Genomic DNA, 72089 nt, shown 5'->3' on the forward strand with positions numbered 1-72089 from the left:
ATATCAGAGAAACTCTTAGTCGCCACTCCTAACATATGATCAATATAAGGAGATTTTAATGTATCAATGAACATCATTATAAACTTCCTCTCTATAAGTGTGGGTGCACTTGAGCGGCAATATCCCTCCAACGTTGAGCATATTGACGAAAGGTCTCATTGTGCTTCATCTCCATGTTTAAAGAGTAACACGATCAGGCATCATGTCAGTAACATGCTGGTACTGTTCTTTAAATGCGTTGGCCAAATCCTTCCAATAACCTATTTTAGCTCGAGTTAATTGGTTATACCATCTGGTAGCTGCCCCTATCAAACTAGCTTGGAAGCAATGAATTAACAGTCCATCATCCTTCCCCAATCCTGTCATTCTTCGACAACACATGGTCAAATGAGTAACTGGACACATTTTTCCATCATACTTTTCAAATTCAAGCATTTTAACTTTGGTGGTAAGATCAAGTCTGGCACTAGACTCAGTTCTTCTGCCTCCATTCCATCCTGAGAACTATGCTTTCCCATCTCTTTAAGAAACCCTTTGCACCAATCCTTTAAATGTTCCGGGACCTCAGTTTTAGCTTTCTCTATTTCCTCAGGATCTACATCCATATACTCATGAGGTCCTATTTGAGGATTAGTGGTGCCCACCATTTGAACCTTTGTTGCTGAAGATATTGCAGGGTGCTCAACTAACTTTCAGGGGAAATAATTTAATCTCGGGGCAGATTCATGGCCAGAAGCTCCAACCGAAGTAATACTTGGCTCTTTAGCTGCTTCAGTACGTAACCCAACATCTTGGTCATCATATCATTCATCATACTGGCTTGACCTTGCAATATCTGATCCAGAATGATTTTTGTGACTGCTCCATTCTCGAGTGCCATTCTTGTTGTATTTTTTGTAACTCCTCTTGCATTTCTTTCTTTAACTGCTCAATCTTACCATCCATGGTCTTACTTCTTGTATGATAAGGGTTGATGTTTTCACTTACCAGAATCTCTCTGTCATATAACCCTTTAAAAATTAATCTCTTTGTTCTTCTAAATTTGGATGCATATTATTGGTAATGTGTTATAATGCAATTTAATGATGAATTTATTTATTGCAATCCTCCGTCGGAAAAGCTAACTCGAATATTTCTTATTAGTTAAAGAATATTCCCCTTATTGATATTAAAAATCGTGAATCAAATATAAAATGAAAATTGATATTCGCATAAAATACATCGATATTTAGTAACATGCATTGTTCAACTTAAAATAAAAAAAATTAATTAGCAAAATAAAATTAATTTTATTTCAAGTTCACATTTATTCGAACATCGTATCGTATTACACTTCGATAAAACAGTTTTTCACGTTCATTCTACAAATCGTTGTTCTTCAAAATATTTGAAGAAAATACTTAATAACGAATTTTTAAGAGGATATTTTAGTTTATATTTTATATGCTAAATAGTAATTAACATTATTATGCATCCCGTGATTGTTGTTTATCAATTCCAATTTCTAAAATACACACCACCTAATACTTTGTCTTTTCATATGAATCATTGAAAAGGATATCATAATTTAATTTTATATTCAATTTATAATTTCTACCATTACGACAACGTATAAGCGACACAGTAGTAATTTTGGGTGTTGTAGGGGTGTTAAGTCTTCCCCACGCGTAACCGACTCCCGAACCTGTTTTAATAAAATATTTGGTAAACGTAGACCAGTTTTTGTCTTAAAAATGATTTTTCTTAAAATTATTTTTAAAAGACGTTTTTAGGTATTCGACCTACTTAACCCAAAGGCCGATGGCGACTCTATCCAATTTTATCCAATTTAAAATCACACATTTTTCAAAATTAAAAGTCGTAACTGTTTTTCAAACAATAAACCATTGATCTACCTAAAAAATGGTTATGACACTTATAAAAATGTTATTTCATAATTAGGGACGAAATTGTGATTTTATGTGAAATAATTTATAAAAATTAAGGGAAATAAATTTATTAAATGTTATTAGTAAAAACAAATTTTCAATAAAATAAAAAATTACTTAAAATATTTTAAAATTTGAAAATTTTAGGTTGGCCATATTTAATTGAAGATGCCAAGGCAACATTTAATTAACTATTTATCAACTTTAGATGTTATTAACGTATGATGACTATTATTTGTGTCGTGAATATTTTTCACCTAATACATAATAAAAATCGAATCAATTAATAATCTCGAAAGAATATTGAATGGTGAAAAAAACAATATCATACTTCAACATCCCAAAATAAACTAAGAGTTTTTCAACTTAAACAAAGCAAATCTCCCTCTCGGACTTAATTCCACGATGCTAAGTTGAGCTTGATCAACAAACGACTACCTCTCTCGAGTTCAGCCCACTTCTACGTCCTTGCGCTTTCTTTCCAAGGTGCTTAAGTTGTCATGGCTGTCGCAGTTGAAGAAAAGAAAGCTGTGGAATTTGTTTGAAGAAGAAAAGGATAGAAGAAGGTGCCAAAAGTATGAGTGCGTGCACATTTTATAGTTGAAGAAAAGAAAGTTGAATATTCAAACTTTTGGCACCTAAAAAGTTTGAGTGCATGCACATTTTATAGGCTCTAAAATCAAGGCATCATTTAGTAGGATTTTTACTTTAATTTACAGCATTGATATTATCTAAATAGGACAGTTGGTCGTCCTAGAAGGTTCCTCTAACGACCTGCTGAGTTACCAATTGCTACAACAATGGTTCAACAATCCTGACTCTCATATGCTCACAACATCTGCTGCATCAACGAATGTCAGAGCATCAAGACATCAATATCACAACAAAATATCATAATTAATTAAAGATTTACCAACTTGCTCTCAATATGCATACCATACAAAATGCTACATATGATCCTAAAAAATGGTAAAGTACAAACTTAACCCAAGTAAAAAGGCTTTAAATGATAACTATCTTGGAGAGTTATCAAATTGCATATAAATGATAAGATTGTTCTTTGTAAAGTACAAGCTTGAGTTGATAGGCTAAAATGCGACATTGTGGAAGGTTATTGAATGATAAAATGATTGATAATTTTGCATATATGATGTGACTTTTTTCTCGAAAAAACGAATTCAAATTAAATTTTAAAAATAAAAATTTAAAAGTCAGAATTTTGGAAAGATTTAAAACGTTTAAAGTCGCATCAACCTTTGTAATTAGGTAGGTTGAAAATTCGAAGTACGTCCTTTTAAATAAAAAAAATTAAAAAGACGCAATTTGGTCGCGATTTAAAATTTAAGTTCGGAGTCGATTACGTTTGAGGAAGAATTAACCCCTCACAACACCCAAAATTGATACCTTCAATATTAATTTATCCCTATATCAAAAATTAAGAAATTTAAAGATTATTTAATTAATAACCTTTCATTTCCTAAAATATTATAAATTAGAGAGACACACAATATCCAATTAAAGAATTAACAAATATTCATTCTTAAAAATTAAGAATTACAGTTTACTAAACCTTGAAAGAAATTCGAAAGTGACAAATTAGTCAATTTAATATTTAAAAGAATAAGCACGTTCTTTGATTTAAAGAATGAAGGTCAGGCCTTTGACATTAATCAAACAACTCGTCCTTAGCAATTTAAATGTAGGAACGAATCTCTACCATTTCGTTAAAAATTAGTGAACCTATTTAATTTTCTTCAAAAAAATATTTATTTCTTCAAAAAATATAGAACATGAATGTCTAGTTATTTTAAGACCACCCTTTTTCAATATTTACGAATAAAAGAATATTATTTATGAATTTGTGAATTTATGTTTATGTGTTTCTAATCAATTTTATTAAAGATAATAAACCTAAGAGGCATTACTAAACTTATTGATTAATAATTAAAGAACCTAAACTCAGGCTTTAATTAATAACTAAATCACTTAAAATCTAAGGCTTAATTAAAAAGTATAAAGACTAATTTAATATTAGTGAACAAATTAAAAATATTGAAAAATATAAAGGTTTTATTTAATAATTAAACAAGTGATCATTTAAAGATTCACAAATAACAATTGATATTAAGAATTAAACACATAATAAAGGATTCAAGGCAAATGAAAAGAAAATAATGACTAAATTGAACTCAATTAAATTTGGATACAAATTACAAACAATTAGTGACTAAAAAAATAAATGGAAAGCCATGGACAAAAAAACATGCTAAAAGTTGAGTGTTTTAATGAAACAAATAGTCTAAATTTTTACACTATAAGACCCAAAAAATTAGGAAAAACCTCATTTTTACTCTTCAAAAATTATCCTTCACCTAAAATCCTCTCAACTGCAAAATGCCCAAAATCACTATGTACTTCCTTTGTTCTTCATGTTCATCCATAATTCATAAAAAATAACCTATTCTAGATCATACACAAACACCAAAACTCACCCAAAATTGGTTTTCAAAGATCAAACACCCATATTTCTTATGAAATATCAAATATTCATCTTCCAAAACCAAGTTTGATCCTCTAACAACACCCAAAACAACTCGAAACTAGTTTTTTTTAGATCAAACCCAACTTTTCACTTAAAATCTCAAGAACATCAAGAACACCCAAAAACCCAAAACCAGACACTTCTTAATCCTTAAGATTAAAACACTACCCAAACACCTAAACACCGACCGACCACTTCCCCATCACCAAAACCAATGCCAACTGAAGCTACCATCGTCGACTACCTCCGACCGACAACCTTAAAACCCCAAAAAAATCACATATTCGAATCGAAAATAAAATGAGACTCACCCTACAAATCGTTCTTCCATATGGAGATGGTAAGCTTTCCTTCCTTCTTTTCTTTCGAACTCTTGATGATTGCTTTAGCTTACTAAATCTTGTGTGTTTAATGATAATGGATGAAGCCCTTTATACTGTTGATTTTGGCTCCCTTATTAATGACTCCCGCTCAAAACCTTTGAGAAACGGTGCAAGGCTTCGAATTTAGAACATTTAGAAGCTTTTATTTTTTTCTAATTTTTTCGTGATTTTTTTGCATGATTCGAACACAAACGACGACAGTGGCAGACGACAATGAATAGCGACGGACGACGATTGCTCACCAAGGAAGACGTTACGCACCGGTGACGCTCCTACAAGCTCTCCCCGACCGGTGGACTTTGGTGATGCTTGGGTCATTTAGGAGAAGACAACATTTTGGCCATTGGATCTATTTTTGATCCAATGGTTTAGATTGCTTGTGCTTCTTAGCCATGGATTGATGACGTGGCCTTGTGTGAGCCATTGGATCAAATTTCTCATCCAAGGGTTCATAAGTGTTTTTGCTTGTTTCACTTGGATTGAAGCTTCCACAACCATTAGATCAAGGCCAATCAATGGTTGAGATTTGTTTGATTTTCTTTCACTTGGATAGGTGATGTAAGTACCTAAAATGCTGGGCCAATTTAATGCTTTTTCCCCTTGACTTTTCAAAACAAATTTCCTTCCCAATATGAAGCAAACAATCGACAGCTAGGGTAGATAAAATATGTATTTTTATTTTATTTTTTATTCTTTATTTAATGCATATATTTGTAATACAAATGGGCTACTATATTGGGCCTATATAAAACTAACGTAATGGACTATTTAATGCAAATGGACTTTTTTTTAGGATTTTTATTATTTATTTTAAATAAAATAAATGAGCTATTAATATGGACTAACCTATCAAGCAACTATATAATACTAATTATGCAAATGAAACTATATAACATGTAACATGTAACATACTAACTATTTAACTACCTAATATACAATTATTATTTACAACATGCAACTATGTGATATGCAACATGGCATGCACCTATTATTATGTAATATATAACACATGTAATTATATTTATGACATGCAATGCAACTAAAAATACTAATAATATGCAATGTAACCATCAAAATACTATAATACCTAATACATGCAACTATATAATATGCACACTACCTTATGCAAAAAATGAAACTATATAATATAATGCATTTAATACCTATACTATACTCTATGTACACACTATATATTATACATATGCCAAACTATATATTATATACTACATATTATAATATAAAATGCCACGTGCGTGTCACCACCCGGATAAAATGGGTGATGACATTTGCCTATCTTTGCTCATTGTCATGGAACGGTAATGAAGCAAAGACAAGAAGCACCAATTTTATTCGGCTGACTGCAAATCATGAGCTCTGTATTCTTCTTATATGAACTCTTCACTCTCTGATAAAAATCAAGTCAAAAATATGAGCAAGCTCTACTATACGAATTCCTTATTTTCAAATATCTTGGACAGAACAGACGAGATCTCCTATATAGACCCTTCATTATACCACAACAACTCAGTCTAGGTCGAACGAGCTCTTCTATATAAACTCATTATTCCCGCTGAAATGTTGATTCACATCCCTCTATGATGAAGTCAAACAAAAACACAATGCTGATCGAACTCCTTTTGTGAAGAATCAAGCAGAGTGACGAAGCTGACCCACCTCATTCTATGATGGCGTTGAGCAAAATGATGTTGTTGTTTCGACTCATTGTGTGAAGAAACGAGTACCAGATTGACGTTGATTAAACTCCTTTTATGAAGAACCAAGCGAGCTGTTTTCACTGATCCAACTCCTTCTCTTTTTGTGATAGAATCGAACAAGATAAAATTGCGTTGATTCAACTCCTTTTGTGAAGAATCGAACGGAATGACACTATTGACCAAAATCCTTCTGTGGAGAATCAATCAAAATGTCGAAGTTGTTATATCTCATTCTGTGATAGAATCGAGCAAGATGAAATTACGCTGATCCAACTCCTTCTGTGAAGAATTAAGCAAAAGGTTGGTACTTATCCATCTTTGATGAAATCGAAAAAGATAAAATTACGTTGATTCAACTCATTTTGTGAAGAATCGATCGAAATGATACTATTGACCTAATTCCATATGTGGAGGATCAAACAAAATGTCGATGTTGATCTACCTCATTCTGTGATAGAATTAAACAAAATGATGTTATGTTGATCCAACTCCTTCTGTGAAGAATCGAACAAAATATTGGTATTGATCCATCTCTTTCTGTGATGAAATCAAGCACCGAAATGAAAGTCAAAATCGAACAAGTTCTCATATATGAACTTTAATTTCCAACAAAATTTTATCAACTGTAATGAAACAAATGTGTTAAGCTTTTCATCAAATTCCAATTTCTGTTGGGGAATGTCTCCTTTGAAAATCTTACCATTCCTGTCAAAATGTTAGAAATATTTGAAATGAATGAACAAACATTCATGCTCCTATTTACATGCCTAAACATGAGTGCATGATGTTAATTATATTAAGACCATAATTTCTACTATCTTGTGGGCCTTCATCTCTTATTCTTTGCTCGGTCTTCATCTTCATAATCCTTGCAAGATTCGAACTCATTGTTCCATCTCATGGCTTTATTATTTCATCTCATATTCGGAATCAAACCTTTCATATGCCTTCCTTTTCCTCATATTCGTTCTAAAGTGTTCTTTCGGGTTTTTACTTCAGATTCATTTTCCTCAAAGCGCCCTTTCAGACTTCCACTTTATTTTTCTTTTTTTTCTTTTTTTTTTCTTTTTTTTTCTCTTTTGCAACTGCCATCTTTTATATGTCTCACATGGAAATGTTTTCATGAGGAATGAAATGTCAAACTTGATTTCTCCATTATAAATGTTAAGGTCACAAAGCTCCTTGTACTCTCCTCATCACTTAAACACGAGTGTCGAGATCTTGAACTACCTTGGACTCCCTATGCTTCAAAGATTATCTCAAAGTAATACCAAGAAATATTATGTTTTTCATATTCACCATGTTGATTTACTCGAAAGATGTTTAAAATGAAAAAATTGCTAGGAACAAAACTTGGATTAAAAGAAATGCAATAAATTGGTAAAAATTCATAGTTTTACAAAGTCATGACAATCTTAGAAAGAATAGAAAACCAAGAAAAAAAGTACAAATGCTTACAACCATTACTAGTAGGAAAGTTTCTGCACTAATCAATTCTGGAGCGCTAATGTAAGTATATGTTTAGAAGACCTAAAGCGTTGTCAAAATACCAGCAGACGTGAAGCTTCTCCCAAAATATCAGACTCTCGAGAGGGTATAAATTGCCAGATGCCTAATATCAAAATGCGTTTGAGCCGCCCTTTTAAGTTTTCAACAAAAATCCTTAATTTGGTTTAAAGACGCCCATTGCGGGTTTTCATCTTGAACCCTCCTTTTCTTTTTTATTTTCTTTTTTCTTTTTGCTCTTTTTGATTTTTCTTTTTTTTCTTCAAGTATAATACTTCTTGACAGAATATAAGTTTATTGGATTTCTTAGCAGTTCTCCGTCTATTTCTTCCAAAATCAATGCTCCCTCGGAAAAGGCCTTTTGATAACATATGTCACTTCCCAATTAGGCATCCACTTCTCACGAAAGTCTCTATGAATTGGCAAGATCTTTTAAGCACTTGATCACCCTCTTAGAATTCTCTTAGATGAACTTTCTTGTTATGAGCTCGTATCATATACTTCTGGTACATTTGACCATGATATATAGCTTTCAATCTCTTTTTTTTCAATGAGGTTTAACTGATCATATCGAGCTTGAGCCCACTCAGCTTCATCCAACTCTATTTTTTTCAAAATCCAAAGTGAATGAATTTAAACTTCAATGGGCAATATTGCTTCCATTCCATAAACCAAAGAAAATGGTGTTTCCCCCATCAAAGTTCGCACTGTAGTATGATATGCAAACAAAGAGAATGGTAACTTTTTATGCCAATCTTTGTAAGTACCATTAGTTTTTAAGATAATTTTCTTTATATTCTTATTTGCTTCCTCTACTGCTCCATTCATCATTGGACGGTAGGTAATTGAATTATGATGCTTTATTTTGAAATGTGCACACAACTCTGTCATCATATCATTGTTCAGATTAGTGGCATTGTCAGTAATAATTCTCCCTGGCAACCCATATCGACAGATTATATCTTTCTTGATAAACTTGCACATTGTTGATCTTGTAATATTGGCGTAGGAAGTAACCTCTACCCATTTAGTGAAATAATCGATAGCAACCAGAATGAAGCGATGGTCATTCAAAGCCTTTGGAGAAATTGCCCCAATGATGTCCATGCCCCACATCGAGAATAATCATGGTGCAATCATTACATTCAATGACAAATGGGGTGCATGAATCTTATCAGCGTAGATCTGACACTTATTGCCTTTTCTGGAATATTCCATGCTATTTGTCTCCATGGTGGACCAATAATATCCATACGTCATGATTTTTCGGGCCATAGAAAGCCCATTTGCATGTGTTCTACATATTCCACTATGCACTTCTTCAACGACATTCTTTGCTTCTCTAGCATCACACACCTCAGTAAAACTTGATCTCTACCGTTTTTATAGAAAATTTCCCCATAAAGTATATCCTGAAGCCATCATTCTAATATTTTTTTTCTACCTCAGATGATCGTTACGGGTATGTTTGATACTTGATGTATTGCAAAATATCATGGTACCACAGATAACTATCTACATCTTCTTCCAGGCTGTAGTAGTGTGTTGAGATCCTGTACACTTGCATTAGGATTGGCATCATACCTGCCCTTTTACTTGCCCGAAACATCGTAGCCAAAGTGGCCAAAGCATATGCCATCTGATTCTCTTCTGGGAGGTAAGTGAATATGATTTTTTAAATTCTTTGATCAATTCAATGATCAAATTTCAATATTCAACTAATTTTGAATCATTTGTCTCCCATTCACCTCGCAGCTAATAAACCACCAGCGCAGAATCTCCATATACTTTAAGCACTTTTTCCCTTCCCAAGGCTGCTCTTAAACCCATGTCACATGTTTCATACTTTTCCATATTGTTTGTGCAAATTAATCTCATTCTACTGGTAAGCGGATAATATACATTTTTTAGAGAAATTAGCACTGCCCCAATTCCACGTCCCAAATCATTAGATGCCCTATCAAAATAGAGCTTCCAAGATTCATCATGTTCATTGCCTTCTTCAACTGTGATACACATCAGATCCTCATCTAGAAAATTAAAGTTTAGGGGCTCATAATCATCGGAGGCATGACTTGCGAGGAAATCTACTATAGCACTTCCTTTTATTACCTTTTGGCTCATTTACACGAAGTCAAATTCTGACAATAACATTTACCAATGAGTCATTCTCTCAATCAAGGCCAGAGATTCCGTCAAAAACTTTAATGGATCAAGCTTGAAGATTAGCCATATGGTGTGATACAACATATACTGTTAGAGTCTTCGGGTTACCCAAACCAAAGCCAAACATAACTTTTGAATTTGTAGATATCTTGACTCAGAATCGGTGAATTTCTTGTTCAGGTAATAGATCACTATTTCTTTCTTCTCAGACTCATCATGTTTCCCAAGCACACATCCTATTGAATTTTCAAATACAATTAAGTAGAGAATTAATGTTCTGCCAGGAACTGGTGCTACCAAGATAGGAGCGTTCGACAGATATTTCTTGACTAGTTCCAAAGGTTCCAGAGATTTAGAAAGTGGTACTCGTCGCGGGTAGTGGGCGGGTGATGGGTTTGAAACCTTACCCGCCCCGCATCTGCCTGCCCCGTATCCGCCTGCCCACTAAATACCCATTAAATTTTGGACCATTATAAATTTAGGTATAATTTTAGGGTTTATCATTTATGTGTTCCAAAGAACAAAAATATTATGCGTTTGTCATTTATGTTTATAGGCTTTAATTATATATTTTATTATGGTGTTTTATATACTTTAAGATCTATGTTAACATTTAACTCACATAATCCTTGGTTTATTTTATTATGTTTCTTAATGGACGTGTTTGTTTTATGTTTGTTTCTTATGTATAACTTAAGGTTGCTCTAAGGCGGGTCTAGACGGGTACATCTCCAGTTGGGTAGTGGGTGTGGGGATGGATTTAAGAATGTACCCGTGTGGGCGGGTGTGAATTTGAAAAATTTTACCAATCATATGTGGTGGGAGGGAGGTGGATTTGAAAATATTAGGTGGGTATGGGGATGGGGGAGGGGGTATCCGCACCCGACCCGCCTGTTTGCCATCCCTAGCATCACGTTGAGTATGGACCCATTGTCAATCAAACACAACACATGGCCATTACAATGGGTGGTAATGTTTAGAACCTTTACAAATCCCCTACCTCCTTCCAGGATCTCATCATCAGTGAAAGTAATATAATTGTCTACAGCGATGTGGTTCACTATTCGAACCATTTTGTTAATGGATATATCCTCCGGTACAAAGGTTTGATTTAGTACTTTTAATAAAGTGTTTCAATGCACCTCTGAATTAATCAGCAAATCCAACACTGAAATTTGTGCTAGTTGTTTGTGCAGGATCTCCACTACGTTGTATTCGTTGTACCTCAAAAATTTTAAGAACTCTTGGGCTTACGCTTCAATAATAGGCTCATTAATCTTTGGCGAGGGCTCTCCCTCAAATATTTTCTGAGCTTGACTTTTATTTTCTTGACCTATTTTGATGATTCAGGAGGAGAGTAACATCTACCACTCCTTGTGAAGTTCCCCACTTCACTAATCACCTCGAAAGGCGCCTTCATTTTCTCATCAACGCTTACTTGTACCTCTTATAACACTTTTGGCCCTTCCACGGTCCTCACCTCCCCTGATACGGAGATATTGGCAGTGTAGCTCCACGGTACCCTATATGAATTATTGAATAAAAAATAAGACGGGGTGAAAATCACTATTTCCATAGTGATAGGTGCATGACCTACCACATTGGGCTTCATAGTGATAACAATCAGCTTCCTAGCCCCATATGTAGGTTTAGTGTAATCTGACGTGCATACCTCATCTTATTTTCTTTCTTCAATATTCTCAAAAAATTCAATCTCTTTATTGTCCATCATTGATTAAATTAAAGCCTTGAACTTGTGGTAATGTTGGATCTCATGCCTTTTATCCTTGCAAAATTTACAAAACAATCCACTTTCATCCTGATCAGAAATTGAATTTTGATTAATCAAGCCAGCACATGCAAGTTGCTCAAATACCTAATTGAGTGGTGACTTGATTTCAGACACGTGATTTTTTCTCTTTCTCCTACTTTCTTCCTATATGGAATTTATTCCTTGTCTTCCATGATTGGGCAATGGATTCTTCATGACATCGGGAGAATTGAACTCTAGCATCCCGATATCAATCAAGTTTTGTACCAACTTTTTGAAAGCCACACAATTTTCAATCGAGTGCATAATAATATCAGCGTGATATTCACACGTGAATTCACATCATACCATTTTGGATAAGGCAGTTGAAGTGGTTTGAGGTGGTACGGACGAACTACGTTTGATTTAAACAAAGATGTATACAATTCATTATAAATCACTGGAATCGGTGTGAACGTTAATTTCTCCACCTCTCTTATTTGACCCCGGTACTCGCCTCTGTTAATGTTAGACTCCTCACCAACAACCCTTGGTGGAGTAAACGTGACATTCTTTGAGTAGCCCTTATTGTAGGTAGTAGCAATATTTACTTCATTGTCTCTCTTTTTGAATACTCGCTTCTCTACCTCGATTTTTTTGCTCTTGATAGCTGCCTCAATCAGCTCGCCTGAGATTACCATGTCAGAGAAGCTTCTTGAAGAACTTCCCAACATGAGATCCAAAAAAAGACCTTTCAGTGTATAAAGTAAAATGACTATTGTTTCCTTCTCCAAAAGCGGTGGCTGAACCAGCACAACCAAATCTCTCCATCTTTGGGCATATTACCGGAAACTCTCATTGGGCTTCTTTTTCATATTCATCAGGACTACCCGATCAGGTTTCATGTCAGTGACGTGTCTATACTATTCAAAAAATTCTTCGGACAAGTCCTTCTGTGATCTAGCATTTGCACGACTCAACTGTGCGTGCCATCAGGTGTCTATACTATCTTGAAAATAATGAATGAGCAACTTCTCGTTGTATAGAAACCCAACCATCTTTCGATAATACATCGTGAGGTGAGCAGATGGGCAACTGGTGCCATTATATTTCTCAAATTCAGGAGTTTTGAATTTGTGTGGGAGAACCATATCGGGCACCAGACTGAGCTCTCTGTCGTCTATGCCATATTCGTCAATGGATTCCAATGCCCTGACTTTATCCTCTAGCTTTTTATAGTGATCTTCAAATTGTTTGGCTAATTCAGACTTAGCCTTATCACCCTCTCTAGGTAAATTCAAGTCAGGAGTTTCATCATCATGGTATTCAATATTATCATTGAGGTGAACATAGTGCGTTGCAGATCCTCCAGCTACGTTAATTTGGATTCCTCCACCAAGCGACATATTTTTGGGATGATCCCTTAGATGAATCGATGAACCATGATCAACCAAGTTGGAATCTTCGGCAGGACCTTTCTGCTTGGTGTCGACCCTGAGTAATGCGACAATTTGATTTACAACATCCTTCTGAGATTGAGCCACCTGGTCCCTCATATTGCTTTAGATGTTTTCCAAACAAATTTTCAGGCGCTTCTGGGCCTCTTCAAGTTCCTTCAGTTTATATTTCATGTTCTCTTTAGCTTTTCCCCAAGTAATATACGAGTGATAAGTACTTTTACTAGGAACCAGTATATATTCGAATGAAAATATTCAATTATTAAAAAACTTAATGAATGAATATATAAATGCAAATAGATATTTGTAATGAAACAATAAAATACAAAATTAATGAATACAAGAGGTATTGATATCGGAAAGTAAACTACCATAGAATAACTTTCGAAATGAAAACAAAGTCTCATACACCATGATTTCTCTCTACAAGTACGATCTAGCCCTCCTACTCAAAGCTACAAAGCAATCAACGACAAAACTCTCCGGCTGCTCTCTGAAACTAGGTCAATGAAATGTTCAACTATCTTAGCTTGGGCGGCCAACTCTCCCAAGTATCAGGCGACCTCGCTCATCTGGATCAATGCTTCAATGATGATGCACTCCTTAGCAGTATTTTGGTCCTCGTAGGTGTTTATCGCCTCTTGTCTCTTGTCTTGGACTTCACTAACGGCATAATTAAGATTGGAAATATGCTCCTAGCAATATTGTAATTCCTCCTCGAGACCTTGAACCTAACGACACAAAGAAATCCTCTGCTGGAGGCTCTCACTAAGATACCTCGGCTCTCGAAACAAATCATGCTCTAACTGCGTGATGTACCTCATGAACTCAATGTTCTTAGCCCGAAACTGAGCTAACTGCTTATCACTTCTCTCTCGAGCGTCTTGTATCCTCATATTCAGATTCGTAATCAGGCCAGCCTTATCTTTGTTCCTATGGATCCAAGTATGAGTGATCCCTCTTTGTATCCCGAGCTCAGTCTCCTGATGCTTCCTCTCGAGGTCTAATCTTATATTATCGACCTCCAAGTGTTCGATCCTCTGTGCCTTGACATCAAGCTCTGCCAGTAGCTGACTCACCTCAGCCTCAAAATCCTTCAACACAGTGCTCATTTTCGCTTTCTGTGCCTCTAATTTGGTGACTTGATCATTCACCTTTTGAAAGCTCTCTACTTAAACCCTGAATCTGACGACCATTTTCCTTAGACTTTATGATCTGGCCCCTCATATTCTCTTCCAACTCCTCGACAATCTTTCACTGGCGCTCAACCTCAGCCTCTAACTCTTGAACCTGACACTTTTCGATGTTTAACTCTTGGGTCCACTGCATTGAAGTTTTGCTGAATCCAACTGCTGCCTTCATCTTTTGCAAACTCTTGTAGTGTTTCCTTAGGTCTTTGTGATCCAACTCGAGTTGATCATTTCTTTTTCTCATCATCTCAAACTAAGTTGCATGAAAATCAACATCGAGACTGCCACGGATCTCTCATACTCAAGTTGCTCCAACTTCGTAACCCATTTGACTATTTCAACCTCAAACTCAACCCTAACAATCTCAACCTCTGATGGGAAGACCCAGATTGCTTCCTTCATAGGAACGACTTTGCCCAGGTCTAGAAGAGGAACATTCTCATTTGCTCGAGTGTGCCTCCACCATTCTTAGTTCGGCATCACCATAATGTCAGCTGGCTCTGTTTGAGTGTGAAATGTCTTCTTCTAGGACTCGATTGCCTCGCGAAGGCTCTTTTTATAACCATTTCCCTGGAAAGTAAAATCAGAGGTAGAAAGTTCGAAAGTAGCTAGAATGAACTAAAGACCCCTAAACTACCTCAATGCTAACAATGGTGCGTAACATGCGGCTCCCCAAAGTCCAAGCAGAACAACCCAATCTCTATCACCAACTTTGAAAAAGAACTCGGACTGAATATGCCACGAAGCATGCCAAACCATGTCTGAATCCTAGAGATTTCGAGTGCTCTCATCCAAGTATCTTTGTCAACATGTGGCCATTTCTACTCCAGAAATTCCTTTAAAGGCGAATATTGAGTGCTGAAGTGGTGGTAAGACACCTTCTCAATTTTCCAGAAGTGACTGCAGATTCAGACGTAAAACAATTGAGCACTCCCAAAAATCAGCTCCCTCCAACTCGTCGACAAATATCTAGGGATCGAAAAGTCCCAGATAAAATAGCGGGAGTTGGGTTTATTTTCCTTACCAACTGATCGACCAAATCAACTACAACTGCCTCGATGTACCCCAAGGCAATTGGGATGATAACTAAACCATAAATCCTTAAGGCTAAAAGGTACAACCGAACTTGCTCATTCGGATAGTGGATCAGGACTTATTTAATGCTAAGTTAGGTGATGCCTTCACCTTCACCCTACTGTCTGGTCCGAGACGTGACCTACTCTTCGTGCACTCTGACGATCATAGCTAACTTGATACGGAAGGGCTGAGGCTTGATTGATTTGGAATAAACTTAGTCCTCCTGGATCCCCTCGATACGTAGAAAAGCGGTGTGCTCCTCCAAGATAGGCACCAAATCCATTTGATTACTGGTGAAACAATGGTAACCCGAATTCCAAAACTGAATCAGAGCTCTCACGAGATCATCCTCTACCTCGACATCTAGGAGGTAGGCGACATCACTAAAACATTGCTGGAATTTCTTCATCATCTCGGGTTGCCACTTCTCCCATATCTTGTGCAGATCAAACATATCATTTCTCTTCAAAGAAATGGAAGCATACTCAGACAGACTGGACACGTGACCGGTTGACAAACTATCCCCCTCTCCTTCTGTAGAGCCTCATACCACAGGCATACTTCTACATTAGGAACTATCTGATTAACGTTCTTGTTTTCCATCTATAGCAAGCCTTCTATTTCCACAGTCGACTAAAGAACCAATACCTCTGTCTATGAATGATGCAATAAACACAAAGAAAGTGAAAGCAAAGAAAAACAATGGTTAGTATCGTCATAGTAATAAGTAAAATACAATAGTAATAACTAAAACAATAGTAAAACCTAGTATGTATGATTTTCTAGTTCGCAAGCAATGGCATAAAGAAAGAGATAAAGATTTAAAGTTGAATTCTCCCATGTGTACTTAATACCTACGGTGAAATTTCGGCAGAGTTTCACATCGGGTGGATCTAAGGTAAATTAGATGCATGGTTTCGGCTCTAAAAGGGTAAGGTACTCGAAATTATTCTCGCTGATGCCCCCTTGGGCAAGTTAGACCCTCGATCCTCACCTATTACAGGCTTGCGGGTCAAGTTAAATTTCAAAATGGAGCATTACTCTATGCCTGACACGAGGAATAAATTCCTACGAAGACATAGGTACTTTGGACCCTAAAAATTACTCGCTAGTTCTGTACGGAGAATAAATTCTCATAAAGACGTCACTTTCACTCTCACTCAAAAGGACAACTCGGGTATAGAGCAAATTTCATGAATGCAGACGTGTAGAGTGTGAGGAGAAATACACAAACCTTTAACTAAACAAGCGGTCTATGATTTAGAGATTTTGAGTTCGGAAGTCGATTACTTTTTGAGAAGGATTAACACCCCCACAACGCCCAAAATTGGTACCTTTAATTATTAATTTATCCTTATATCAAAAATTAAGAAATTCGAATATTTGTTTAATTAATGAACCTTTTATTCCCTAAAATATTTTAAATTTAGAGAGATGCATAATATTCTTTATTTCCGATTAAAGAAGAAACTAACCCCTAATTGAAATTAAGGTAGTTATTTCTTATGTTTTAATCGAAATAATGAAACATTGTCATCCTTAAAAATTAAAGAATTAATAAGTTATTAAACTCTACAAGAAATTCAAAAGTGACAAATTAGCCAATTTAATATTTAAAAGAATCAGGACGTTCCTTGATTTAAAGAACGAAGGACAAGCCTTTGAATAAGGCAGACAACTTGTCCTTAGCAATTTAAATGTAGGAATAAACCTCTACCATTTCGTTAAAAATTAGTGAACCTATTTAATTTTCGCGGTAACCACTTGATAGAATATTTATTTATTCGAAAAATATTGAAAAAGAATGTCTAGTTATTTTAAGACCACCCCTTTCAATATTTAGGAACAAAATAATATTCTTTATGAATTTGTGAATTTATGTTTATATGTTTCTAATCAAATTTTATTAAAGATACTAAACCTAAGAGGCATTACTAAACTTATTGATTACTAATTAAAGAGCCTAAACTAAGGCTTTAATTAATAAATAAAGCACTTAAAATCTAAGGCTTAATTAAAAAGTCCAAAGACTAATTTAATATTAGTGATCAAATTAAAAATATTGAAAAATCTAAAGGTTTTATTTAATAATTAAACAAGTGACCATTTTAAAAGATTCACAAATTAACAATTGATATTAAGAATTAAACACATCTAATAAAGGATTCAAGGCAATTGGAAAGAAAATAATGACTAAATTGAACTCAATAAAAATTTGGGATACAAATTACAAACAATTAGTGACTAAAATAAAATAAATAGAAATTTACGGAAAAAAAGCAAAAACATGCTAAAAGTTGAGTGTTTTAATGACCAAAAATTTTAACTATAAGACCCCAAAAAATTAGGAAAAGCCTCATTTTTACTCTTCAAAAATTCTCCTCCCCTAAAATCCTCTCAACCGAAAAATGCCCAAATTCACCATGTTCTTCCTTTGTTCTTCATGTTCATCCATTATTCATCAAAAAAGCACATACTAGATCCTACACAAACACCAAAACTCACCCAAAATTGGTTTTCAAAGATCAAACACCCATATTTCTTATGAAATATCAAATGTTCATCTTCCAAAACCAAGTTTGATACCCTAAAAACACCCAAAACTAGTTTTTTTTAAGATCAACCCGAACTTTTCCCTTAAAATCTCAAGAACACCCAAAAACCCAAAACCAGACTCTTCTTAATCCTTAAGCTTAAAACACTACCCAAACACCCAACATCAACACCCCAACACCGATCGGCCACTTCCCCATCACCAAAACCAACGCCAACTGAAGCTTCCATCGTCGGCCACCTCCGGCCGACCACCTCAAAACCCCCAAAAAAACACATATTCAAACCGAAAATAAAAGGAGACTCACCCTACAAATCTTGCTTCCATCCGGCGATGGTAAGCTTTCCTTCATTCATTTCTTTCGAGCTCTTGATGATTGCTTTAGCTTACTAAATCTTGTGTGTTTAGTGATAATGGATGAAACCCATTTATATTGTTGATTTTTTTCTACTGTATTAACGACTTCCGCTCAAAACCGTTGAGAAACGGTTGCAACGGCTTCGAATTCTATAACATTTAGAATCTTTTATTTTTTTCTAATTTTTCATGATTTGTTTTTGCATGATTCTAACACAAACAACAATAGAGCTTTTGATCTATGTATTTAGCATTAATGAAAAGATATTATTGTTTTCTTTTTAGTTTTTTTTTTTGGATTTCTATGTAATTAAGGGGAGGAAAAGAGAGAAAGAAGAAAGTCATCCATTATAATCCGAAAGAGAAGAGCAATAAAAGTAGTTTTTTTTTTTGTTTAAAGGTAATTCTTCTTTAATTTTTTTGTGTATTTTGTTTCAGTCATCTCGACATTTGCCTTTGTTTGAAAATTCCATAAGATAGATAACCAATGAATAAGAAAAATACTATCAAATAAATTTTCATAGATCTAGTTTTCTTTGAGGTTTTTCGATGAAAACTAATGGTGGATTTTGAATGAAAAAATATTTTTTTAATTTTATTTTTTATTCAAAATTTGAAATGAATAAAATAATTAATATTTTGCTATATTCAATTAAATGACCCAAAGACCCAATTTAGACCGTTAGGGGATCCACAGATTTTATAATTGGTAGGGTAAAATCCTTTCCTCCGCCTATTGAAGTTGTTTTAAACACTCAACTTGGTCTCTTTTTTATCAATCATATTTTTTATTCCTTTTAAATTAGAATTTCATTTTTATTTTAATCCACTTTAGCCTTTTTTTCTTTTTTTAATATGTATAATTTCCGTTTTGATTTTAATAATTTATTTTAATTTTCTTAATCTATACGAGTGTTTCCTCTTTAGCTTATGTTTTTTCCTTTTTGTTTTTCCCCCTTCTGTTTTCATTATACTTTTTTTATTTAAAGTCTTCGTCTAATATGATTTTGTTTCCTTGTCTATTCAAAAAAAAATTCCTTCAATATTTCCTTTTTTCTTTATAATTATGATCATTTATTTATTTATTTATTTATTGAGTGTCTTGTATATAATTATTCCGCATAACCTTTTAATTTCTTTTATTTATTTATTTATATTATTAATTCCATTATTTTTTTATATATTTCCGTTATATTGGTAAGCCATTGATAATTTGGAAACCATTACAATTAAGTTCCTACCCTCCTAAAATTTTTCGTATAATTATTTTTAGTACACTGTCAGTTTTAAAATTAATAGAATTAAACTTTAACCCTAAATTTATTTGATTTAATTATTTTTAAGGCATTTGAATTTAAAATTAATGAAATTGAATCCCTAATCTCTTAATTTTTATGGTTAGTTACTTTTTAAACTTTATTTATTTTTAAATTAAACAATTTGCCTCCCTCATTGTTCAATTCGGGCTCCGTCTATGTGCGCAAATTAGTTCCAACTTTGGCCTTTTTTAGATAAAACCTTTTGAATTATTTATTTATTTTACAATGGTAAATTCTTAAGAGGTAAATAAGTGGATCATTATTTAATTGGCTCAAACTTTAATTTTCATTATCAAGACAATTCGTAACCGTGTTAATACTGAAAGGACATGTGGGGTGTTCAACTTTCTCCACACATAATCGAATCTTCAACCCTTCCATATAAGTCTCTGATAAGACGTAGATATGGTAAATTTTATGTATCCGACTTTACCTAATCCAAAAGGCGGGCGATGACTCCAAAAAAGGTTAAATCATTCACTTTAAGTTGAGATTCAATCTCGATGACACCCGAAGGATTGTTCCGACAAAGGGTGCTCATCATTCTTCACATGTAACTGACTCTTGAACCCTTCAAAGTGAATTTCTGGTAAAACAATGACCCGGTAAAAAAATTATTTTAGGTATCTAACCTTACCCAATCAAAAAAGATTTGTGACAAATCCAACAAGGTTTGTGACAAATCCAAAAAGGTATGGGGTATATTCGAAGGCCTCTCTATTTCACGGGAACCCAGCCTACGACTGGTCATTGTGGAGTTAGATAGCAAGGAAGCTATGGCCGCAATTGTTGTTGAACTGGAAGTTTGAGGAAGTTCTTCGATGGTGCCACACATTCGAAATTTCATGAGTCAGGATTGGAATTTCAAGTTTTCTTTCACTCCTCGCGAGAGCAATAGATTGGCAGATGAAATGGCCCATTTGGCGTGGGATCATCCCTTCGGGTTACACACCTTCCAGACACTGCCCTTGAAGTTGGAACTGTACTCGCGATTGATGGAGCTGGTGGTGCTTCACTGCATGGCAGTGAAGTTCAGTTCCTATTTGTGTTCTCTTCTTTATTCAAAAAATAAAAATAAAAATATACTCGTTTGCACATAGGCCTAAACGCCTTCGGCTCTATGAACCAACCTATCAAACCCAACACAAGGACAATATCAATTGTTAGAATTCGATTAATTTCCTTTCCTAATGACAGATTATAATTTTTTTCCTAAGTACTGAAAATGTCCAAGAGTAATCTTCATGAGAAAACTTCTACAATCTAATTTGAATATAAATATATCAAATTTATATTATTTCAATGACTAAAACTAGGAAAAGAAAATGCTTAAATATATTTTTGGTGGAACTACCCTACCTCAATATATAATATCCACAACGGATTTAGACTATTCCAAATCGAGTTCATATTCATAAGAGACAACTACTGCAACCTTGCTCAGTCCAACAAGTGTTGTATTTAGGGTTTTGAAGGACTTAAGCTACTTGAACTCAATTCGGTTAAAACTCGATCGAGTTCATATTCATACGAGTTAGATTGAGCAAAATCCAACTCAATTCGATAAGTTCACAAGCAGCTCGTTAACGTTTTTATATAATTTTGTAATAGTTTGGTGATTGCATGCAGCAATGAATAGAGTGAAGAGATGATAATTTCTTTATTTTTAGTATTGATTATATATCCTTTAACTTCTTTTTTTTCTTAAGAATATTTTTAATATGTCAATTTGATGTATTTGTAGATTGTTGCCTTAATTTTAAAATGTTAATTGTTGTATTTAAAGATTGTTATTTTGATATTTAGACTTTGAAATTACTTCATACACTCTTTGATAATTTTTTAGTTAAATTTGTTAATTTATATTTCTATTTAAGCTCTATTTTAGTAGATTTTACCTATAGTTAAAAAAATATAAAATTTTGAGTTTAACGAGTAACGAACTTAACGAGCAATTAGTCAAGTTGAGCAATTAGGTTTTTTAACGAGCACAACTCGAGCAAAATTTTAACGAGCAGCGACTTGAGTCTAGCAAAAGAATTTTTTTAACGAGCGAGTCGAGCACTACCCAACTCGCCATCAACTCGCTAAACAAGCACCCCTAGTTGTATTTATGCGTAGATATTACAGACAAATAGGAAAGAAAGCTTCATGAAATTCGAGTATGGGTCTTAAAAGACACAATCTCTGATTTTTATCTCTGCCATTCCAACAGACAATTAAATCAAAATTCCAATCCATAAATTTCTGATAAAGCCAGTAATGTCGTAAACAAACACCTCAGGAAAATGGTTAAACTTTTCAGCATACATGAATAAACACAGAGAACATCATAAAATCTCAATTGTTTGCAACATACAGGGTAAATTCTTCAACAGAAGATAACAATGGAGTCTATAAATACTTTTTTGCTAGGTTGCGAACTTTCGTGTCGAATGCGATGATGTAATCCGGGAACCAGGCAGGTAGAGTGGATTTAGAAGGATCTGCACATTGCCAATATTTTAGTGCCTGGAAAATCAGTCCAAATACGCAAGATACACAAAAATTTTACAGCAAACGAATTAGGTGTTACTCCTTGTACTTGAATGAAGTTTGGGATCTAATCTTGTAATTAAAAGCTTAAAAATTAAGGGTAAAGTATACAAATGGTCCCCTGACTAAATACATTGTTTTCTTGAATCCCCTGACAATTGAAAGTTACAAAATGATCTTCGACTATAGGATGTTGCTTTGTTGAGTCCCTGAATATTAAAAGTTACAATATGGTCACTCGACCACTCATATATTCCAAACTCATCATTTCTTATTATATAATTAGCGGTTGTGTGAGCTATACATTAACTTGATGATGGAGATATGATAAAATCTAATCTCAGAACCATTTCAGTTATCAAATTAACGTCCATCTCAGTATGTCGTCAATTTTTAAGAGAAAATGACGATTTTGGAATATATGAATAGTCGGATGACTATTTTGTAACTTTTAATAGTCGGGGGACTCAACATAGCAATACCCTATAATCGAAGGACCGTTTATAACTTTCAATAGTTAAGGGACTCAACAAAACAATGCTCTATAGTCGGGAAACATTTGTGTACTTTACCCAAAAATTAAATCCTCATACTTTTTTAATTTAAAAATCCTAGTTTAATAGTTGACGCCGGTAGTATTTTTAGTCAAAAAGTAGCCTTCAATAACACATGCAATCATGCCCTTATTATGAACTAAATAAGCATACATGATATTATAATGAGCAAATTTTGACAAAAAATACTAACGGAATCAACAATAGAACTGGAGATCTTTTAATCAAATGAAGTAAAAGGATTTAACTTATAATTTTTTAAAGCATAGGGACTTAATCTCAAACTTTGCTACAGTACAGTCACTGGCAGCATATTCTGGCCCAAAAGTTGCATAAGTAATGTTTTCCAGAGCCATACATATACAACACGAGTATGCCCAGCATTCAAAAGATTATATGTCGAACATGGACACTTTAAGAAAAAAATGAAGAATCAGACAACTCAACTGGAAAGTCTCTAAGAACAAATAAAGAAGATTTAATACGGGAAATCAGCATACAGAGTGGATTAAGAAGGATCTGCCCATTACCAAGATATAAGAGTATGAAAAATCAGTCAAAACGTGAAAGAAATGATGGATTTTGTCACAAAAATTACTGTAGAAAAACTATGTTACCTGACTCAAGTGTTAGATACATGTGCATGTACTATATGAATATGCTCATTTTTTTACATGTTTTTAAACATTGAAGGATATTGGAATATTAGAAAAAGGAATAGTTGAAGAAGAAGAGTATTTTATTAAGCAAAAGTCTAATACAAAAGAACCCTAAAGCAGGTTTATATAATGCACGGTTATCAACACCCATGCAGCTAGGCTGTAACTACTCAACAGCTTGCGTAACAACCTAACCTCATCAGCTAACAGCACAACCCACGTGAACTGTAGCTGACGTCACTGAGTATCCTTCAATAAAGGATTATATCTCGTATCCAAATCTGAAAATTAGTGCCAGACTTAAGGAAAATGAAAATTTCAGGTAATTTAGTTAAAACAAATAAATGGTATAGCATGATTTAAGAAAATTTCGTATGATGCTAATAGAAAAAAAAACATTAAAATGGGAAAAGATACACAAAAGAAATCTTTTGAGCAGTTTCCTATGCAGAATATACAAGACTTATATAAACCTTTTTGAGTAAATCTAAAGCAGCCTTCGGAATCTTGTAGTGCAGGCTTGAATTGTTTTATTAACAGGCGTCCACGTAATGTAAACCGAGATTGTATCAAAGAAACTAACACATCCGAACAACTAAAGCATTGCAGACGAAAACAAACAGTACACCAAGAAGAGTGAAAAAAGAATCAACAAAGACCTAGAGGAAGTTAACCGTCAACATGAAAAGCATTTCGAAATTTTCCAAGAGAAAAGGGTTAACAGGAGAAATGGGAGAAGTAAATACCTTTATATAAATCTCATAAACCTCTTGGAAAAAGCTCTTGATTCCATCTTCATTACGAGAGTCATGAAGTAGCATAAATCGTGTCTGCATGATTAAGTCAAGGAAATATTAAATCAGAACTAGCAACAGGAAAACCGAAAGGTATATGTAACATAAATGCTACACTCAAGCTTTGAACTGCAAAAACAAGTGGCCGAGAACAATGGTGTTACATTCAAAGGTTAAGGATCGAGTCACCAGACGATCCGTAAGGATATCTACTTCAATTGAGGGGGCTTTCCCCTTGTTATGATTCCTGTCACGAGAGTTGCCTATGATGAATGGGTGGAACTCATCGAAGGGACCTTCCAACCTTAGTCTCGTTAGAAAATAGTCTTAGACCTATGTAATTAACTTCTCACTTAATCTTTACTGTCACCGATCAGCCTCTTTAAATAGAGGTTACATAGGTTTACTTGTTTAGATAAAAGACTTAAACTAAGGAAATTAAAAATAAGAATTTTAAATATAGAAAGAACTCCTAAGTGCAAAAGTAAAATATTATTTTATTTTCTAAAAATAATAATTAATGCAAATCAAAGCCCATCCTTGATTTCGCACGTCCTTTGCCTCCCATATGTCTTGTTGACAAAGGCATCCGCAATAAATGAGCATGGTGGTAAAGATGATAGAATATGAGAATACCGATTGTCTCATTTACTGATAGGTAGTAAAACAACGATAAATCTTGATGCTAACATACTGCTTCAGCATGTCGAGTCCAACAATGGCATATTGAAACCTATGTGACTTGAACTTGGGAGTGAATGATACACTGTGTCTGACACGGATATGTTTAATTTTTTTTTCAAAGTTTTCTATGTATTTGAAGGGTATATTCCCCTACTCATGTCCAAATAAACATTAGATGGATCTATTGGGAATGGCGAATAAGGCGAGAGGATCTATTGGGAAAGACTGTGTTACGATTATCATCTTCAACATTCCAGATTGGAGGATGCGAGGAAAGCTATTTTTTGTGCTGATAGATCTAGGATTCAAGGCAACAAAGTTAGAGTTTTTATGACGAGATTTAAACCTCATGAAGCTTTCTGGAGAAAAAAGTGTTATGTTCCAAAACAAGCTGTGGCCAAGAGTAGAGCGGAGAATGTTATTGATGCTCCCATTGTCAGTGTTATTGATGAGGATAAGTTATCTACCCTTAAAGTTAGTTTGGTAGGTTAGTGCAAAAAATTTATCAAAATGAAGGAGTTGGTTGCTATCATGCACAAATAAAACATATTGCATCCAAGAATTATGAGACTTAGTGGATTAGCAATTTTAATATCATTTGAAGATGAAGAGAATATGCTTTTTACTCTAAACAATCAGTCTGAGGCGTTGCAAACCTACTTTGAAAAAGTGGAAGTGTGGTCGGAAAATGTTCGGTTCAACAGTCGACGGGCTTGGTTATCGTGTAAAGGATCCCACCGTTTGTGTGGAGTCCTTCAACTTTCAGAAACATTACAGGAAATTGGGGTGACCTCATTTCCATAAAGGAAGGAACTTTGAATCCTTGTTCGTTTTATAGGGCTTTGATTCAGGTAATTATGAACCAACAAGCTCGAGTGGAAGAATATGTAGAATTGATAGTCGGGGATAAGACTTTTTCAATATTTGTTTCAGAGTTTGATCCTTGTTTCAACCTAGTATCTGTCTAGGAAGATTCGTTGTGTTTGGATGTGGCAGTTGCTTACCCGGGTTCCGTGGTGGGCGAGCTTGGTGGTGGCTCGGCTGATAAGTCTCTCGAGCTCGAGATAGGTGCCGGATTGCCTTCCCTTGTTAATATTGATCCCATTCACATGGAAGTTGTTCAAACAGAGAATCGAGAGCTCAAAGATGGTTTGAGTGCTGACGATAGATCGTGGCACCCAGTAGCTGCGAAAGCAACTGTTGGTCCCCGTTCTGAAGAGGAATTGGCAAAGGAATCTGATTCCCAGGTAGCTCGTTATGGGGCACCCGCGCTCGTTGCCTCGTGCCAGAGGAGCAGTATTTCTAAGGCGGTGGAGGGACCCTTATTATCGCACGAGGATCTTTTAGTGGATTTTAGTTCCAGTGTTGTCGGGTATAATTTAGAGTTGGCATTGTCTCCTTATGTAATGCGCATGCACAAGGTGTAGTATGAGGAATCATGTCAGAGGAGCTGCTTTTCGATAGTGGTGGAGGAATTTAATAATTCGTTGGTGGGTTCTGGTATGGAATTGGCTGCTGGTCACGTGGAAAATGCTTTAGATGGTCCTTCTTCGCCTTTGGATAGGACGATGATCAATGGTTATGTCGTTAGTCCGAATGTAGAGTTAGGTTCTTTCCTAAAAGAGGATGAAGGGACTTTATCTCAGTCTACTGTCGAGCGTGATTGTGAGGAGACGTTGGTTCAGCCGTCCTGGTCCTTTACCAAAAATTTGAAGTTGAAGAAATTTGGATCTATGCTGGATATTCAGGGCAAAGTTCTATCTAAAGCTGAGAGGAGAAGAAGAGATCTTGCGCATAAGAAATTCAATTTGAATAAATCGGATCTATTATTATCCGAATTATCTGGTACATCTATTTCAGATTCTGTTTTAAAAACAAAGGTGGGCTAAAGCTTTTGTTGAAGCACAGGAGGCAGCGTATTTAGATTGGCATCTTGGACTTGTGGTTGGTAGTCCTGAAACTGTGGTTCTTTAGAAGCTTTCGTCGTTATTTATGTGTTGGCGTTAGTTAAAGTTCTATTTGGGGTTGTTTAGGGGATTGTTTTCGGTTTTTGAGAACAACTTTGATTGTGTTTTTGTCCGTTGTGTTGCGGGGGTCTGATCTGTTTTCTTAAGTGTGTAATTTGATTTAATTTAATTAGATTATAGTTTGTAATGAAGTGAGTCTAGGACTATATAGGGTTCTTTTTTATGTGAGGGTGAAGGGAGTGCTATTTGGATGGTCCTTGGTGTTGTATTCTTGGTTTCTGAGGTGTTATGGTGGTTTTATCATCCAGAAGGTTAGGATGTTGTTCTCGAGGATTTCTGTGCTCGATGTTCTGGAGTCAGGCAGTCCTGTTTTTGCTTGTGGGGTGGGCTAGTGTTTCTGACAATTGAATTGTGTGGTTTGTGTTTTTTATCACTAGGTGAGTTGGTCTATTGAGGTGTAATTGTTTTTGGGTTTCGAATTAATGTGTGGTAGGGTTGATTGGCGGGTGTTTGTTGGTTGTCTAGTAATCCGCTTTCCAAGATTTTGGAATCTTTCGACGAGTTTGTGTTGGTTTCTTCAAGTTTTCATACCGGTAGTGGATCTGTTGAGTTATACTTTGGTGCCTTTCCGCAGGAGGTTATGTGGTTACTTGTATTGCAGCTCTTCATTATGTGTTTCTTCTCGGCAGGTTTATGCATCTGTCCTCTGTTTGTAGCTATTTTCATAACAGCAGGTTAGACGTTTCTTTGTAGTCTCCTGCAGGTTCTCAGGAGCTCGTTTACGACTTATGTTCTTTCCATCTCATGGTTCACTCTTTTTCCTCCAATAGGTTTAGGGAGGTTTTTTAATGAGGTTCATGGGGTGGTGTACATTGTATCCTAATCAATACAAAATACCCATTTTTCAAAAAAAAAAGAAAAAAAGAAAAGAAAACCACAAAACCATATGATAAGAGGACAATCTATCGGAATGATTCATGCATAATATAAATAACCAGGTGTCAAAGTTTACACAACTCAACAATGGTGAACATCATAGGAGCTTAATTTTAAAAGGCGCTAAGCGCACCGAGGCACAAAGGTCTGTAAAGCTTAGTCACAAAGAGTTCCTAGAGTCTAGGCGCAAGGTGCAAGGCGAAGGCGCGTGCCTTTTGTAGACGAGGCGCACCTTTTATGCTACAAAGTTTATAAATTAATTCTAGAATATATTCACATCCATTATCAATGATAGTGCGTTTGGTTCACGGAATGTAAGATTACCAGTGGGAATGTAAGATTACCAGGGAATAGGATTACTGAGAATGTTGTATTTTGTGTTTGGTTGGTTTAACAGGAATGTAAGATTACCGTGTTTGGTTAAAGGAATAAAAGATTATTGGAATGCATATTTAACCAAATTGTCCTTATTATATATTTGTTTTTTAACAAGTTGAAAAATATTTATATATTTTCTTTAAAAACTTTAAATTCATAAAACTTATATAATTGTTTTTACAAAATTGAAAATATAAAAAGGTTAATGAAAGGGTAAAATTTTATTTTAACCCCTGAACTTCATATAAAATTTTAATTATAGACTTTTTTGTAAATATAAAATAGTTTAAGGATAAATTTGTAATTTAACGTTCGTAGAATTTTTATTATTCAATGACAGAAGAATGATATTTTTGAAGAAAAAATTTAACTGCATTTTAGTCCAAAACGTCGGTAATCCAACAATACCTAAGAAAATGGAGGTAATAACATTCTCGGTAATATACCCCAGAAAATTCACTATTGATAATCTTACATTACTGGAAATGAGATTTCCGTGCTAACCAAACGGGGAAATGTGAATTTTATTCTCATGTGAATCACATATTCCCCATCCAATCACCCCTAAAGACTTAATCTCCTCTCAACACTCTTTTTTTCATCATTGCTTGTCCCCTCCTTAAGAATCAAGACTCATTTCTATAATTCACACGAACTCAGTTTTCAAAGTATTTCAAAACATAGTTAGGGTTAGCGTAATTATTAATATTTTAAACCATTATTTTATTTATTTTAAAATGATATAAATTAATTTTATTATCAATTTAAAATCTTCGTATAACTCTAAACTATTATAAAAATTAACTTTTATATTTAATAAATTTTATTAAATAAATATTAGTAAATTTAATATTTTATTATTTTAAAATTAAATATATATATATTGTTTATTTAATTATAAAAACATAAAAATATTATAAAAAAACAGTGTACTTTTGAATAAAAGCAGGTAAACAGTGAAAGAAGCTATGTGCTTGTTATAAATAGACAAATATTAGATTGATCAAAAAAAAATATTAGAGTTGGGCTGATTAATAAGTAACCTTATTTGTTTCAGGGTTAGGGTTAAGGGAATGAGAAAAATGTAATAAATGAGAGTTTTCTCCCATTCTCAATAGTCCTTCTGTCGTTCTTCTTCTTCGCTGTATACGTTCTTCTATTTACTATTTAATCTGGTTTTTCCTATTTTCTTCCTTTTTCTTATCTCTATAGCGCGCCCAACGCTTCAGCAGAAAAGCGCCTAAAGCGCACGCCTGAGAGGGCTTTCGGCAGTGCGCTGCGCCCACCTCGCCGGAGGCGAATTTCTCCACGCCCACCTTCGCCCGGAAAGGAGAATAAAAGAAGTGAAATAGGAAAAAAAATCCTAACAGTAGCATACATGCTCCAAAGGCAAAGGGCTAGTTAACACAGTTTCTCAAACAGCATAGAGCATTTGGAAATTTAAGAGTCTTGATTACTGTTTTAAATCAATATGGTTCTTCAGGTTATTAAAAAAAAGGTCATTGCTTCTATCAGTCTAAAGTGTACACATTCGTATTTGTGTGCAATCTAAAGGGAGGGAAAGATTCTCAGTATGCAATTTGTTTCAAAGTTATAGGCAAGATATCTGTTTTTCTTTATTTTGAATTCCAAATGCTGTAGTAAAGCACAGTTGTACCAACAATCCAGTCTTTAAATGAAATTTAAGAAATATAGAAGAGTACATATTACATGATATAGATAGAGATCAGTAAGATAGTTTGAAAGTTAAGAAAAATAAGAGTGTTACACTTTACTCATAGAATAAACAAGAACATGAAACTCATACAACTAACATTTTAGCCATTTCTACCTAATTAGAGAAGCAACTTAGAATTAGAAATGGAATCTTCAATTCTTCATCAAGCCTTTGAAGTAGACAAGTTGCAACTAGATTCACATAAATCTTTAACTATTGGGACATGACACTTTCGATCTACATAAAATATGATACCCTAACTCTTCATTTTTCCTTAAGTCCTTGTGTCTGGTGCATATTCCGACATGAGTATGAGAATATAACCCTCCAAATATTTAGAAGAAATCTATAAAAAAAAACAAGTTGAGTACATCCATTTCTTAGAAATATCTGTCTCGAACACTCACCCATCTGTAAGCTTACAAGATTAAGAGGAATGAAACACGATCACACCCATTTTAACCAAACAGTTAATGTCTCCTGTTTTAGTTTCCCCATAAGATGCCTAAACTACAATTGTTATACAAGGAAAAAAAATTTAGATGCAAAAAGGAGTTCTTTTGCCTCAAATTTTTCTATGTTCTTCAATTGCAAACAAATAAAGAAATACATCTAATCTATGATAACACAAAATCTTGACCGAGAAACACATCTAAGCCATGATAACACAAAAATTGCCTCAAATTTATCTGAATTTCATTCCCTAATTTCAAGATTTGATGTTATAATAAAAATCTTATCATCAGACAATAGACTATGAATCTGAATCTAGAAAACCCAGTACTTAACCGAGGCAAAAACATCATAAGAAAAAGAAAGGGGAAAAGGAGGGGAATAATAAGGGGTTGTTTGGTTCACTGCATATGGGATTACCGGGGGAATGGAATATCATTCCCCCATTTGGTTGGCCAGTAATCCAATTCTCCGGTAATCTTTTATTTCCAACAATGGATTTTTGGGTATATTATCGGGAATGTGATTACCTCATTCCCTTAGGTATTGTTGGATTATCGACGTTTTATACTAAAATGCCCTTAATTTTTTTCTTCAAAAATATCCTTCTTCTGTCGTTGAATAAAAAAATTATACGAAAGTTAAATTACAAATTTATCTTTAAACTATTTTAGAATTACAAAACAAATCAATAATTAGAATTTTTTATGAAGTTCAGATGTTAAAATAAAATTTTACCTTTTTATTAAACTTATTTATCTTTTCAATTTTATAAAAACATTATATAAATTTTATGAATTTAAAATTTTTAAAGAAAATATATAAATTAATTATAGTATAATTCAACTTCTTAAAAAATAAATATATAATAAGGATAATTTGGTAAATATATATTCCAATAATCTTTTATTCCTTTAACCAAACACAATAATCTTACATTCCTGTTGAACGAACTAAACACAAAATACAATATTCTCAGTAATCTTACTCTCCGATAATCTTTTATTCTTACTGATAATCTTACATTTCGTGAACCAAATTTACCCTAAGGGTAACTGGGCTATTTGATTCATACCTCAAAATCACCAATTTGGGAGCGATGAAAATATAAGATTAAAGTAGAAAATAAAAATGAATCCCAAATCTATATATTTGAAAAGAAAAGAAAAAAAAATAAAGCAAGGGAACTTAGTGACTGAGAGCACGGCATAAATATCACATTACTTCAAATGATTTTTAGGATAAAAACTACTTGAATAGTCACTAAACTATAAGAGAAATTTTATTTTAACCACTAAACTATAAATTTTATAAATTAATTCATGTAAACAAACTTTAAACTATTGATTTTTTCTAAAAATAATTTTACTGTACGAAAATTTAATTTATTTTTTATTAAATCTAAAATATTAAAAAAATTATAATATTTTTAATAACATTTTTTAAACTTAAATTAAGCTACCGCTCCTTATATTTTCCCGAACTTTAAATTGTTGGTTTGTTCAGAAAACTTTTTGCATAATGGGGTTTGAAAGAAGAAAAGGAAAATAACAAAAGAGAAGCAAGGAATAACAAAACCATGAATAACAACAGCCGTGGCGAAGAACATCAACGTAACAAAGAAAGCCTTGATCCCAGATTAAATCAAACCCTCGAGAATGTCCAAGGGTACCTCTTTTTTAACCATTCCAATTTCCCATTACTTCTCTTTTTTCTCAATGTTAATTCTAACTTCTTTTTTTACTAGTGTTTTTGCCCCTTGGATTTAGATTTAGATACCCAATTGACAAATATCTACGGATCTTTCGAATTTCAGTCTTATTCTCAATTCACGTGGAAGAATTTTCCTCTTTAGCGGGAAAACTTTGATTTCACAAAATTTTCCAATTAGGTTTATTGAGTTTAAATTGTGCGTTGATTGAAACCCCCTTTTTTGGAAGATGATTCTTTTATCTTTTCTGGAAGACCCCTTTTTTCTCTAGAAATGTCTGATTTTGGTAATTTGGTTTAAGTTTTAATTTGATCATGTCATTGTTGTTGGAGAATCATATAATCACATTATTCAGAAGAAATGTTACTCCTTTAGCTTGGTTTTTCCTGAGAATAGAAAGGATGGTTATGAATGTGAGAAGTTCATAAAGGTTATGGGGAAAAAATGTTACTAGCTTTAGACATACTTATCAATGATAACATTGCTGAGCATGGATTTCATGATGCCAATTGGCTGAAGCTTGATGTTAACATGGGTTGCAATTAGGTTACTCCAGATTTATTGCTTTAGCTGCAAATAATTATTTCTTTTGTGCCTCCTATTAAGGTTGCTTAAAGGTCGCAGTACTCCTGGTAAAGTATTATTGACCAGAAGGCCAGATCCATTTGAGGATTCAGGCTTACAAGAACGATCTCTCACTTATCAAAGAAGCATCTCGCACAATGATGCTGGCACAAATGATGACATGGACAAGTCTTTAGAGGTGAGGTTTAGAGTGAAAGTATTTATTATTCATTCTATTACTAAAATATCGAACACTGATTTATTCTTTTACTAGTGCGACTTAAAGTTCTTTAAAAGTCTGTGATATTCGTAACTGAAAAGCATTGATTTCAATTAGGGAGGGTCAGAAATACAAATAACTCAAATAGTAATACAGCTGTTAATAAGTCAAGATCTTCCAAGTAGAAGATTGAGAAAGCTGCCAATGAAGTTCAGAGCTCTGCAATGAGCACAAGAGCTACTGATTCTGCCAGGGTTACCAAGTTCTCTAGAGAGCTCTCAAGACAAACGGTCATTTTAGGTACCATATCTGCTTTGTTGCTTCGAGAATAATTTTAGAATCTATATAGATATGATTGTAGTGTTATTTGATTAATATGTCTTTTTTGAAGAGAGATTACGTGAGTTAGCTTAGAGTGGTGTTCCACCTTACATGCGTCATAATGTCTGGAGCCTTCTGTTGGTAAGCTCAGAACTATCAGTTTTAGGTATTAGGTGGACTTGAACTCTATGAATCAATTCATTACTCTTCTTGTCTGCAAAGGCTGTGATTTTTTTATGTAAAGTAATTATTTTTTGTTAATTTCTGCAATGGTACCACCTTTAATCTTATCAACTTTGTAAAATCCTCCATATAAATATTTCTTGTAAGACTCATTGGATTCTGCCAGAGAATATCCATTGGAAGAGGTTTAGATCATTATTTTACACCCACGGTAGGGTTATTGATGCATTCATTTCAAACAAAAGAAATTTGAAAGGAAAGTTAGTGTATCTTTGGCTAAATTCAAACCTCCTCAGTCTTTTTGGAGAAAGATCTCTACATCAATTCACCGTAAGTCTGGGATGGAAGGTGTTTCAAGGAAGAATCATTGTGAAGTTGAGGGTGTTATGGACGAAGATAAACTTCACGTGTTGAGTAAATGTCTAGTGGGGTGGTGTAAAGACTTTATCAAAATCGGTCATCTCGCTAGACAAATGCAAGCGAAGTGCCTCACTGGTTTCTCCTTAATGAGAGTTGTTGGAAATGTGGTATTAATGATTTTCAAAGACTCTGCTTCATTGAGAAGTGTGAAGAACGATAAATCAGAGACTCTCGTAAAGTGGTTCTCCAGAGTCGAAGCTTGGTCAGAGAGTTTGGTAGTGGAGTGTCGTCGAGTATGGTTAGTTTGCGAGGGTGTTCCTTTTCACGCATGGAATTGAGATACTTTCAAAAATATTGCTGATAAGTGGGGTTATTTATTAGCAATCAACGAAAGCTGTCAGTCACCATCATCTTTTGATCAGGTAAAAATTCAAGTCCTCACAAAGGCTGATGTGAGAATTGATGCGACATTGGAATTGAAGGTCGGTGACAACTCCTTCAAAATCATGGTGCATGAGATTGAGCCTTCATTCAAACCAAACTCTTGGGCCCCTGACGAAGACGAATCTCATTAGATCTCGTCTCTTCAATTGTGGCTTTGATTTAGTTTAAATGGTTACAGGTGTTGGTTTTCTTTTGTGTTACGTTCTTTTATGTTGTTTTTTATCCTATTACTGGAGGCGTAACTTAGAAATTAGGTGATTGTCTTATGTGGCTTTTTGGTGAGGATGTGTGAGTTTAAGGAGTTTGTTGTAATGGTGTATATAGGGTTGTAAATGAGACGAGACAGATCGCGAGCTACTCGAGATCGACTCGATCAAGGCTCGACTCGAGCTCGAGCTCGGACTCGACTCGAGCTCGAGCTCGACTTGAGTTCTTAACGAGCCGAAACGAGCTACTCGATATTCGACTCGAAAAGCTCGTGAGCTACTCGAAAAAATGTTATATTATAATTTTAGATTTTTTTAAAATTACATTATTAAAAATATATTAAAAATACATTATTGATAATTATAAATTTTAAAAATATATAAAAATTCTATAATACAACTACCCTCAAATTTTAATTTTTTTTAATTAACTAGCCCAATCCCAATTGTTACATTGTATATTACTAAAAGGAAAATAAAATTCTATTTAATTAAGCACATGTTAGATTACATGTTTTTGGTTGATTTTTTTCTTTATTTTTTAATTTTTTACTGCACAAGTACTTGACAACGTAGAAAAATAAAATAAAAAATAAGAAAAAACAACCAAACAATAGAACAATTGAAAATGGTTACAAATTATTTTTGAATAAATATTCTTATATTTATTTTAAATTAATAAAAAAATATTTATCTAATGACAAATATTTAATATATTTCTAATGATAATATTTTTAATAACTAATTTTTTAAATTGTTGTTATATTTTGAGGTTTCGAGTTCAAATATCATAAATATCAAGGGTTTGAGCATTTAATATCAAGATAATTTATTATACTTACATCATAAATCAGTATCAAGTCAATTAATTAATGTATTTGTAATGAACCCTAAACCCTAATTCTTAATCCCTAAACCCTAATCCTTGATCCCTACGTCATTAATTTGATTATGTGATAGGGGTTAAGTTATGCGCATGAATGTAACATACAAATTATGCAAAATGATGTTATGTTTCGTTTCTCGATGATACGCTATTAGTGGGGGAAATTTGGTAATGAAAACCATGAGAAGCACATCGTCTCGACAAACAAATTTGTTAAGGAAAGTAATCCAATTCTAGGTAAATCCAAACGAAAACTCGATGAACACACAGATTGAACTAACATCGAACACGTTCACAGATTGAGAAGTTATTAAAGGTGCAATAGAACATACGTTAAATGGAATGTAAGCATGTATGCCATTGACAGGACCAACGGTGAAGCCTGTATATCCGACCATTGCTCCATGAACTGCGACGTGAGCAAGTAGGGCGGAGACGCAGTAGAAATTATCCGAAGCGATGCTAGGAATAGCCCGGATCATGTATGTAGGATCTGCAAACCAAATTTCTCAAGTCAAATTTTTGCACGTTATTTAAAAGGTTGAATTTAACAATAAGTGCGTGAAATGTTAACCTATATATTTTCTCTGAGTCGTTTTTCTATATATTCATGTAGTCCACCTCTTTCTTTGAGATAGAGTAAAACAGAAAGTGTTGGAGTTTGGGTGGAATGAATGGAGAAGAAGCTGATATACAGTGGGGTTTGTCTTTGAAAAATTGTGTGTTGGCAGCATTCATGTGAGCTGAGCTGAGAAAGCAATTGAAAACCAGGTAGGATCGTTATCCGACTTAGATTGCCCACGTCAAGCATTCACTCAACGCCGCTTTTTCCGAGGTTCTGTTATGTTCTGCTGCGCCATAAACTAGTGGCACCCGAATATTGATGTTTCGATTGTTTGGTATCTTTATTATCGAACCAGGATTTGGAAATATTTATATATCGAATTATATAATTATAATCTATAAGAGATATTGGAAGTGTTTGAGTATTATATATAATCTGCAATATAAACACTATTGTTTTATGATTTCAATTGCGTAATTAGTTTTTGGAAGCAGTCAGCTGGTGGCTGAATGCATTGTCAGTATCCCACATCGTTGAGATACAAAGAGACGACGATAGAATCTGCTTATAAAAAAAGCGGGTTTCTACATTAAAGTTTTATATCTATCTCGGCCTTTTACATAAGATCAAGTGTAGAATTTTTTCTTATCAGTTAATTTTGTTACGTTAGCCAATGTTATTAAGATATTAAATTTATCAGAGTAGCTTGGTACTGAGACTCGGGTTCACGAGCGTTGTATTATAGCTCCGAGCTCAAAATTGAGCCAATTGAGCTTGACTTTTGAGTTTCAATTGAGCTTGAATAGAGTTAGAGCGTGAATGGAGTTTAATTTTGCATCGAGCTTGAGCTTGCATCAAGCTTTAATCAAGTTGAGTTTTGAGCTTTAATCGAACTCTTGAAGTTTTTTTTTTTTGAGTTTAAGTTTTTTTGAGTTTGAGTTGAGTTTTAATATTTTTTTTCGAGTTTGAGGTTTTCGAGTTTTCGAGTTTAAGCCTTTTTGAGTTCGAGTCGAGCTTTAATATTATCTTTCGAGTTTGAGGTTTGCGAGTTTTCGAGTCGAGTTTACATTTAAAGTTTTTGAGTTCGAGTCGAGTTCGGCGATACTCAAGCTCGACTCGGTTCGTAACCTCTAGGTGTATATCACCAATAGGAGATATTCTGTGTTTTCTTATTTATTGGGTATTATTATTAATAAACAATGATATACTATTTTCTTTCTTCCAATGTTGTTAACATACTTCTTAGTATGTTAACATACTTCTTCCAATGTTTTAGTATCAAATATATTTGTTTTAGGAGTTTTTTTTTATAAGAATTTGAGGCCTAATTAAAAACCCCCTTCATAATCATCAACATACGAAAACGTATGTCAACGAAAATTGAAAGGAGGAAAAGTGTACCTCATGATTTATTAAATAATATAACCATTACAACTTGTATGAAATAACACCTTAAAAAGATACACACACCACATCTAAACCATAAATTCTCTAAATCGCCCTTAAACATCCAAATATTACAAAGTCAACCCTATCCGATACCCACTCACACCTATCCCAAGCCTCACATTCACTAAAAACCAAAAATATTCGAAAGCAGTACATAAATCCATTAATATGATAAAAACACAACCGACTCCTAACGGCAAACCATCTACATCTTGGAGAAGCAACACACTCCAAACAATTAAAACTCCTTCCAAAACCGCTAACAGAATAAAACCGAATATTCGTCCGAGACAGTTAAGTCACTTCATCCTTTTGTTTGCTACTTTCAGATTCATGAGGTTTTTTTTCTTTCCGCACTTTGATCCCTTCCGAATACTCTCTCCCTGCAACTGGTTAGAATCACCTATTGCCCCACTACTGAGACCTTCTTCCAGGGCATTAGACTCAACGTTTTAATCTGATCGATCGAGGGTACAAGGTAAGGAATATTCCAAAATTGAACATGGCCTTGAAGTTAAACACATCTCACCACCATTGGTTCCACCGCCAGGTACAACTTCTTTCCCAATCTGATTCGACAAGTTTTCCATCAATCCAAGTGGAGAGGAACCTGGTGTAGCCTCAGGGGAACATCGACCAGTGAGTGGAGCTTCAATTTCAGTATTAGAGTGTAACACCTCAACCCGTATCCAACCCAGATCCGAGTCTGAGGTGTCACATTCACTTTTCAAACATTTTTCTTTACAAAATGACTAAACTTTAAATTCCTAATTCAAGAAAATGATTACTTTTCATTTATTTAAAATCAATTGGTTTTACAAAATATATCAGAGCTTATACAAATTAAATCTTTAGACTACATGCCAACTACATTCTATATAACCAAATACATATACTCAAATACAATTCTGATCTGATCTGTGGAAAGGAGAATCTGACCTGTCTTGCTCCTCTTCGCTTCTCTTCCCGCTTTCTGGAACCTACATGTGAAACACTCACACGTTAAGTCTATGACTTAGTGAGGCATATAAAACATTTAATATAAACTATAACTTCTAACAATGAATGCATGTTTCATGCTATCATATCATACAACCTCATATCCACTTTCATAAAATAAATACATGCATACAAAATAACATCATATCATATATGAGTGTTTACTATTTCATATTCTTATAATCATTTAATTTTACACCACTTAACTTATATCACATTCTATTATCATCATTTAAGTTGTTTATTTACATAATTCCTAATCATATAATTTCACTCACAATTTCACATATCTTATCTCTGATTTCCATATGTTTCTATTTAACATTTAACCCATAAATTCTCGTTACATATTCTATATCATATTATTGTATACTAATTTCTTATATTCTATTAATTTATTTTTCACATAATTTTGTTACATAAACATATATTTGCATAACTTATTGTTATTTGATTCCCTTGATGTTCTCATATGGTTTCTTAGGTCCTTATACTAAATTTCATATCACTTAAGAATTTAATAAGGTTAGATCACGGTTCTATTTAAACGTATAAACCTTCCTACACAGCTTATCTAATATACTCTTATACTTATTTATATACTTGTTTCCTAGTTAATATACTATCTACTTTATCTCAATTCTCATTAGTCATATAGTCCACCACCTCATTACCTATATATATATATATATATACTTATAGAGTTCACTATATTTCTCAAGTAATTTCTTATAACATATCATATAAGTTTATTATATTCTCTTATATCCAAATATATCATACTAACATGTTTCATATAGAAACTATAACATATGCAATAAATGAAACTCATACACTCATATCCAAGTACTCAATCACATATAACAATCATATTAAGTTTATTTATATTATTTCTTTATTAGCCCATGTACACTTTTGAGAACTAAAGATATGTGAGTTTCTTGAGGTTGTGCACTTATGTTGTCATCACAGCTCGTATAATTCCCACTAGAGGCACTTAGAATTTGTCCCGAAGGACCACTATGTCCCGAAGGACCACATATCATATATGTCCTAAAGGACCACTCCTTAAGAACCATATACATAATACAATAGACCAAATAAGTGTATCGAAGTACCACATATATGTTCCGCAGAATTACATATATGTCCCGAAGGACCACGTAGAACCCTCAACTCTTGGCATACTAACTATACCTCTAGCTCTCATTACATAACATGGGCATTATCATTTATCTTATTATACATTCACACATTAATATCACATAGTTATTTCACATAGCTCTTTATCACATTTTCATATGATCACTTAGTCACGTAGTTCACTTCCATATAATTCACATATCTCATGTTCATATGATCTCTTATGTTCATATCATCGATCTTATAACAAATTCTTATATTATCACATATATCATTTATACTCATTTATAATTACATTAACATGTACTCACTTATATCATATAACATATAACACATACAATCATATTTAAGTACTAAGTCACACACCACAATCATATCAACACATTATCAATTTTAATCACATAATCTATGTCATACTTATGCACATATACAAATCCTAACAAACACATGCTTGTATTCATGAATTCATACACTTTAATATGGAAATAGACTCATCGCAAGTCTTATTTCCATAAAACTTTGTATATCTAGTAGTAAGCACTCGCTTGGCCTCACTAGTCAATACCGATCTCTTATCTTATCCTCGATGATTATTACTTGTCAACTTGTCTGAACTTTGCTCTCGATCAATCTTACTTGTCAATTGTTCTGGAACTTGTTTAGGCTCAATATCTACATAAATATAATTTCCAGGACAATTATCAGAAGCCTAAACATTATAACTCGATCCTTAACTATTTAATGAACAAAATTTCCATTTTTTCCTTAAGTGGCATCGATACCCCTATGTATGGTACCGATACTTCCTTTTAGAAGGGTATCGATACACGACTGTGGTATCGGTACACAATTTAAATTCGATGTTTACATGTATCGATACCTGACTGATGGTATCGGTACCTATGCTATCGATACCCCTACTTTAGGTATCGATACCTTATGAAGATGTTCTTCAAAATTGGTCTTAGGGTATCGGTACACATTCATAGGGTATCAGTACCCCTTGCCCAGAACAGGCTGTTTCACCCGAAAAATCATTAACACTTCACTAAATTTTCATATATAAAGCTTTTTTATTACCACCAAACTCAACTATAAACATTTTAACTAACTTCTATCATTCCAACATCTTATTATCTTCCATATATCATCCAAATTCTTAAAACTAAGAATCTCACTAAATTTTCCATGTACTCCAAACTTCGTTCTAACAATTATAACTTCTTATTTACACCTATGACAAGTCAAATTCAACTTCCAAATTCATTTAAACCTTATTCAAATTTTCACTTATGCACTTCTTACATTCAATCCTCCATAATTTCAAATTCTTTGAGTTTTAAGCTACCTTAAGTTTTGCTTAAGCTTTCTTATCACTCCATAAATCAAAACCAACTTTAAAATGAAAGAATTAAACAGTTTAAGACCAACTCACCTTTAGCCAAGCACCCACGGGAGGAAGAAGATAACTTCAGAGCTTTCTTTCGTTTTTCCTTCCTTATCCACATGGTTACTTCTTCTTATAAGGGGAAATAAAAATCTTACTTCTCAAATGACCATTATACTTCTTACTCCATCAATGTAACATCCGCAATACCGGGTTAGTGACCAAATTGTAAAGTTTCAGAATATGGTGACTAAAGTAGAAGAATGAAATAGTTCAATGATTAATGGATATATATGATGAAGGTTATTTAGTAATTATTAAAGGAAATAAAGGGCAAAAGGGTCAATTGACCAAGAAATGAATTAAAAATAGGATTGGTAGGATAAATACACGTGGAAAGGGATAGAATTCTCGAGAGTTCTCTTCTCCTTTCTTCTTCTTCTTCACGTGGAAGCCAAGAGCAAGGGTAAGTTTGATTTAGCTGTTGATTTCTTGAGAGTTTTAAGTTGGATTTGAGTCTTTGGGGGTTATATAGGCTTAAGGAAATCTTACATAAGTTTAAAACACCAAAGAGAAAGAATTAGAAAGGAATTTCTATTAAGGGTTATAAATGAACTTTTATTATAAAAAGGTTTTTGAAGTTCCAAGGATGAATTTGACTTGTCAAGGGTTTAATTAAGAAGTTAGAAGCAGTAGAATTGATTTTGGAACATGTTGGAAATTTAGTGTAATTCTTTAATTACATATGGAGAATATGATTTTGATGTTAAGGAGGTGATTAATGAATATAAATGAGTTTGAATATGTGTATGTGAGTTGAGAACATGATAGAGGATGAAAGATGAAGCATTTGAGTGGATTTGAGTAGATTTTTGGGATTAAAATTGAATTCTGAGCTATGTGCATCGTGCACATTCAAGGTGCACCGATGCATCAAGGGTAAATCTCTAGAAATTGTTCAGTGTGTATCGATGCACAGGGAGTGCATCGATGCACCCATTAAAATGGAAACATCAAATGCAATTGGTGCATCGATGCATAAGGAGTGCATCGATGCATCCCCTAAATACAAACATCGAATGGGATTTATGCACTGATGCATAGATAGTGCATCGATGCACCCGTCTAGGGATGCATCGATACACTCGTCTAGGGATGCATCGATGCATGCTTCTATTAAAAGTTGAAAATAGCTTTCTTTTTATCCTTTGGAGTGATAGTTTAGAATATATCAATTGGATACTGATATGTATCAATGTATGATTATGTAGATATCGAACACGAACAAGTTCCGGAATGATCATCAAGTTAAGATTCGATCGAAAGAAAGGGAAAATCACAAAAGTATATTAGAACTTAGTAAGGCTCAGGTGAGTGCATATGCATTAGTATATGATGTGTGTGGAAAAGACTCGCGATGAGTGTACTTCCAACATTTGATTACATGATTTTATGAATATTAATATGGGTGATATGATTTTTATTTATGCATGAATATAGTCATAAGTGTTATATGTGAACATGTGAATTATATGAAAAGTGATATGAATTATATGAAAAAAAGCTATATGTTTACATGTATATGTGAAAGAAGCTATGAGCTTATATGAACAGGTGATATGAAAATGTATATGTGAAATGATATAAGTGAAAATGCCCATGTTATGTGTAAAGAGAGCTAGAGGTATAGTTGGCATGCCAAGAGTCGAGGGTTCTACGTGGTCCTTTGGGACATATATGTATTCTTTGGAACATTTACAGGGTCTTGTGAGACACATATGTGATCCATTGAAATATGTATATGGTTCTTAAGGAGTGGTCCTTCGGGACAAATACAGTACATAGGTCCTTCGGGACAAAATTCATAGCCCCTAGTGGGACCCCATACGAGATGTGGTGACAACATAGTGCACAACCTCAATAGACTCACATATCTACAGTTCTCACAGATGTACATGGGTTAACAAAGAGATAAAAATAAACATAGATATTACGTGTAAAGTATATGCTTTTGTGATATGAATTGTATTATATGATTGATATGATGATGTTATATGTGTACATTTGATTACATGAAATGCTATATTGTTTTGTGTGATAGCATGATATGATATGTTCATGAATGATTAAGTAGTTAAAGTTACTTTAATGTGTTTAATGCCTCACTAAGTCATAGACTTAGCGTGTGAGTGTTTCACACGTAGGTTCTAGAAAGCAAGAAGAGAAGTTTAGAGGAGCAAGACAGGTCAGCATTTTCCTTACAACGTTTCAGATCAGAAAATAAATAATTTAAATGTGTTTGGTTAATCTGAACATAGTTGGCATGTACTAATTGATTGAGCTGAATATGCTCTGATCGATTTTGGTTATTTTGGTCAATTTATGTAAATAAACAGTTTTTATTTTAAAATGAAAGTTTTTAAATTTTCTTTGAATTCTGTCAAGAGTCAAAGTTTGAAATGTCAATGTGACACCCCAGACTCGTATTTGGGTCGGATACGGGTTGAGGGTGTTACAATCAATTATTTACGAAACCATCATGCACAAAATATTACCAATTAAGTCCCTGAATTTCTTAATCTTTTAGTTATTAATAAAATTTGAGGCACTCTTTTCCTCCTTCTGCTGATTAAGGAAAACCGATCGGTGTTCCTTTAATCAAGAAGGGGTTTTTAACGAGGCCTCCACCTCCTATAAAAAAAGTCCCTAAATTTCTCAATCTTTTGGATTCATGCTTCAAAGTTTCCAAAAATTCTATTTTGGTCACGAACCCGACTTTTGGGATGTTGCATAGGGATTGCCAATGGAGCCATGATCGACATTGGATTTTTGGATTCGTCGTTGTCATGGGCAATCATGTCTTCTTCATCTTCCTCAGGAAACCAAGGAATAGGCTTGAAACTCGGATCAATTTCGCGAACCAGGATGTTAAACGATTGACCTTTAACCTTCAATCGTACTACCTCATCAATTCTAGAGATGATATTTGAGAAGATTTGGATTTTTACCCGATCAAAAGAAGTTAGATATTGGGACTTTTCATCTATTGAAATAATTTTCCCCCACTTTGATGCAATGTTTGTAAAGGTATCCCAACTCCAAGCATGAAAAGGAATACCTTCACAAACCAATCATATACGCCGACTCTTTACTATCAAGTTTTTTAACCATGATTCAAACCTGTCGAACCACACTGCTAGAGATTCCGAATTCTCTACCTGCATTCTACTCAGTAACATCGAGGTTTCAAAACACATTAGGATAACATTTCCAGTAGCTCTCATCAACGAAAAACCCTTAAGGTCTTTTTCATGCATTTGTCTTGCAAGGTTCGAGATGAAGACAAATTATCTACACCAACACACAAGGCAATTTTCCAGTACTCGTAATTTATCTTCATTAACCACCCCTTCTATCGAGGATAGGTAACTCTTCTTGTCAGCAACCTCCCTATCCTTCCACTGAAAGGATGTATTAGTACTTCTCCAAAAGGATTGCCTGGGCTTATATTTTGCCATCGAAACTCCAATCTTGCGTCCAAAATGAAAGAGCCATCCATCCTAACAATTGCTTTGTTGGCTTCTTCAAATGTAGCAAATCTGATAAATCCAAAGAGAATCCCCCGTATAGATTTTTTAGAAGGGATGAAAGCATCAATCACCTTTCCATGGATGCAAAACAGAGAGCTAAGCTTTTCCCAATGAAGATTCTCAGGAATATTTTCAACAAATAGCATATAACATCCAGCCCTAATTCCCTTTTTTATTGGTATGTATTTTTCCTTCCCCCACGAATTGTTATCCTTCCTCCAGACACTACTGTTGTTACTCTCGTAATTATTTTTAGTTCCATCCCAAAACCCGTTGAAATGATCGCTCATATTTCACAAATCAACTTAAAATCAAAGACTAGAAAACAGATTCAGACTTAACTTTTAGTACTGCCGGAGTAACGAAGTTGAAACCTCCTGGAATTGAAAAGTGGGAATTTTGTAGAACTTCTGGCAGGGTATGGTCGGAATCCTCCAGAGACAGCGGTAATAAAATCGGTGCTGGAAATGGTTGTCCACGCGCCCTCACGTGCCGACGCGTGAATAAGAGACTGTACTTTGTGGCGGCGCGTGAGATCTACACGCGGGCTAATGGTGATCGGGCTTTCTAGATCGGCCGATCGTCGAAATGTGTACCTTTTGTTGCCAGCGGTGTCGAGAGAACGGTCTACAAAAGTCCCTGACGAAAATGAAGAAACGACCTTCAACGGTAGATCTGCGCCGTTTGAAGGATTTTTTTCGCAAAACTAAGTTCGAAAGTAGAATCACAGTGACGAGATGAACTTCCCTGAGAAAAATGGCGGCGAAAGATGACCGGAGTATGGCGGCGGACGGCGGTCAATGATGATTAGCGTCGGCGGACGATGGAAACACACCTGAGAACTAATGGGATCCCCAAAAGCTCCTAACCTTCTAGAGAGTTTTAGGAGTTATTTGGTTTTTGTTTGTTCCAAATGCAATATCTTATGGGGGCTGGCTTTCCTTTTGTTGTATTGTTTTGCTGACTTTGTATTCCAATTAATGGTACCATTGAAGCCACTTTTTAGACAAAAAAAATCTGCATGTCTCATATTAAATATTCTGGGTTAACTAATATTTTACCAGATTGTCTTTATTAAATAAATTTGGTTACTGGTCTGAAATTGTATGAACTGACAACAGGGATATGCGCCAGCTAATTCAGATAGAAGGGAGGGAGCTCTAAGGAGGAAACGCGTTGAGTATCTTGATTGTGTTGGTCAATTTTATGACATTCCTGACACTGAACGGTCAGCTGATGAGATTAGTATGCTTCGCCAGGTACCTTTACCCTTATTTTATTCTCAAACTTGATTGTTGGCTTTCTATGCTTGATTTAAAATCTCTGTCTATTCTGTTCGTTAAATTGCTGTTGATTGTCCCAGGACGGTACCTGATGTGGCTTTCTTTCAGCAAGCTCAAGTTCAAAAATCCATGGAGCGCATTCTTTATACGTGGTAAGATACTATTTGAGTTGATGAATTCACAATTATTGATTGCTTTCTTATGCAAAACTCAATATTTTTTTAAATGTAGTACTTTGGTTTTTAATTATGAAATGTTTGATTATATAAACCTGTTCAACCACTAAAACACCGGACTGGATGGTAAAATGCTGGTTTTCTATTTATTTGTAATTTTTGAGATATACACTTTTAATCTCCTGGTTTATACTAAGATATTAATACTAATCTTAATGCATTTTATTGTTTAATTATTAACTACTTTTATAGTTAATTTTAAATTAAATTGAGTGTTTAAAGTATTTAAACATTAAAAACTCAAGGAAACATTGAATTGCCTGGTTGAACCAGGAACGGAGGTCTGACCAGTTTGGCCTCTAGTCCAGTTTTTTGACGTTGATTTATGTTTTCTTAGAAGCAACTTTTGAGATACTGGTGTTGTTTTGTGGGTAACTGATGCTGCATTTCAACTTCATGTGCAGGGCCATTCGGCATCCTGCAAGTGGATATGTGCAGGGGATAAATGATCTTGTAACGCCCTTTCTAGTTGTTTTCTTATCGGAGTACTTTGGAGGGAGCATAGATAGTTGGTCAATGTCTGATATGCCTTTTGAGAAGATATCCGACATAGAAGCTGATTGCTACTGGTGCTTATCAAAGTTGCTTGATGGTATGAAAGACCATTACACATTTGCTCAACCGGGAATCCAGAGGCTTGTATTTAAGCTGAAGGAGTTGTTTAGGCGCATTGATGGTAAACTCTATAGAGACCTTTCATTTCTCTCCCTAAAATTTCTCCTTTTATGAGTTCAACCACTTTTTGCTTTATGAAGGGATTTTAAGTCATCATTTACCAAGCAAATTTTGTTTCATAATAGTTCCTAAGAAAGCAAGAGGATGGGAATGCATGTGCAGCACTTCCTTTTTCTTGATGTTAGAGAAAAAGAACCGGCTTATTATTATTACTCTTTATTGTGTGTGGCTGAAAGGGGTGGGGGGCTGTGTTTGGGTACTTTCTTTGTTTGGTTATGATGGAAAGAAAGATGTTATGTCCTTATGTAATATTCCCCTATATAATGTGTTTGCAATTTTCATATTGACATAAATTTTTGTTTATGTTTTCATGTTCTAATTTCATCTCTTTGTCTTATTAACTTCTTTGTTCTTTAACGTGTACCAGAACCTGTTTATAGACATATGGAGGACCAAGCACTTGAATATCTTCAATTTGCTTTTCGCTGGTTCAACTGGTTGCTTATACGTGAGGTAAGGTCTCATTGCATTACCCACATTCATTGGTTTATCCTGCATTTCAATTTTTTTATGTATGATTGACCAAATGCTCCGACTTTTATTTATTTATTTTGTTTGTTTAATAGATTCCTTTTCATCTAGTAACCTGTCTATTGGACACGTATCTTGCTGAAGGAGATGCACTGCGAGATTTCCTTGTCTACATATTTGCCAGTTTTCTTTTAACGGTGTGCACTCTAGCTTCCTTTGTGCTGAACTGTTTTACTAGCTTTCATCTTTGACTGCATTTTGCAACCTTAAGGAGATTCAACTTTGGTAATTGTTCAATTAAAATGATGTTTGTCGGTGTGTGTATGTTCTTTCTTTTCCTTATCTAATAGAGAAATAATCACCATTTCTTTTGTCACAAAGATGATGATTGCTTATGTTTTCCGAGACTTCATTTTTCTTGAAGTACCAATGTCCAACAGATATCTGATGCATATCTAGACATAGGTATGGGCATATCCAAGTACCTTTGAAATATGTGGAAAAACAGAAGAAAAATTTTTTGAACATATCCATATCCGACACTGACACCCTAGTCCGAGTAACATAGATGATGACAAAGGGCAAGATATTGGATTGAGGACATCAAACTAAAAGTGAGCATCTCTTACGGCTTACTTCATATGCCTAAAAGCTTGTATTCTCACAAATTTACATTATTCAAATTTATAGTCTTGCTTGTTTTCCTAGATTGCTGAGTCAGCCTGTTTACATGCATCATTTATGTTAGAATGTTCAACTTTGAACTTCGCTTCTGCATGGTTCAGAAGGAACAACACTTTGCAACTTTTCCATTTTCTGCTGATAAGCTTCTATGTTACACGAACTTGGGTGTGAGTATTGGATACGTCAACACTGGTATGTTCCTTGGTGTGTCATGTCCCATACCCATATCCTAATATGCATTGACTCGTGTACTTCAAGCAAAATGAAAGAGCCTGATCAACATAGATGAGGTTTACTTTGTTATACCTAACCATTCAATTGCAGTTCTTTTTGTTTTAATGATTCTTTAATGCCAGATGCCTCCTCAAACATTTTCCTCGTCATGATTGTTCACAATCGCAACAAAACTGGCAAAACCCTGATTGATGAATGCTTTGTCCTATATGTTTCAGTGGTCAGATAAACTTCAAAAGCTTGACTTCCAGGAGATGGTATTCTTCCTTCAACGCCTTCCAACTCAAAACTGGACATGCCAAGAGCTTGAAACCGTACTTTCTAGGGCTTATGTATGGCACAGTATGTTTAACAAGTCTCCCAGCCACTTAGCTAGTTGAGCCTATATTTAATGTTATTTATTTATTCGATTTTCCTCTCTTTTAAACTCTCTTTGTTTGTTGATAAAAGTGATTCAGATAGGCATGAACATGTTTTTCTAGGTTTTTTTATTTATCTGGAGGTTTCATAGGTCCATGTTCAAATATGTGTCGGCCACAGTTAATGAATACAAATAACTTTAGGGAAAATTATGACTCTGGGTAACATAGGTTACATGTAATACACGTCAACCTTGGAAAGTAAGAAAGAACACTTTTCCTTGCATAACAAGTTTTGAATTTCATCAATAGATCTTAAAGAGAACGGTGTTTGTGTATTCAGATAATAATTTTTGAACCAATCCATAATGGTGGCATATGGAAAATATTGTTAATTGTCTTGTTCTTGTTGGTCTTACTTCATACCACCGTTGCAAAGAGAAGAAAAGGTCCTATGCTGAAATAGACAAGGCCATTGCGAGTACAAACACGTTCACTCCCATTGCATTTATTCGGACATAGTCATGCCAGTTCTTAACCCGACCAACATGTTTGACATAACTACTCATATGTATATAGAGGTGTAAATGAACAAAACATTTGTTTATTAAATTAAATAAAAATAAATAAATAAATATGAATAAAATTTTATGTTCATTTAATAAACGAATGGTATGAATATAGGTGTGTTCGATTCATTCAGGGATGGAACTAAAAAAAATTGGGATGTCAAATTTAAAAATCATATGAAAAAAAAAGTAAAATGAGAAAATTGAATTTTAAAATTTTATTGTTAAATTATTTTTAAAATATGGGGTCAGTTTCTTTTTCAAATGATGTCAAAACCTTTCTAAAAGGGTTGTCATTTTTCTTTTATATTATATATATATAATTTATATGGAAAAAATTAGAAACTTTTGGGTTCATTTATGTTCATTAACAAATTCATTTCTCGACTCATTTATAAATTTTTTTATAATATTGTTTACTCAATTTTCCTTCTTCTTTTTTTACATTTTAAATATTGGTGAAAAGAAAAACTAAATTAATTATAGGTGAACTTTGGAGTTTAAACTGTAAAATCTAAGAAACTTAAGGACTAGTGATGTAATTTTACTACTTTCTTTAACTTGCAAATAAAGGAGTAAAAAGAGAGTGTTGGTTTCCAAACATTAAACAGACATATTCACGAACATTAAACAAATATGTTCACTAACGTAAAATAATATGTTTGCGAGCGCTAAATGAATATGTTCGTGAATTCTGAACAAACATGAATACCTTTAGAAAAAAAAAGATAAACAAACACGAACACATTCAAAAATAAACAAACGAACACAAACATAACTTTATTCGTTCAATTTCAGTTCATTTACACCTCTATATGTATAGATCAGGATCTTGTTGAAGAGCTTTGCATTACTACAATTGAATTACCGAGTCTAAGGAATCATTAAGGCTTTATAGTAATGAGCAATTAGCCAAGCACATATCTGGGCATGGTAAAAAAAAATATGATGCTGCAATTTACTCTTCAAGCATGCATGCATGTGTGTGTATAAGGGCATTTTTTTCTTCGACAACATCAGAATTCAATCTGTTAAAACACATAAATCAAGCAATTAATCTATAATGTTGTTCTTGATACACTTCCTACATAACATACAGAGACACAAAGTATGGGCGATGTTGATCAAGACCATGAATCCTAACTTCAACCCAAAACATTGAGCAGATACACAAAATCAGGAGTGGGGTTGATTGAGAACAACTTTTCTACACAAGTCCATCCGCATTAATTAAAATCTTCAAACGACATCTCATATGAGAGCCGAGCCGGACCGGGTCATGCTTGCTTGAAGCTTGAATCTACACTAATGGTGCCACGACCTCCGTCACCTTCGGACTGCAAATTGTCAAACAAGATCCAGTTGCTGCCTCTTCGACTGAAACAGAAAAGCAAGCAATTCAGACACTTTGAAAAGCAAAATCCGCCTAAAAAATACTACAAATTTATCAAATACATTAAGCAATGACACGGTAGTCCGTATTCGTAATGATATTAATCAACGTGCAAGCCCAATCCTCCTATCAACAGCAATACTGTCTCCTCACTTCTCTCTGTAACCAAGCATGAATGAAAACATCATTTTTTTCACTCTTCTCTCGACGACATCCATTTCAAGCAAAGCCTAATTTCTCATGGACAATAACCTAAAATGATGTCCAATCTGTCCTAATATTACATCATGTTCTTTCCACTCTTACCAAACATCTAGAGCTTTTGGTTACATGTTCTTTCTCCGGTATCATGTGATCTTCAAATAACAAATGGGGTAAGAGATTTCTTCCTAAGCTTCTCCTAAATGATTTCCCTTCCTTGCATCACCATTAGAAAAACATAGTTTTATAAATGCACTCATAAGTTTCAATTGCAAGATATATGAGGCACGTACACACGCGCGCGCGCGCGCGCACACACACATACATATATATATATATATAACTAAGTACAAAGGAAATGGGATACTCATACATGTTTCTTTTGAACATCTTCGAGGAATCTCTCAGGGTAATCCAGATATTCATTACAATCCTTCTTTAAAACCGCTGCAAGCTCTTCTTTCCCCACATTCTCGAGGTTTCTAATCAAAATTGTGAAGGTTAACTTATCTGGGAAACAACCAGATGCCTTGAGTCTGTCATATGTCTCCATCGCCTTCTCGATCAAACCGACTTGCAAATATGCTCCAATCAACTCGGTGTATGCCCTTGTATTCGGTTTCAAGCCATCTTCTTTTAGTTCAGCAAAAAGTTGTTCAGCCATTTCAGTCATTTTGTTCTTTCCCAACAGCTTAATTATGTCACAGTACAAAGACAAGCTTGGTTTGTACCATACTTCCTTCCTCACAAATTCGAAAACCTAAATCCCGACATCATCTCGGCTAAAATACCATAATTGAAAATCAAGACAAAAATTATAAATTAAGCATGAAAATGAATCATAATCAATATAGATTAATAGGGTTCCTTCCATTTCAATTCAAAGACCTAAACACATTTGAAAACTGAAATGCAAGATAATAGTTACAACTTGAACATGAAAACGAATCATAATTCATATAAATTCAAATTTAAAGGGTTCCTTCCATTTCAATTCAAAAACCTAAAATCTGACAACATTACATCTAAAAACCCATAATTGAAAACTGAAAATCAAGATAAAAGTTTAAATTTAAGCATGAAAATGAATTACAATACATATAGCTTCAAAGGGTTACTTCCATTTCTATTCAAACTCCTAAACCCTGACATCACTTCAACTAAAAACCCACAAAGCAGACACTGGAAAACAAGAGAAAAGTCAAAATTTAAACATGAAAACAAATCCTAATATATATAGATTTAAAGGTTCTTCCACTTCAATTCAAAGACCTAAACCAGTATAAAAAACTGAAAAGCAAAATAAAAGTAACATTTAAGCATGAAGATTAATGATAATACATATAGCTTTAAGGGGTTCCTCCCAATTCATCTAGGCAGTTCAAGAGATATTTTAAAACATAGATGTAAAAAGGGGCACCTTGAGGGCTAAGGGGAATTCGTTTTGTCTCTGTAACTCGGCCAAAGTGTCCAAAAGGTCAGCTTTGAGTAACCTGGAAAGCCTGGTGGAGAAAACATGGTGTAATTTGGAATCGGAATTGGCTAACTTGAGGGAATGAACAGCTTGGATGGCTTCAGTGGAAAGCACCCGTGATTTCCACAAGGGTTTCCTTGTTCCTCCTCTAAGCCCACAAGTGACAGTACTAGGTAGCTCAAGATTCTTCTGTTTTTGTTGGGGGTATTTCATAAATCCCATTTGAGGGACATGGGAAAAATTCAGGGTTCCCATTAAACTGAGTTTCGATTATTGTATTAAGCGGAGAAGATGAATATTGTGTTTTGCTAGTGAAATGAAACAGTGTCCGCTCCTTACACTTTCCCAAACTTAAAATTGTTTGTTATTTCAGAAAACTTTTTGCAAAACGGGGTTTGAAAGAAGAAAAGGAAAATAACAAAGGAGAGAGGAGCAAGGAATAACAAAACCATGAATAACAAAGAAAGCCTTATCCAGATTAAATCAAACCCTCAAGAATGTCCAAGGGTACCTCTTTTTTAACCATTCCAATTTCCCATTACTTCTCTTTTTCTCAATATTAATTTTACTTCTTTTTTACCAGTGTTTTTACCCCCTTGGATTTAGATTTGGATACCAATCGACGAATATCTACGGATTCAATTTTTATTCTCTCTTTTCCTCTTTTTTTTCTTTCTTTTTTTAAAAAAATTCTCCAAATGTGAAATACAAGTGGGTTATAAATTATTATACGTACATATAAAATACGATTTGAATCATCCTCATACCTAAACTCTAAATTCAATTGACAAATATCTACGGTTTCCATTCTTTTTCTCTCTCTCTCTCCCTCTCTCCCTCTCTTTTAAATCCCTAAATGTGTAATACAAGTGGATTATAAATGATTAGTCGTAAGATATAAAATACAATTTAGAAAATCTTATATAATGATATTTATCTCCAAATGATCAAAATGCTAGAAGCATTTGAAAATTCATTGGAAATTTCTAAAAATATATTTGATTAAATATTTAGATGAAATTAATCAATCCAAATTTACAAGGTACCTTCGAATCGATGAGAGCTTACTTACTCATGTATCTTTATAAAGACATCAATATCAAATTATGATAACTATTATATAATTTGAATTGGAACTCCTAAAGAGTTTCAAAATAAATTTTTTAAAGAGCATCAAAAACATCTTATTTGTTTAAAGAGAATATTTGAAATACAAATTTTAAAATCAAGTTTTTTTTTTCGATTTGTAAATCAAGTACTTAAATATGAATTTTGTCTATGAATAGAAACATATTGAAAGGATATTAAAGAGATTCAATATGAATAAAACTATAGAGTACTCCCAATGGTTGAAAGATTGTCAATGTATGAATAAATCCTTGGTCTTGAAGTACCAAATCTTAGTTGGTTTATAATCACTATATCTTAGTTGATTTAGAAGCACCACATTTTAGTTGGACCAAAAGCACTATCTAAGTATTACAAGATCATTACCTTTAAATATTCAAACATTATTTGATGCTTATAAAATGATCTATAGATAATTACTATACACAAGATAGGTCGAGAAAATATTTAGATAAAACTATTAACCCAACATATCCAGAAGATATGAGAATTGGTTCTACGTGATAATATGTCAACTATCTTGCACAAAGATAAATGTATAGCTCATTCGAAAAGAGAATACATCATATAAAATATGTTTCCCTAAAATTTCCTCCCACGAGATCTTCAAAAGAATAGAAATATGAATATTCGACGAATCCATTTAAATGGTAATTTGAAAGATCTTTACTTGAACATTTAAAGATTGTATTCAAATATTAAATTGTAATACTCAACGATCTTATGTTATATTGTCATTAGGAGGAGTAAATACGTGTTGTACTCCTTTTCTTTTAACTAAGGTTTTGTCCCATAAGGTTTTCCTGATAAGGTTTTTAATGAAGTAACATGTTATGCATATTTAATATATGTGTACTCTCTTTCTTTCATTAAATTTTTTTTCACATGACTTTTATTTCAGGGCCTTTTTGGCATTGCCATTGAAAGTGTTAAAAAGTGCAGTTCAAAAATTAATTGTTTGGGATTGCTGTTAAAAATTGATTTTAAAAAGACAAAATGTCCATTTTAGATATTGTATTGTAAATTAAAAAATATAACATTTAAATTATATTTGCACTTATTAATACTATGATATTTGAAATATATCAACTTAAACTATAATAAAAATATAAATTTTTTTAAGATAACGCATTAATAATATTTTTATATATAAAAATAATACAAAAACATACAAGATATATGTACTTGTTTCTTTGAATTTTGCACAACAACCTCCCCCACCGTAAAGAAGAAGATGTGAGACGAAGAAAAAAAATCCTTTTTTTATTTATAGAATAAGCTTTTATTATTTGTCAGATAGTACATCCCACCCATTTAATGAATGTTAAAATTGATATTTCCAACCCAATTGAGATTTTCAATCTCAAAAGGTTCAAAATCCCAACTTTTGAGTTTGGATCTAAAATCTCGTTTGAAACGTCAAATTTTAGTTAAAAGTGCATTTATTTAAGGTTACTTTTGCTTGAATAAATGATTTTAAGCTGGCAAAAGCAATCCCAAACAGGGTCCTAGTAAGTTTTAACGATACACATTATCTTCATAAATATTCAAAAGGGAATATTATGAATATTTATTTATGCATATGTCCATCTTTATCTATAGAATAATGTCACGGACCAAAGCCCACCACCGAGGTTAGCCCATGAGAAGTAGCCCAAATGGGGGTTTGGACCTTCTAGAAGCCACAAAGACTTAGGTGGCATTTAAATTTGTATAGATAATGCTCACTTGTTTTTTGTAGGTAAAGATTAATCTCGACCGTCGATGTAATTAGATCTTAGCCGTTCATTGAGGGGAACTTTAGCTATAAATAGAGGCCTCCCCTCCTCATTTGTACTCACTCCTTCACTTTGAGAAATCATAAGAGTATTCTTCTCTCAAAGCTTTATTATCTTCCTTCTTGTGCTAGTTCTCTTGTCTAGCTTCCGTCGAGGTTCTAAGCATCCTTGCTTGGGATATTTTCAGGCTTACTTAGCCGCAATCATTAAGAAAGCGACTAAGGCCGCACGTTCCGAGGCGTCAAAGTTCCAAGGGCGTGACAAGTGGTATCAGAGCTAGTTCTACGGGAAATGGAACAATACAACCAAGACGAGGTCCCCACAAGCAAAGTGATGGAGACTCGCGCTGCCATGGCAAAGAGAAACGAGGGAGCTCTAAGGATATCGTGGCCTCGTTCGAGCAAAGGTTCGGTAGATTAGAAGACCGATATAATGAAGTCTAAGAGATTCAAGACTCGGTTGAATCTCGCTTAGAGAAGGTGGAGTCCGTAGAGGATGTACTCCGTGAAGAAACCCAAGCACTCATCAGCGAGTTGACGGAGAACGTAGACGAGCGTACCAGAGGCCTCGAGAGCATGTACTTGGCCATGAGGGCCGAAATAATGCGGGAGGTAAAGGAGCTCAAGAGCGAGCTGTTCGTCTACAAGGCTGCCGTGTTGAATGGAGTGACTGGGGAGGCGCAAGCACCAAGACCCAGGATCGACGTCCCTAAGCCGAAGGAGTACAAGGGGAGTCGAAATTCCCAAGATGTGGAGAATTTCATTTGGGGCATGGAGCAATTCTTCCGTGGCATGGGTATCGAGGATGATACCACCAAGGTAAATGTTGCTTCCAATTATCTTAACGATGTTGCTATGTTATGGTGGCGTCGTAGGTGTTCCGAAAGTACGAATCCAATCGGAACGTGAGAAGAGTTCGTGGGAGAACTCAATGAACATTTCTATCCAAAAAATACTGTACTCGAAGCTCGAGCAAAACTAAAGCAATTGAGGCACGATCGTTCTATCTTGGAATATGTCAAAAACTTCACGGAGATCAAGATGCAAATCCCAGACTTGGGCGAGTCAGAAGGATACTTTGCATTCATGGATGGATTACAACGTTGGGCCAACATGGAGATCCAAAGGAGGGGAGTGACCGAACTCTCCAAGGTGTTAGATGCAGCCGAGGCCATCGCCCCGTTTGAAGTAAAGAAGACCGACTCTCCCTAATCCAACTCGAAACCCAAGGGTAATAGTGGGAGAGAAGGCCAAAGGCAACTTTCATAAGCCAACGGGAAGTCATGGGAAGCCGAATGATCGACCCAAAAAGCTCTTCAATCCTTGGGAGAAGAAGGGGGAATTAGCGTGCTTCAGTAGTGGAGGAAATCATATGAAAAAAATTGTCCTTAACTTGTGAAAGTTGCTGCCATCAAGGAGAACGATGGGGTGGAGAGTGAGACTCTCAATCTTGGCTCCATCCTTAGCACCATGGAGGTCAAGAAGGGCCATAAGAAGAAAGGATTGATGTACGTAGACATCACCGTCGCAGGCCAAAAGATGAGCGCACTGGTGAACATAGGTGCCTCAGAATTGTTCATGTCCGAACAAATTGCCAAGAGACTTGGCCTTCATGTGGAGAAGGAAACGGGATCCATCAAAATCGTGAATGCCGAAGAAGTTCCAATTGCGGGGGTCGCAAAGGGAATCGACCTAACCGTCGGAGGTTGGTCCGGAAAGAAAGCCATCAAGGTAATCCCTCTCGATGACTTCGACTTTGTTCTTGGGTTAAGTTTTTTGGACCAAATAAATGCTTTCCCAGTGCCTTTTGCCGATTGCTTGTGCATCCTGGATCCAAAAGCAACAATGCATTATTCCAGTGAGCCGAGGGCCCGAAATCATGGCCAAGATGTTGTCCGCAATCCAATTCTCAAAGGGGGTGTGCAAAGAAGAACCCACCTTTGTGGCTTCATTGGTGGGAATTAAACCCACATTGACCGAGGAAGTCCCAACTGAAGTGGGACAAGTATTGGTGAAGTTTAGAGATGTAATGCCAACTGAGCTACCGAAGCATTTGCCACCGAAAAGAGAGGTGGATCACAAGATTGAGCTTGTGGAGAATGCGAAGCCACCCGCTCGGGCTCCTTATCGAATGGCTCCGCTCGAATTAGAGGAGATGCGCAAACAATTAAAGGATCTCCTCGATGCCGGATACATCCGACCATCCAAGTCCCCCTATGGTGCACCGGTGTTATTCCAAATGAAGCATGACGGCTCACTCAGAATGTGCATCGACTATCGAGCTTTGAATAAGCTCACCGTGAAGAACAAGTACCCGATCCCATTGATTGCTGACTTGTTCGATCAACTTGGCGGTGCAAGGTGGTTCACCAAGTTAGATTTACGGTTCGGATACTACCAAGTTCAGATAGCAAAAGGCGATGAACCAAAGACTGCTTGCGTAACACGCTACGGTTCATATGAGTTCCTTGTGATGCCCTTCGGTCTCACCAATGCTCCTGCAACCTTTTGCACGTTAATGAACAAGGTACTACAACCCTTTCTTGATCATTTTATTGTAGTTTACCTTGATGACATCGTTGTGTATAGTAAGACCTTGGAAGAACACATTGAACACTTGAGGAGGGTGTTCCAAGTCTTACGAGAGAACAAGCTTTATGTCAAGGAGGAAAAATTCTCGTTTGCACAAAAGGAAGTGCCGTTCCTAGGCCATATTGTTGGAGGAGGTAAGCTCCAGATGGACAAGGACAAGATTCGGGCGATTGACGAGTGGAAGCCACCCACCAAGGTGACTGAACTATGAGCATTCTTGGGATTAGCCAACTATTACCGATGATTCATGAAGGGCTATTCCAAGATTGCCACACCTCTGACCGAGCTACTCAAAAAGGACAAGGCGTGGGAATGGAACACGAAATGCCAAGATGCTTTTGAAAAGCTCAAGGAGGCCATGGTGAATGAGCCCGTGTTGGTGTTGCCAGACTACACCAAGCCTTTTGTAGTCTACACCGATGCATCCGATGTTGCCATTGGTGGAGTCCTCATGCAAGAGGGATATCCAATTGCATACGAGAGCCGGAAGCTCAATGAGACCGAGCGGAGGTACTCGGTTCATGAGAAGGAGATGACAGAAGTTGTACACTCCTTGCGGACATGGAGACACTACTTGCTTGGGTCCAAATTCGTGGTGTTCACGGACAATATTGCCAACAGTTACTTCTTCACCCAGAAGAAGCTTTCTCCCAAGCAAGCTCGTTGGCAAGAGTTTCTTGCCGAGTTCGACTTTTCCTTGGAGTACAAGCCGGGGAAGGTGAATTGTGTAGCAGATGGCTTAAGTCAGAGGTATGCCATCAAAATTGTGGAAGGTACTCTCCTCGAGAGGATCAAAGAAGGATTACCCTATGATCCTGTGGCCGAACGAATCATTGAGGGAGAAAAGGAGGGGCGAACCCGGGAGTTTTGGCTCGAAGAAGAATTACTTTACCACCGAGGCCATCGTCTCTTTGTGCCCCGATATGGGAAGTTACGCAAGGAGCTCATGAAGGAATGCCATGATTCCAAGTGGGCGGGACATCCGGGAGTTGATCGAACATTGGCATTACTCTCGGAGCAATACTATTGGCCGCACATGGCTGAAGATGTGCAGGCCTATGTGAAGACTTGTCTTGTATGCCAACAAGACAAAATCGAGGCAAAAAAACCAGCGGGACTGCTACAACCGTTGCCCATTCCTGAACACCCATGGGAGAGTATTTCCATGGATTTTATTATTGGTTTGCCCAAAACTGATGGACTTTCAAGTATCATGGTTGTGGTTGACAGGTTTTCGAAGTATGCCGACGTTCATACCCGCGTCTAAGGTGTGTCCAACTGTAGAGGCCGCTCACTTTTCCTTAAGCACGTAGTGAAGTATTGGGGAATGCCGAAAACCATCATTAGTGACCGGGACACGCGGTTCACTGGGAAGTTCTGGACGGAGTTGTTCAAACTAATGGGATCGAGCTTGAACTTTTCCACCGCAGTTCATCCACAAACCGATGGGCAAACTGAGTGAGTGAATGCTCTATTAGAGATCTATCTGAGGCACTACGTGAGTACCAACCAACGAGACTGGCCAAAGCTGTTGGATGTGGCCCAATTTTCCTACAACTTGCAACGGAGTGAGGCGACAAACCAAAGTCCGTTCGAGATCGTGACCGGGAAACAATCGTTGACACCCAACACAGTTGTTACCAAGTATGAAGGGCCCAATCCATCAGCACACAACGTTGCTAAGGAGTGGCACGAGCAACACGACTTAGCCCGAGCATGTTTGCACAAGGCGGGAAAGCGGACCAAGAAGTGGGCAGACCGAAAACGAAGGGACGTGAACTTTGAAGTTGGCAACGTTGGCCAATCCTTGCAAAGTTGGCCAACGTTTTGCACCATGCGGATGTGCACAAGGGACTTGTGCGAAGATACGAGGGTCCGTTCCGAATCGTGAAGCGGGTAGGCACCATGGCCTACAAATTGGAGTTGCCTCCAACTATCCGAGCATATCCTGTTATCCATGTTAGTCTGCTCAAGCCGTACCATCAGGATACCGAGGATCCAGATCGAGGCAAGTCGCACCGAGCGCCAGTCGGAGTAGCAGTCTCATATGACAAAGAGATCCAAGACATACAAGCGGAAAGGGTTATTCGACGGCCAGGACACTGCCCAAGGCATGAGTACTTTGTCCTGTGGAAGGGGCAACCCGAGTGCGAAGGGAGTTGGGAACATGCCGAGGGACTTTGGCAATTCAAAAATAGAATAGACCAATATCATACCAAACAAGTGACGAGGGCGTCACCGAAACCAGTGAGGGAGAATGTCACAGACCAAAGCCCACCACCGAGGTTAGCCCATGAGAAGTATCCCAAATGGGGGTTTGGACCTTCTAGAAGCCACAAAGACTTAGGTGGCATTTAATTGTATAGATAATGCCACTTGTTTTTGGTAGGTAAAGATTAATCTCGACCGTCGATGTAATTAGATCTTAGCCGTTCATGGAGGGGAGCTTTAGCTATAAATAGAGGCCTCCCCTCCTCATTTGTACTCACTCCTTCACTTGAGAATCAAAGGTATTCTTCTCTCAAAGCTTTCTTATCTTTCTTCTTGTGCTAGTCTTGTCTAGCTTCCGTCGATGTTCTAAGCATTTATGACTTGCAAAAAATGTGTGTCATAAAAAATGTCATTTTCTTAAAATCTGAACGATTTATGACTTACAATAATGTGTCATATTAATGTCATAATTCAAAAAATTTGCAAAAACATAGTACAGTTTTAATTGTGTGTCATCTGTAAAAGTCGTATTTTAATTTTCCCCCCATTATTTTCATCACGTACGCCATTAATTTTGGTTCCCCCCCAAATTTCAAACCCTACATTTCCTCTGTCTTCACACATAATCCCCTCAACACGCCATTGTTATATCCCCTCCCCAAATCTTTTGTTTTTCTTGGAGAGTTAATAATAATGGCGGTTGGTCGAGAAGTAGCAACATCACTCGGTGGTGTGAGGGACAAGAACGTGATGCTGTTAAAGAAACTCAACACTGCTATCTTTCCCGTTCGTTACAACGAAAAGTACTACGCCGATGCTCTGGCTTCCGATGAATTCATAAAGCTTGGTTTGCCTCCTTTCCTCCCCCAATCTTTTCTGGGTTTTCGTTATTTTTCTTTAGAAAGCATGTTATTCTCCCGTTGTTGTGTTCGATTCTTGTTTGGGTTTTTTCTTCGCAATTGTTCAATTTGAAATAGAAAAAACAATGTTAAATTGTTTCGGAGTTTTCTTGAGTTTTGGGTCCTATCAATTCTTTTCCCGCTTGGTTCTTCGTATGGTGATTTTAAAGTAACGTTTTCCCCCTTTTTTCATGGTATGTTGAGATTGCATGCTTCCCCTATTTACAAAAACGTTTGTTTGATTAGCTGAATTAGGTGGTTGTGCCATTTTTGGAATTTGAAAAGATCCCCTTTTCTGATTCTTGATGTTTATCTTCTGTATCTTTTTATTGTTTTTATTATAATTTACGTTTATTGTTCGTTTGCTTCAACAATTTCCTTTTAATTTCCATGATTTATGGTAATTTATATGTGCAATGAGCTCTTGTGGGGTTTAAGAACTGTCCAATTCAGTGGAAAAGATGGATGATTGTGTTTAATGGAGATGGTCATAGTAGAGTCAGATATTCGAATCATAGTCATTGAAGACTGGATCTGCTCCAGTTTGCTTTGGATAATCTAATTTGAAAATTTTAATCTTGAGTTCTATATTCAGCCTTTTTGTGTTCACTACAAGAAAATATACCTTTAATGACACACGAACGATGACACATGCTGATTTATGACTTGCAAAAAATGTGTGTCATAAAAAATGTCATTTTCTTAAAATCTGAACGATTTATGACTTACAATAATGTGTCATATTTAATAGTCATAATTCAAAAAATTTGCAAAAACACATAGTACAGTTTTAATTGTGTGTCATCTGTAAAAGTCGTATTTTAATTTTCCCCCCCATTATTTTCATCACGTACGCCATTAATTTTGGTTCCCCCCCCCAAATTTCAAACCCTACATTTCCTCTGTCTTCACACATAATCCCCTCAACACGCCATTGTTATATCCCCTCCCCAAATCTTTTGTTTTTCTTGGAGAGTTAATAATAATGGCGGTTGGTCGAGAAGTAGCAACATCACTCGGTGGTGTGAGGGACAAGAACGTGATGCTGTTAAAGAAACTCAACACTGCTATCTTTCCCGTTCGTTACAACGAAAAGTACTACGCTGATGCTCTGGCTTCCGATGAATTCATAAAGCTTGGTTTGCCTCCTTTCCTCCCCCAATCTTTTCTGGGTTTTCGTTATTTTTCTTTAGAAAGCATGTTATTCTCCCGTTGTTGTGTTCGATTCTTGTTTGGGTTTTTTCTTCGCAATTGTTCAATTTGAAATAGAAAAAACAATGTTAAATTAGTTTCGGAGTTTTCTTGAGTTTTGGGTCCTATCAATTCTTTTCCCGCTTGGTTCTTCGTATGGTGATTTTAAAGTAACGTTTTCCCCCTTTTTTCATGGTATGTTGAGATTGCATGCTTCCCCTATTTACAAAAACGTTTGTTTGATTAGCTGAATTAGGTGGTTGGCCATTTTTGGAATTTGAAAAGATCCCCTTTTCTGATTCTTGATGTTTATCTTCTGTATCTTTTTATTGTTTTTATTATAATTTACGTTTATTGTTCGTTTGCTTCAACAATTTCCTTTTAATTTCCATGATTTATGGTAATTTATATGTGCAATGAGCTCTTGTGGGGTTTAAGAACTGTCCAATTCAGTGGAAAAGATGGATGATTGTGTTTAATGGAGATGGTCATAGTAGAGTCAGATATTCGAATACCATAGTCATTGGAAGACTGGATCTGCTCCAGTTTGCTTGTTCTCCCTTTCTAAGTGCATACTATTTATTTATGGAATACTGGTTCTTTGAATTCTATGGTTTACTTAGATGAGTGATTGAAGCAGAATAAAGGAATTATAAAACATCCGAATCTAAATCCTTGACAAGTGAGATATTACTCTCAGTTATATTAATGTTTTGACAATTATCTCTTATATTCCAAATCTGATCCGATCTCGCTTGTATATTACCTACATGTAATCTCTAAAATTCCTATGAGGAAATGACTTTATGGCCTTCCAAAGTTATGTCTTGCCTCTAATCTTTTATACCGAACATGGATTCCCTCTGTTGGCCAAATGGTACTTATGTTGTGGAGAACGAATCTTCTTTTAAATTTGTACGACTTCGTTATAGAAATGCCACGTGGAGCATGTCAATCCGTCGGTTTTGGTTGGCAAACATTGTTACGACCTTCTTGGATAACTCCCATCAATGCCTTAAACCATTATAAGGGTATTCTTTTATTTTTTCTTTAATCAGACTCTAATTTTAGGTTTGCATCATTTAAATTTTTATTCGACATAGTTAACTTCAAGGATATATACAATTTACTCTGGAAGCTTTATCAGGCCAAAGAAAATCCCTTAGTGATTATGATTAAGGGACTTTTTCTACAGTTGTCATATTACCATGCATATTTTACCCTCTTGCATAGCCCCAAAAATTTAATTCATATTCTTCCCTTCTTATATAAACTCAATTTCTCTTTGTAGTCTACATCAATTTTCTTCTTTTTTTCATTTTCTTATCCAATTTCATTTGATCATAGTTCACAAGAAGAAGAAAAATTTCAATTCTTGGTCTCGTCATATGACTTATATAAAACGCAGGGATAACATTCTTAGGAGGGTTGCTGACTTATCTATGTTAAGTGATACCGATATTGGACTTATGATTTTTTCTCCTACAGGTCAATTTACTAGTTTTGCTAGCAAGGGAAGGTGATGAAGAGTCTCTAATAGATAAAAATGTTATTTATGTTCTTCTTTCCATATTCTTGTGTTTTCGAGTTCTAAATGCATCTTGTGATAAAAAAATTATCATGCCCTCTATAGGATTGAGGATATATTTCTTTATTTCTTAGACTGTTATGATGAACGTGGACAGTAAGTTTTGATGATCTTTGCTATTTTTATCCATAAAAGATTTCACAAATAGTGAAGCTAAGGGTTTACTAATATTTGTTGTGTTTATTTCTTGTTGTGTTTAGTTGCGCTACATTGTATGGCTACTCTATGTTAGGTCTGTATGGAGTTTAGAAACGAGCTTTTGTTGTTGTGTTCTTTTAGATGTTTTCATGTTACTAAAATAGAGCAGTTTTTGTGCAATGGATTATACTTACTGGGTTTTGTTTAATGCGCTTATTTCATACAGTTTGATGTGCTTTGAGAGGGACTTGTTGCAAACAAGTGTTGTAACCCCTCAGACCCGGTCTATAAACTAGACCCAAACCTAAGTGGTCACCTATCCCATTCAGAGAATTTTTTTTAAACAACTTATAATACATTAGATATAATACAAAACAAAATATAAATAATACATATATATCCAAAACGATAGCAAATACATGTCACAAAACACAACTGAAAAACATATAGATATATACGTTCGTACAAAATAAGTAGTTGATCTCCCCTGATGCCAAATCTGTTAGCTTACGGTATACTGTTATCTGAAAAAGGTAAAAATTATAGAATGAGCTAAAAAGCCCAGTGTGCTCCAAACAGTGTATAAAAACATACGAATAAAATATTCCAGTAAAATCGGTTATCAAACATGTTTTAAAATATGAACAATATCCCCATCTGTCAAGTCCAAAATGTGTAGGTTCCCCAGAACCATACACCCACCGTCAAGTTCAGTAAGGCCCTAAGCACACAGCCAAGGAGCCGGTAGGTAAGGCCCTGAGCACACAACAAAGGAGCCTCCATAAACTTTCCTCCAACATTATTCCCCCCAAATAAATCATGTTCCGCTCATAATGTATATATATATATATATATATATATATATATATCAAAATTAAAACATAATTTAGGTCAAGTAGCATATCAGAATCCATGTCAAGTATCATATAAAAATCCAGGTCAAGTATCATATCAAGATCCAGGTCAAAAACCATATAAACTATTCATATGATAGTTTTAAATAGTAAGATAACCCTGTCAGGAAACACACCTGTAACAATCTGAGAAATCAGATAGGGAAGCCTACTACTGGGTTCATCGATCACGCTCTGCTGCACACTAGATCCTACGAATTGGAAAAATCCATATTGGAATCATATTATAAATAATCTTAATCTTTATTTAAATAATATACGGAAACCTACGGGTAATTCTTGTAGTACACAGTTCGGGATAATTTAACGAACGGACAACACTGGACCTAACTGATCCTTGCTCAGGTGAAACACGAGTACCTTCATAAAATATTTTTACTGAATCAATTCCTTAACCAACTCTCAAATAAATAATCAAAATACTAAAATACTAAGCCTTTTTGGATTCACATGCTCGATTCGGGAATTTCGGGTCAGAATTTGACAAAACAGACTTCGGAATCAGATTCAAGATGTCGAATACATAAAGTATGACCTTCCAAAATTCTGAATTCTTGGTCAAAATCAAAATCAATGGGTTTGACTGACGATTTAGAGACTTTCGGGTTCGAATTTGGTGAAACAACCCCAAAACGAATTCGGGACATCAAAAAATATCAGGATAGGTATTCTAGGAAAAGATTAACAGCCGTTTAATGGCCGATCAAATCCGGTAAGGTGGTCAATATATGAACAACCATTTTACGAAAATAATCATTTTCAAAAAATTACCAAAATATCACCATTTTCAAAACAATTACCAAAATATCATTATTTTAAAATAATTACTAAAATATCATTTTTTTTAAAATTTACCAAGTTATCTTTTTTTTTAAAAAAATTATGAAATTAGCACCTTTTCAAAATAATTACCAGAATAGCACCATTTTCCAAATAATTATCAGAATAACACCCGGTCAACGGTCAATGGTCAACAGGTCGGGTCAACGGGTCGGGTCGGGTTATAATCGGTTGTAGACACCCATTTTCTTAAATGATAGAACTAGCAAGAGTTCATCTCCTAAGAGGACTCTTCCACCACCATATCTTTTAAAGCAACAACCACACCAACAAACGTGCAACAACCGAGCAAGGAGTCTAGTTGCATTATGATTCTATTGTTAATAGGATTCTAAAAATAGTTAGTTTTTTTTCACTATAAATACATGTAATCCTCCCCATTTGTAAGATATGATTTACATACAAGATACAGAGGAAAGCACGAAAAATACAAAGGCAAAGCTATTGTAAACGATTCGAAAAGGAAATAAAATGTATCATCTTTTTTTACATTGATTCGTTTATTTCTCGCATGCGCATGTTATTTTTCTTGAAATTTGGTTTGAATAACCCAAAGCGTGGGTTGCGTCGATGTTAAAAAAGGGGTGGGGTTTCGAAGTTTTGAACCTAGATCTACTCCGAGGCATGTTCATTTTTTAAAGTATTTAATATTCCCCCTAAGTCAATCTTAATCTTTAATTTACCTTAAAATTTACCCTTTAATTTTACTTTTATATTAATTTCGTCCCCTTTATATATATTTTTAATTATATTTTTTATTTATTTACTATATTCCTTTTTTATTTATATTATACTATTTTTATTATATATATCTTATATATATATATATATATATATGTATATGCATTAATTTTTTTCCATTTACTATGTATATACATTTTTTCTTAATATTATATTTTATGCGTTTTTATATATATATTTTCTTAATATTCTATTTTTGTTTTTATTTATTTATATATATTATATTATATTTTTATTTTATTTTATTTTATTTTTTTTCTATTATTTTTTTCTTAATATCATGTATATCTTTATTTTTTATTTGTTTTACTTAGTATTATATATTTATTATTTTTATTTGTTTTAGTAAATACTACTTTATATGTACATATTATTTTTATTCCTTTTTAATTTCTTTTACCTTTTTTTTACTCCATTAATATTTTCCATTTATCTGTGTCTTTGTTTTTTTAACATTTTGTTTATTTTTATTATTTTTATTATTTTTTACGTGCTTTGTTATTTTCCATTTTTTTACTTGTTTTATTTATTATTCTCACGTTTGCGCACTTGCTATCCTAATTCGATTTTATACTCCGCTACGAGTCAAACGTTTTTATCTTTTAAGGGTATTCAAATCAATCAATTTTAAGTAATTTGAATTGGGTCTGTTAAATTTTAATTTAAATTTCAATTTTCGCAACTAAGACAACCGGTAAATTAATTGGTACCGAAAGGGCGGTTCAAGGGTTCTAATCCTTCCTTGACCGTAACCGACTCCCGAACCCGACACATTTCTGGTAAAAGCGCAGATCAGGTAAGATGGTGTCCGACCCACCTAAATTCGTTTTAAAATGATCGGTGGCGACTCCAATCCACATTTTTCAAGTAGAAGCCCAATTATGGGGCCCAACCGAAAGACAGTTACGACAGCTTGGCGACTCCACTGGGGACAGGTAAGTGAGTCAGGCCGAAATTAATTTTCGGTTGTCTTTTTTTTAAGCGAAAATTACAAGTTTATATTTTAATTTATTTATTCGATTCCAATTATTTATCTTTGATTATTTTTTTCAAGTAAATAGTTGTACTGACGTTTTTTCAATGATTTCAGATTTTTGAAAGTTTCCATCTCTAGCTCTATACCCGAGCTCCGAACCCTTTTCAGTGGGGGTGAAAGCGATGCCTTCGTGTGAATTTATTCACCGTGCGGGCCTAGCAAGTAGCCTTCGGGATTCATATACCTTATGTCTTCGTGTGAATTTATTCACTGTACGGGGATAAGGGAATGTTTCCTCTCGAGTTTAACTTAGTCCACATAAGCTTGTAATGGGCTTAGGACTAAGGGTCTGGTAAGCCCAAGGGGCACCGACAAGGAGAACTCGGGTCCCGTTTTTTAGAACATAAACCGGGAGGCTATGGAGAATTAGAGCCCACCCCAAAACCTCATTTCAAACCCTAGGCTCCTTTGTTTCATGCTTTACTTTCTGTTCAAAGCATGCAAACTAGACAAATATGCGGTTAGGATTTGTGTGGAATTAGCATGCGGGATAGAGATCATGTCCGGGTAGGAATTAAAGCATATGGGGTAGATATCATGTGGGGTAGGACCTTTTATCTTCATTATTATTATCTTTACCTTACTAACTCTTTTCAATTTTTCTCTCTTTTATTTTATTTCCATCATCTGCATCATTCAAAAGAGGTGTTAATCCACAAAAAAAACGTGTTCGTTAACCATAAATAATTTGCATTAATAGACAAAGGGGTTGTAATACAAGAGATGAAAAACGCAGGTGTCCGGCTATGGACAGAAAAGACTCAGAAAGAAAATGAGGACAATTTGCAAGACAACTATGTGTCACATTCGATCAAGAAGACATGGTGTCCACAATCAAGTACATCAAAAGTTAACTTTTCAAAAATGGGTTGACAAAGGTGGCAGGGCCAAGACGAGAAAAAAGTTGCTAACCTCGACAGTCCATTCAAAGACAACAAGAACAAGATGGCAAGTCACTATCGACAAATTCAAGAAACAAGCAAATGAACTTTGGATAATCCCTTTGATGGAGGATTTTAATGGAATTTCTGATTCAGCAAAGGATGAAAGCCAGAGATGCAGTCATTCGACACTTTTTGGGAACCAGTACAAAAACAACTCAACATTTTCACGGTCCATCCAGAGAGACCGGAGTGGTTCAACAGGTTATTCAACCGGTGAAAGACGAAGGAAATGACTAGTCAACCTGTTCGGTCTAAAGGATTTAGTTCGGATGTACCTTTAAATATGTTTATTGTCTCTAAAAAGATAAAACATTTTTGTCCCAATAAAGGTTATTTACAATAAAGACATGTTTTTGGATCATTGCCTCGAACATTTCATGCATTTTTGAATTTTGCATTTTGCATCTACATTTCATTTTAAGCATTTTCATAAACATGAAATTTCTTCATGGAGAATTCGATGAAGTGGTTTTAACCACATGACACCACATGGAAGCAAGATTGTAACATCAAAAGGAAAAAACTGAAATCATAACGAATGAGCTCGATCAGCTGGTTGTACGACTAAGCCTGCCAAGATGATATGAGAAATTAGTCCACATATCCTAAGGGCTACGATGTTGAAGCTGTTTGTAGTTGCCACATAGGATGCTCCAAACATTTGTTTGAGAACTATAAGGCGTTGAAGCATGAGATCCAAAACCTGATGGGTTCAGGGGCACGGACAGCCAAAGAAGGGGGAATTGCATATATCATTTGTACCTAGAGGATTGTTTTGTTTGAACACGTCTTTGATCTTTTGCTTAATCTTTTAAATGATTGAATTTATGCTACTTTCTAAGGTGGAGCAATTGAACAAATTTTAATCTTTAGTTCTTCGAATATTAAATGAATTAAGGATTCTTTTAATTCTTCAAGAATTATGGATTTTTGACACATGACAAGGTTAGACCTTTCTTATCTGTCTCAAACCCCAAAATAAAATACCTTGATTCTTTACCCAAAATAACTCATGGTCATTACCAAAAAGACCCAGTTTTGACGTTACCACCCCTTTGAAACTTTTTCATACCATACCTTTCTTTGAGTCGATAAAGTCACACCATTGCCTTTTTAGACTCAAAATTGATATTTTAATGCCATCAAAACCCAAGGCATTGAGTTGTTCATTTGAACATGAGCATTCTTCTAAGACACAACTTGGGGCATCTCGTAGGGAGCCTGAACATTGAGATATGTCGGGGGCAAGAAGCAGAAAGAAGAGTTCACCCGAGATAATTCTATCATGCATTAATTGCACTGTTTTCATATGAATAAAAAATAATCCTGAAAAATCTATCCCCCTGGGGATACCTCTTCTGTGAGGACTTCCATGTATGAAATGATGAACGACTTTCTTTCTTCATCCCTTCACAACAGGAGAAAATATATATCCCTTGTGTCCCCTTTTGAGCCTATAATATTTTTTTCTTCTGATTCAACCCTAACCAATGATCACCCTCCACACTGGGGGGCAAGGTGGAGAAAATCTGCTCGCATGAGTGAAGACATTGATTCAGATGAGATACCGAAAGGTGAACCAAATGCCAAGTGTGAAGATTCAATCAAAACAAAAAGAGAAAATAAAAAGAGAAAATAAAAAGAAAAAAGAAAAAAACAAAGGAAAATTGAAAAAAAAAGAAGACAAGATGTATATGCAAAGATTCTCTTGATTCAAACGACGCATCAAGATTCAAACTATGAGATTGATCAAGCACAATCATTTTCGAATCACTGAATCACTTCACTCGAAGATCATAGAGCATCAAATGAGATTGATCGAGCACAATCATTTCCGAATCATTGAATCACTTCACTCGAAGATCATAGAGCATCAAAAGAGAGATACATACGTGCAGATTCAAATTGAGTAAGATATGATTGAAGACATCAGAATGAATTGATCCTTGGTTCAATCACCCTTAAACACTTGTTTGGGCATTTTATACATTTCTTTCATAACCATGAACCATGACCTACGTTACGTGCCTTAAAAGTCCCTTCTAATCATACATGGATTTCTGAACAGAAGAGACAATCTTCAGATTTCATCCTGCCCATCAGGATTAATCTTTATTTACAGAAAATTGTATATAATTAATGCATGATAGAGAAAAATAACAAAGGAGGGTTCAAGACGTAAATTCTGAATGACGTCTTGAAACCAAAGGATGATTCGAGTTGAAAATCTGAAAAAGGCGGCTCGAATACAAAAATTGGGCAGAGGCGATCGCACGAATTCCTTGATAAGGCATCGCACAATCCGAGCTTGACCATGAAAGCTGGGAATCAGAGAACACTTCCAATAGAGGAGCATGCAAGATACCCCATCAAACCTTTGAGCATCAAATAAACAAAAATGCCAAACCATTTATCAAACACAATAACCTAAGACTTTTTTTATCTTTCCTTACTTAACCATTTCCCAAAAATAGATTTGATCTTGGCACGTGTCAAACAGCTATAATTTATTAAAGGATTAACAATGTAATTAATTCTTTGATATCTAATGAACTCTAGTTTTATGATTTGTCTCAATTGCAAAACCGTGAAAAGGGCAATACTTTCAAAACTTTTGGTTAAACATTTTTCGAAACTCTTTTTTGATGTTTTCAGAATTTTGAAAATAAAAAAAAGAAAAACATTTTTTTCAAAACAAGACAATCTCTCTAAAGTGGATTGGTAAATGATATGTGGCTCTCAAACACAAAACTCATGCTGAAACAAGAAATCAGGAACAATGAGGGCATCTTTGAAGATTTAACATCAAATGTTGGGGCATTTTTTTAGATTCAACATCGAATATTGGGGCATCTTTGGGAATTCAACATCCTGATGCAAATTATCAGACATTTTGAAGGCATTTCCTCCATATTCAGGAACAAGTACACAAAGCACGAGACTCCATCTAGGGGATAAAACAAAACTAATTCATGTTACATGCATCTTAGACATACTTAAGAGCATCGCATTTATCGTTTTTTGTATACATAAGTTTTTGCAGCTTTTAGAGTCAAGTTTCAACTTCAAGATGAAGGATGCTCGATTCAAAAGCACATGGTGGTTGCTCTACCTCACAGCGAAGGGGCGACTGTCTAACAACAAAACAACTTTCCGGTTTCAGTTAGAGTCAATTTCAACGGCGAAGGATATTAAACTCAAAGCGACACAATTTGCTCAAGAGTATATTTCAACTTCACGACGAAAGATATCTAGCTCGAAGCCAAACTTACAATAAAGGGGTCATCCACGGTTTTGACTTCACGGCGAAGGGAATTGTGTCCACCCGCAACGTACAATACTTGGATTTCAACTTCACAACGAAGGATATCCAAGTCAAGGCTCAACTTCACGATGAAAGGGCCTGTGATTTCAACTCCACGACGGGGGATATCGTACCACTCGAGACAACACAAGTTCAACTCCACAACGAAGGGACGGCTGGTTGTCAACAAATAATTTCCCAGTTCCAGAGCCAAGTTTAACTTCAGGGCGGAGGATATTGGACTCGGAACAATACAACTTACTGGATTTCAACTTCACGATGAAGGATATCCAATTCCAAGGCTCAACTTCACAACGAAGGGGTCATCCACGGTTTCAACTTCACGACGAAGGGAATCGTGCTCACCATTGTCTCTCTTGAGATAGTTTCCAAGTTTCCCTTGAAACATATTATTTGAATATGTTTTATTTGAAACAAATTTCATCTCCCTTAAGACAGTTTCTCTTGAAACATAAACATTGAAAACATTTCCCTTGA

At 35.0% G+C, this 72089-nt stretch overlaps 1 protein-coding gene, 1 long non-coding RNA gene and 1 pseudogene across 2 annotated transcripts; 1 reads left to right on the forward strand and 2 right to left on the reverse strand.

Annotated features, from left to right (window-relative positions):
- Positions 1-13486: 13486 nt before the first annotated feature.
- On the reverse strand, positions 13487-35937 carry LOC120182514. Its single transcript, XR_005521840.1, has 3 exons — positions 35807-35937; positions 16961-16967; positions 13487-13516 (listed from the first exon to the last, which is right to left on the reverse strand). It is a non-coding gene; the product is annotated as an uncharacterized LOC120182514 (long non-coding RNA).
- Positions 32194-48764, forward strand: LOC120182513 (annotated as a pseudogene).
- Positions 48765-50245: 1481 nt separating this feature from the next.
- LOC120182510 (protein THYLAKOID ASSEMBLY 8-like, chloroplastic) lies at positions 50246-52722 on the reverse strand. Its single transcript, XM_039187474.1, has 3 exons — positions 52235-52722; positions 51188-51574; positions 50246-50597 (listed from the first exon to the last, which is right to left on the reverse strand). Exons 1-3 carry the CDS (start codon positions 52541-52543, stop codon positions 50568-50570), a joined length of 726 nt encoding a protein of 241 aa, XP_039043405.1. The 5' UTR covers positions 52544-52722; the 3' UTR covers positions 50246-50567.
- Between the last annotated feature and the right edge of the window lie 19367 nt (positions 52723-72089).

Source organism: Hibiscus syriacus, unplaced genomic scaffold, assembly GCF_006381635.1.
Source record: "Hibiscus syriacus cultivar Baekdansim isolate YM2019G1 unplaced genomic scaffold, ASM638163v2 tig00112674_pilon, whole genome shotgun sequence".
Taxonomy (NCBI): Eukaryota; Viridiplantae; Streptophyta; class Magnoliopsida; order Malvales; family Malvaceae; genus Hibiscus; species Hibiscus syriacus.

Excerpts from the sequence above, each read along its gene's own strand:
- LOC120182510 (XM_039187474.1), bottom strand. The coding sequence starts at position 52,543 with ATGGGAACCCTGAATTTTTCCCATGTCCCTCAAATGGGATTTATGAAA. Across the intron at positions 51,575-52,234 it reads AATTCCCCTTAGCCCTCAAG|GTTTTCGAATTTGTGAGGAA; the intron begins GTGCCCCTTTTT and ends GTCGGGATTTAG. Across the intron at positions 50,598-51,187 it reads AAGATGTTCAAAAGAAACAT|TCGAAGAGGCAGCAACTGGA; the intron begins GTATGAGTATCC and ends TTTCTGTTTCAG.